Source organism: Aulonocara sp. 'chitande type north' Nkhata Bay, linkage group LG10 (assembly GCF_057382095.1).
Source record: "Aulonocara sp. 'chitande type north' Nkhata Bay isolate Kocher_YH1m ecotype deep benthic linkage group LG10, A_spYH_male_GT1.1, whole genome shotgun sequence".
Lineage (NCBI taxonomy): Eukaryota > Metazoa > Chordata > Actinopteri > Cichliformes > Cichlidae > Aulonocara > Aulonocara sp. 'chitande type north' Nkhata Bay.
The window spans coordinates 5,140,119-5,205,171 of NC_141353.1; the positions used below are offsets into that span (position 1 = coordinate 5,140,119).

Genomic DNA, 65,053 nt, shown 5'->3' on the forward strand with positions numbered 1-65,053 from the left:
GTTAAAGCAGAATTGAAGTGTACTGTTCAAACACAGGGATTTTAAGTGGCACCATAGTGGGTTAAAACAAACAAACAAACATAAAAAAAAGGCATGTCGGTTTTTCCTGTGACTTTCATATTGTGGACAGTTAGAGCAAGGAATGCCAATTTCTCATGGTGAATCTTCAAAGACAGAGCAGAGTGGGTCTGCTTCAGTGGCGCACTGATCAGGTAATGAAAGCTGAACTTGTGTGAATTTCACTCTGGGTCTGTAAAAACTCAGATGAGCAATGTTCTGCCTGTAAAACATTGGTTTGATGTGTAAGTAACTAATCCACACCAGGATTATTTATAATAAAAGCATTTTTTTTTTAAATTGTGGATTTACTACTTTTCCTTGATTATTAAAGGACTACAACACCCAAACTAGTCATTACCTTTGCTTTAATTTTTTCTTTTTTTTTATTATAGCGAAAGTAGTCTTCAGGAAAAGTTCTCCAGGCTTCTTGAAGGACATTCAATTCAGTTCAATTCAAGTCAAGTTGGCTTTATTGTCACTTCAACCATATACAGTTTAACAGTACACAGCGAGGCGAAACAACGTTCCTCCAGGAACCAAGGTGCTACATGCAACATCAATTTACAACATAATTTAACAGAAAACTCTAAACTAGCTAACTAAGAGGCCTAGTTAGCTGGCTAGCAGAGACAAGACAGACTGACCTAACATAAATTACAACATAAATTAACAAAAAACTATCTAACTATCTCTAAGGATGACTTTTTTTTTTTGTTATCAGACAGCAGACAACAAAGTGCACGTGCAAATGTGCAAACAAGAGCAGCAAGTGACAGTGTGACAAAAAAAAAAAAACACAACGTAACATAATAATAAGGTTTTGTGATGATGAGTTGAGGTAGTGGAGGAACAGTAAACATTCCTTAGTGTAGCAGCAAAAATTAGGAAGTGCAGAAGTTAGTGCAGAAAGTCCAGTAATAATATTGTGCAAAAGACCATTTACAGGTTGGTGTGTGCGATGGTTTGGTGGTGTAGGTCAGTGTGTTTGTGCTTGTGTTGATTAGTCAGTCCAGTCTCAATGTTTTGAGGTAGTTGAGTTAAGCTGAGTGATAATGTTAGTGTGTGTGTATGTGTGTGTGTGCGTGTTTATCAGTCAGTCCCTTTTTGCTGAGGAGACGGATGGCTTGTGGAAAAAAGCTGTTGCACAGTCTGGATGTGTGTGCCCGAATGCTTCGGTACCTTTTTCCAGATGGCAGGAGTGTGAAGAGTGTGTGAGAGGGGTGTGTCCGATCAGCCACAATGCTGGTGGCTTTGCGAATGCATCGTGTGGTGTAGATGTCCTCAATAGAGGGGAGAGAGACCCCGATGATCTTCTCTGCTGTTCCCACTATCCGCTGTAGGGTCTTGCGGTCTGATATGGCACAGTTCCCAAACCAGACAGTGATGCAGCCGCCCAGGATGCTCTCGATAGTTCCTCTATAGAAGGTGGTCAGGATCGGTGGTGGAAGCCGGGCCTTTCTCAGTCTTCTCAGAAAGAAGAGACGCTGTTGGGCTTTCTTGTGCAGGGAGCTGGTGTTGAGGGACCAGCCGAGGGCCGTCTCCAGGTGGACGCCCAGGAATTTGGTGCTGTCGACGATCTCCACAGAGGAGCCGTTGATGCTCAGCGGTGAGTGGTCGCCTCGTGTCCACCTAAAGTCAACAACCATCTCTTTTGTCTTGTCAACATTCAGAGACAGGTTGTTGTCTTTACACCAGTCCGTTAGTCTCTGCACTTCCTCTCTGTACGCTGACTCGTCGTTCTTGCTAATGAGACCCACCACGGTCGTGTCATCAGCGAACTTAATGATGTGATTTGAACTATGTGTTGCTACACAGTCATGAGTCAGCAGTGTGAACAATTCAATTCAATTCAATTCAATTTTATTTATATTGCACCAAATCACAACAACAGTCGCCTCACAGAGCTTTATATTGTACAGTAGATCGTACAATAATAGATACAGAGAAAAACCCAACAATCAACAATATGACCCCCTATGAGCAAGCACTTTGGCGACAGTGGGAAGGAAAAACTCCCTTTTAACAGGAAGAAACCTCCGGCAGAACCAGGCTCAGGGAGGGGCGGTCATCTGCTGCGACCGGTTGGGGTGAGAAGGAAGACAGGATAAAGACATGCATTCAAAGCTCTTCTTTTGGATGTTGGCTGCCTTTCCTTCCCTTCTCTGTCAAGATGATCCCACTATTCACTAATGTTGAGGTCCAGGGTTTGGGGAGGCCAATACACAACTGATAGCATTCCATAATGTGTTTTTCTATTTGAAGATGGTGGTGTTGTAAATGCTATTGTATAATTACGTTAGCACAATGGTGATAGGAAGGCCCCAACCCCGCCTTCCTAATGTGGGAGCCAACCAATAGGACCACTCCCTCCATGTCTGCGACCAGTGAGACCACAATCATCACCATCTAACAAGGTACCAGTGATATGAGACACATATGTTGCTTTCCACTTGTATGCACAATCATATTGGGTCACGGGTGGTATATGGGAAGTCTGGTAAACAGGTCCCTGGTGGCAGGAAACTAAGTCCGTGGGTCAGAGGGGGCCAGCCGAGATTCAGTCTCTGAGCATGTTACATGTAGGACACTGGGTTCTGTGTTCCCTCTGTTTAGTTTCTGCCCATGTGTTCCTTCTGTTCTCTGTCTGTTACTGTGTCTCTGAGTCCAGTCTGTGCATTTCCTGTTTTATTTTGAAGGTCTGTGTCTTATGTCAGTGTGTTCAGTTTTGTGCTCTCCCTGTCTCGTCTGTGTAATCAGTGTCAGCCGTGTCTCCCAGCTGTGTCCTTTCAGTCCTGTTCACCTCTTGTATTTAGTGTCTGAGTCTCACCCTGCTCGTCGTTGCGTCGTTCTTCATTCTACTCTGTTTTTTCTGTTTGCCCGGTTTCCTGTCTGTTGCTTTCCCAGTTTAGTTAGTTTTCTGTTCAATCGGCAAACTCCCAATAAAGACGGGTGTTTTGACTTCACATTTGCCTCTGTGAGTCCTGCTCTTGGGTTCCTGCCTGCCTTCACACAGCCATGACATTTTCTTCTTTTTTTTCCTGTTATTTATCTTCCTTCGTTGAGTCTCTGTTTCCTCCTTTTCTGCTTTTCTGCTTTGCAGTTTTTCACTTTTTCCTTTTTATTTGTTTCCTGTCTTTGTTCCTGCTGCTTTTATTGAAAGCAAGCTCCTCTGCAGAAAGAAACGCAATGTAGGACACATGTAGCTTTGGAAGACGGGTGCAACACTGACTGTCCAGCTCAGCTCAAAATTCAGTGTTTAGACATTTTCCTAGCTCTCCCATCTTCTTCTTCTTCATCCTCCTCCTCCCTTGGTCTCCTCCTCGAACCGTCTGGTACTGGGTTGGGGGGCAATAGCACAGGAGCATCCTGGCCATTGTCTCCATCGTCATCTGTGTCACTATCAGGAACACTTTCAGTGTCGCTCTCAGATCCCTCATCTTCCCACCACCTGATTTCATCAATAATTGGATCTTCTTCTGCTACATTATTGTACACGGGTTGTTCTATTTCTAGAGGTGGATTTCTTTCTGTGTAATCTCCTGCTCCCATCTCTGCTCTATTAATGACCAATGGTCGTTCTATCTGTTGGGGTGGATTTCTTTCTATGTTATCTCCTACTCCCATCTCTGCTCCATTAATGACCAAGGGTCCTTCTATTTCCTGGGGTGGATTTCTTTCAATGCCATCGCCTACTCCCATCTCTGCTCTAAAATTTTCCCAGGGTCCTGCTATTTCCTGGGGAGGATTTATTTCGATGCCTCCTACCGGAACATCAACTGCCTCCTCTTGTTGTGGCAGTTGATTATCAACTAAACCACGCAACTGATTGATTTCAATCCAGGGGAACATCCTGTCAACTGCTCTAAGATTTCCCTGTTGCAGCAGTGCCAAAAGCAGCTCATTGACTGCTAGTCCTACACCAACATGGTTTTGTTCACCATCGTCATGGTTTTGTGAGCCGTCTCCTCTATCCATTTTTTGAAAACAGTCTGCTTTAATAGACTGGAGGAAACTGGTCGGTACAGCTGTCAAACTTTAGCTGATTGGTACAGAACTTTTAAAATGTCCTTGAAAAAGAGTTTAAATCTCTTTAGGAAACTGTTTAAAAACACGAAGCAAATGTGAACTAATCGCAACTGATTGCTGTGAGGAACACTGCGAACTAACGGCTATTTAAGGATTTTCAGATCAAAGTCAAGATTTTGATTGGTTGTGCTTTGAGCTGACTTTTGTGACGTCATCGAATTTGGTTCATTGTGATGACGGTCAACGTTCTGCTGATGAAAAAATGTCGCCGGTGACTGAAACTTTTACAGGAGAAGCATTTCCCACAAAGCCTTGAATGAATTATAGTGACAGAAAGAAAGAAAGAAAGAAAGAAAGAAAGAAAGAAAGAAAGAAAGAAAGAAAGAAACAGCAACAACTACTAAACAGAATTTTTGCACGTTTAAAATCACCATGGCAATGCGCATGCGCATATTCTCCTGCACGCAACGGGCTTTGGAGTTGACGTAACGCCGCAATGCATTGTGGGAGCACCAGGCCACGAATCAAAACAAACACACTGTAGCTCAAAATGAAAAGGACGGTGTAGAGACAGTTTGTGTCCACATGCAAAGAGACGGTACTTGCAAAAAGTAGCGTGCATCGGAAATGTGGACCCGTATGAAAGTGGAGTAGAAACCCTGAAGACCAAACCGCTGTTGACTTAGCATGATCTGTTCTCGTACCTTGTCTGTAAAGTCAGCGCATACACGGCGCACCAGTTTCGCCGTCATAAATCTCTGGAGGCGCACATCCAATTCACCAAGGACTGGGTGCAATTGTGAGTACGCCGTCATTCAAACCAAGTGAAGTCAGCTTGAGTACTACGAGTAAAATGCGTTTGATTTCCCTCCGAACATTCAGATTAGTGCAGCATAAATTCATTCATGAGGGGAAATTACAGTGAGAACATGTGGAAGCTCTGTTAGATGGATGCCATAGTGAGTTCAGTGCACTGATGTGACATTGTCCTGAAGGATTTAGTTATTCTCTATGGTTAATGAAATTACACTAATTAATTCATATTTATTATAAATAATCCTAATTACACATCTTGCTTCCGTGTTTGTGTGCTGTGTCACTAAATACATTTTAGTGACACATTTTATTTTAGTTTTATACATTGATTAATGACCTGCAGAATCGCCTTATCATATTAAGTGTCCACAATTGTCACTTAAAGTCGAACTTTATGCTTTCTCACTCTTGAAAGTGATTACATCCTTGCATTACATACTTAAGTTTTTTGCTGATAGGTTTCTAAAAAGAAACATGCAGATTTAAAATATAACATGCAGCTTTCTATATATGGATACATAAAAACACTTTAGTTGTTACATTTATGATTAATGTATTTGAACGTAGACACAACACATTTGTGTCGGCCTTGGCTTATTAAAGTTCGTGTCTTGAACTTTGCCTGTGTGTGTTTCAGGTACTGCACTCTCAAAGACTGAATCAACCAGCATTGCAGCCATGGGTCATTGTGAGCATCACAGGGAAGGTTGAAGCCGCCCACTGCAGCTGTATGGCCGGAGTCGCGGAGACCTGCACCCATGTCTCTGCTCTTCTGTTTAAAGTAGAAGCAACAGTGTGGATCTGTGGCACAAGGACTGTTACAGATGAACCTGCATACTTGATTTTGCTGGGTAATATGACCAAGATACAGCCAGAGGTTGGCCATAAGATAGACTTCTCCTCTTCAGCTGCCCAAAAAAAGGCTCTCAATCAAAACATAAACAGACCATCTGTAGTGACAGGTAAAAGAAGCCGTCCTCAAAACAGAAAAATTCACAGGCACAGACGGTATCCACGCGCCTTCACGTCTGCAGTGCCCGGTGGTGCTTTCCGTGGCTCGTTACAAACGATGTGACATATATGAAGTCGTAAGTGTTCGTGTATTTAATATCGTACTAGGCAGATTTACTGCATTACCATTTACTACACATTTACCTGTGTATGGCTATTGTCAGTACATGTTGCTCATTGTAAACTTTCTTTAAGTGTGTAACATTCACAATGATACTGTTGATGGTAACGTGTATGATTCCAGCGTACCTGACAGGGACTATTGACTTTTTGTACACAGTTGATTATGTAAAGCCCCTTGCATTGGATTCATAATCAAGTTCACTGATTGACTACCCTGCAGTGCTGTTTTCCTGTATTCCTGTTTCATCCACTTTAATGAAGTGTCCTGTGTTATAGTAACAGTGAGTTGTGGATTCACTTAATGAATGCCTAAGTTGGGCTTTAATCTGCCTTAGACTTACTGATCTTCTTTGAATCAGCACCACAATAATCGTAAGGGCACTGACAAAACATACAAGTATAAATAAATAAAATCTATAGAAAGAGAAATATGTTTGATATGTTTTTATTAAGTTGCACACAAATAGCATTCTCTGCCAACAGGCTCAGAAGACAAAACTATGTAGAAACTGTGGAGGCAAACTTCTTTTCTCATGTAGTAATCACATGTTTAATCATATCACATTAGTTATAGTAATATCACTTTCTCACTTTACTATAGTAAGAGCACTCCCATCACCAGTTTACATGCATGTGGAATGTTAACACAGTGAGGCCATTGTAATGGGAGACGTTAAATAGATAGTGGGATGATCCTAGTGTTTCACTGGGATGCTCTCTCCACATTGCAATGTGTTTATTAAACCCACTTCAAATCAAGCTCACTGGGTGTGTTGCAGGTTATTGTTAAAATTTCCATAACAAAACACATAACAGACCGGAACCACAGAAGCAATGTGTACAAGCAGGTGGCAAACACAAGTTTTTGAAGTATTTGTACAACACATGCCTCTGCAACAGCTTCAGTGTTTCCTGGAATTGATTCGGAAACAATAACAAAGCTAATATCTATCTGTTATGACAGTCAAATTTCCCCCAAATAGTCTTGGTTGAGGTCGAGTGACTGTGAAAGGTATATGATCACAACATTTTCATAATGAACTATTCAGTGACCCCTCTTCAAATATTTTGTCACAGGACAAACATAATCTCTCATAGCATCTTTGTCGTGATTTTACAACTCTTTGACCTTTGACAAGTGGACCCTAACATGGCAGCAAAGTGCAACAATGTCTCTTCGTGTGCGGGTCAAGAGTTCACGGTATGCATTTAATTTCTTGCATGTCTGTAAATGACTAGTACAATGGTATAAATAATCCTTCACATTTTCCAGTATAAAAGTGGAAAATATATATAAATATAAAATAAATATATAATATAAAATATAAATATAAAATAAATATATTACATCGTCTCATCGGGGCAACCTAAAAGACTCCTTTTATGGCTAGTCTTTGCACATCATAATAACACAGAAGAGAAGAAAGCAATTCATTCTCGATTGCTCTTAATTTCAGGGGATTTTCCAACCTGTTTTGGTTCAAAAGAGCCAAAGGAAAATCCTCATCAATGTTCGAGTGACAACTACATGCTTTTATTGCATGTGCACTGATAATGCTTACTGTCCTGTCATTGTAAGTCAGTCAAAATACATAAATAACACGTTGTGATCATACTGAAGACCACAGACGGCAGTCCAGGCATCAGGTGAGATAAAGGAGCTGGAGACATCACCTGATAAAGAAAAAAAGAGAAATGGAAAAGAGAAGTCTCCTTTATTGCACATTTTTCACCAATCACAAGCCTCTTCTCCCCCCTTCTGCCACCCTAGACTTTTGACCAATCACCGATCAGGATGAATTGCATTACTGGCTGATAAGGATACGTTGAAGAGGATGGATGGATAATAAAGCAACATGAGCATAAATGAAAGCAAAAATATTATGCAAGCATCAAGGCACAAAGGAATTTCAATTGGCTTACAAAAAAGAAGCCAGAACAGCGCAGCTAATATTACGTAACTTTAGGTGGCACAGAAGGAAATCCTGTGCTCTAAACAACGGAAACAGTTAAGGGAGAGGAGACAGAAAAAGAGGGGACACACACACACACACACACACACACACACACACACACACACACACACACACACACACACACACACACACACACACAAAGGTACACAGAGGACAATGACACAGGGGGAACCTAACCTAGACTTATTTGCACATGTGTGACTTTCTTAGTCTCAGACAATTTGCATGTTAATGATCAAGGAACTGACCTCACAGCCGATTGTTTGTCAGTGGTGCTAGTTTCAGTCATTGTGGAAATGTACTGTTTAAAAGGTTGGGGAAACCTGTAGCCAGCTGAGACTGAAGAAGTGACTTGGTTGAGTGACAAAATGTTTCTCCCACTGAAAACGCTACGTTGAGATTTACAGAGTCAATCTTTTGGGATCTTATAAGGACATTTTAAAAACTTACTCAGCATGGTTGTTTTTTGTGGGTTTTCCTTTTTGCTTGTTTAAGAGAATAGTAATTGTATTTTGTTCATTTCATGAAGAATATAATCTCTGCTAACAATGTAGCTGCGATTGACTGGTGTTCCCTGAATGCCTCACATACAGCTCCAGGACATTCAGCCAAGAGTCACTGATCCAACTTCAAGATTTAAATCCCGGATAAGCACATCTGGTGTTTAAGACTTTGCTGCTTCCCTGTTGACTACTGTAATTTGTTACTTTCAGGATTTCCTAAAAAACAAAGCAAAAATGACAGGGAACAGAAAGGGAGAGCATTTTTCTCCTACACTGGCTCCTCTGCACTGGATCCCTCTTAAATACAGGACTGAATATAAAATACTATTTTTACTTCTAGAGTCTAATTTTTTTACATGACACTGTGCACTTCATGACTTTCAAATATGAAGTTTTTTTTGTTTTTTTTAGAGTCAAACAGGAACTTGTACTTAGTCATGTTACTCCTGAGTGATCTTATGAAGTGATGATTTTCATCCATGTAACCTGACAAACATTATTGTTGTTTTGGTTAATTTTCACACACAGCTAAAGCTTTGAGCACTTTCCTAGTTTCTACTCACTCCGTTATGTGCTTCCATGTTTCATTTGAACTTCTTTGGTCCATCCACATAAATCCATCCATAAACACGAATCGATTCTGAATTTTCCTGTACCAGAAAGAGATCTGATGAAGGAGGAGCAGAGGGGAAAAGCTCTTCATTTATGTAAGGCTTTTCTCTGTTTTTGCACTTTTTTCTTTCAGTTGTAAATCAGTGTGAGTTTCTCCAGCAGGCTTGCTTCTTTCCTCCTCGTCTCCCATCCAGTACAACATGGTAGGCTGAACCTCACTGGGATTTATGTAGCACCTCTACAGCCTCATTCTAGAAAATTCATACACAATAACATTCACAGCTGTTTATTGCTGTATAAAGACTATGCAGAAGCAGAAGGTACTGGCTCATCAAACTCTCAACAGCAATAATGTAGACATATGAAGTTGGTGGGATTGTTGCAAAGCAAACAATCAGGCTGTGAAGTGTTTTAGCTTTATGGATATCAAAGGGTTGCTCAGTGAATCGACCAATAAAATCTGACACCTTGTGGACAGATGATACCATTACAGCTGATAGAATCACCGGGTTTGTTCTTTTTAGGGGTTATTTTTATGCCTCCAGTGTAACAGTGTGAGCTGTGTTGAAGTACTGCGGGTTCAGTAGAGGTCTCAGGACACCAGTCCTCGAGGCCTGGAGTTGCCCACCCCTGCTATAGAGGATGCATAGGTCTGATCTTGGAAAAACGAAATGTGTTTGGCAAAAAGATGAAGAATCTTTTTCAGTTCACACAGAAAGCTCTGATCCCAGGATGTTTTTAAGGGATTGTCATACTTTTGACATCATTGTATTTGCTGATTATTCATCAGTTTTGTATCTGTTCCCTCTGTCCTCTCCATGCTGACCTCCTACTTCCTGTCCATCTCTCCACCTCAGCTATCTACTCAATTCCTCTGCTATCCTGGTTTGTGTGTTTACGTGTGTGTGCTTGTTTTTGTGCAGCAGCGGGACTTAGTGGAGATTTTCTGCCTGTTGGTTCCACACTTCCACACGCCTGTGATGACATTGTCCTGAACCGCTACTTAAAGGAGTGGCTGGTCCTCTCTTGGTGCTGGATTGTTTAATGACAGATCCTTGTCAGCTTTTTTCTAACAAAAACGCCAAAGGAAAACCCTGTGTCCTTTCAAGCTCAGTCATCAATCCTTCCTTCCTTCTACAAGCTTGCCAAGAAGACAAAATTGGTAAAACTTGGAAAACAAGAATAAAACAAAACTCACAAACAGCTGATCTTTTTAAATTTTAATTGAAAATATAATACAAGGCATTTTCAATGAACATAAATATGGAAGATACAAGTGCACACTGCACATTATTGTCTACAGTTTAGGCCGTCTGTATAAATAAGCATATTTGTTTGGCCACCAATTTGTCCACAGCAGTTATACAATCCACACTGGTTTATAACTCAGTGTGATAGTGAGCACTTCTTTCACTTTTCTTAATGTGCTTTTTATACATGTACAATATAAAAATAAAGGCTTGCGTTGAATACATTTGAATGTCCATAATGTACACTTTTAAAGGACACAGAGTCTTAAATGCACAGCAAACAGATTTCCTCTTTTCTTTCAACTTCCCTCATGAAATCTTGACTTTAGTCTTGAGCTTATATTCTCAAGTGGTTTGCATGAGATGCTTTTACAGTATGTTTTCCTTCAACCTCATCAGCCTTCATCTCAGAATGTCATGTAAATAATTGTAAAAATATCTGTGCACATTAACCAAAAGCTTAAATAACAAACATATGCTCCAGTGTAATTACACTACAGCAGAATATGACCACACTTTCTTCTCTTTTCCAAATCGAAATCATATTCAGTAACAACAGACATTACAAATAGCGCTAATGTGTAAAAACATAATAAATAGTTTTAGTTCTTAACTAATGAAAAGAAGTTCTGGAATCATTCAGTGTATTAAAATGACCTTAGCTATTTGGATACATTCTTACAAATGTGATTTTTACAAAACAGTGCCTCCCTCACAGCAGTTTTTATTCAAAATATGTCCACACATTTTGGAAATGGAAAATAGTTTCTGAACCAAATCTAGTTTATTTGTTTCAGATTAGAAGCAAACTGAAACACATTTGTTAACTTCCAAGGTGCATAAAGAAAGTCTAAAGAGGTCGAGATTCCAGGAATATCTGTAGTGCAAGACTGATGGTCCTGCAATAATGTTGATGGAGTCTTTAGGTTTTTAGCCAAAAACTCCATCAGCTTAAATGAAACTTGATAAAATGGCTCAAATTTGCTGACCTAACAATGCATCTCGAGGCTTCTTAACAGACTTTCGTGCGCTTTACGCTTGTTAACATTTCCCCAAATATTTCTAAGTAGAATGTGAATACTTGATATACTCAAGTAAAGAAACTATAGAAATTTGTCAAATTTGTGCTACATAACTGTATATCCACAATTTTTTTCCAAGGAGTTTAAATACATAAGTACTGAAGTGTGGTGGACCATTTTGAAAGGAGACCTGCCTTATGGTTCTAATCCTGATGTGATGCATAGTGGTGCTCTGCTGCTAGCTGATATATTTGGTGGCCTCTTTTTGATCTTCAGTTCAATTCAATTTTATTTATACAGCAAATCACAGTTGCCTCAAGGCGCTTTATATTGTAAGGTGGACCCTACAATAATACGGAGAAATAATACAAAGAAAGTCATATTATTGTTAGTTGCCCAACAGTAATATGACCCGCTTTGGCAACAGTGGGAAGGAAAAACTCCCTTTTAACAGGAATAATCCTCCAGCAGAACCAGGCTCAGGGAAGGGCGGCAATCTACCGCGACTGGTTGGGTTGTGGCAGATGGCCGGTTGTATATTTTTTCAGTTTCTTGATCCACTACTGGTCAAAGAAGGTGGCTCCTACTCCCTCTTGTTAAAAGCGAGAGCTTTATCCTCACTGTGCGGGACTGTGTGATCACCGGGTGTCTTTCTCTAATGCTATAAGCTCTTTGCGCCAGTCTAGAAGAACAGGTCCAAATAATGAATGTATGTAATGAATTTATGCTGATGACGCAGATGATGACTAAGTTACAAAAGAATGCCAACACAAAGTGGTAATAAAGGCAAACACGTCCCCTGTTTCTGTTGTCCATAAAGGCTGCACTCAACAACGTGCTACCAATTACCCCCCAAAATTCACATATTTACAATTTGAATGCTGCAGGCAACTTTAAATGATTAGTTATTAGCTATTAGCAGTGATGGGAATAACGGCATTACTTTTTTCAGTAATGAGTAATCTAACTAATTACTATTCCTATCGTTACAACGCCGTTACAGTTACTAACAAGAAAATGCGCTCCGTTACTATTTTTCAACAAACAGACGATTGAAGCTGTGTTCAGCTTACTGCATCTTATATCAGTTGCATGGAAGTAGCTGTAAGTAATGTGGACGCTACAGCGTTAAGTAGCTGCGCGCGCTCCCGCGGACGGTAATCATGATCACTGTCTAACGAAAAAGAGAGAGAGAGAGAGAGTTTTGTGACGTTTAGCGTGTTTGGAGTGTGTAGTTAGTGTGTAGTGTTGTGGATAGTTTTGTGTTGTGTGTCAGAACAATGAGGCGACTGCTGTCTCCAGGTAGAAACAGGAGTGATACACCTGCTGCTGTCAGACCTGCAGGTATCAGGCTGTGATGTTCTCCTTTATAGTGGACAGAAATTGTGTTTTTGGAGTGGCACAAATAATTTGTGTTGCATCTTATTGAATGCAGAACAACTGATTGTTCTGTAAATAGTTTGAAATGGTTATTTAAAAAATCAAGGTAAAAGGTAAATGGATGCAAATAACGTTGTTGTTTGCAAAACTTGTGCATAGGATTTTAAAATTGACAATTTATATTTGCATTTAAAGTTATGAAATATAATTCATTAAACATGTTTGTTGTTGTTACAGTAAAAAATATAACTTTTTCTACTCTGATTTTATGTTTTTTGTCTGATTTTAGATCAATTGTGTTAATACAGTATGTCAAAATGAAAACATAACTGGAAATTCAGACACGTGAGGTTGTGCTGAAAAGAATGATACCAAACAAGTAAACAGTTTTTAAAGGTGAAATGTAGAGGTCAAATCAGAAGTGGTTAAAATGGCCAATTATACCCTGGACCCCAGAGGGTTAAACATTTTTATAAAGTAACGCAATAGTTACTTTTCAAGTAATTAATTACTTTTAGAATATTGTAACTCAGTTACTAACAGTTACTTTTTTGAAGAAGTAACTAGTAACTATAATTAATTACCTTTTCAAAGTAACTTCCCCAACACTGGTTATTAGTACTAGTCAAGAATATAAGCAAATTTACTGTTCTGCAGTCCTAAACAGCTCAGTATTATCAGAAGCTTTTGCTCATCTGTATTTAAAGAAGTGAGTTTAAAAGCATTTTGAAAGCAAGTTGAAAACCCAACAGAAGCAAAGCCAAGAAAAAGGATTAGGATACTTTGCAAGGGCAAACTTTATCACACAACACATTATGTTGTCTTTTGATGTCTGGTGCTGAAATAGAGTTAATAATACATAGATTAAACCCAGTGTTTATGAGCAACATTCTCCTTCTTAAACAGTAATGACCTATGAGTCCTTCAGGTAGTTTCTCTAAATAAAGACAATGGATAAAGTGTAGCATGCTGGTGCTCTTTTTTTTCTGTCCGTGAGATTAGCACACACAGCGTTCCAGCTGCGGTTAGTAAATGGCAGGAGGAAAACAGTTTGGAAGAAATTACATTTAAAAATCTAAATATGAAAAATGAAAACATTAAAATCCATAAAGTAGAAAAGATGATACTGGACAAATGTATGAAAATCATATCTATACATAGTTTCAAATGTGTACAGTGCATACAGAGTACAAAAGAACTATAAGTAAGTATTCTTAAAGGAAGTAAACAGTGTGTCTGAGAGCTTGTTGGCATCAGTAAATGACCTTTCATTTTGAATTCTTTGCTAAATATTAAAGTCCCTTTGAAAAATCAGCAATTGATCCTTTGTGAGAGTATTCCCTTAGCTCATGCTAGACTAGAGATCCGGCCTGGTTCTGTGCAGGAACCATAATGGGCACGCCTCCCATTCGGGTGATGTTGGAGGCCATGATGGTGGAGGTGGGTAGTGGTGGCGGGGAGGGAGCGGTCTGGAGCTGCAGCCGAGGCTGGTTGTACGTTTGCGGCAGCGCCTGTGCCTGAGGCAACTGGGTGTAGCGCTCGGGTCTGGGCATGGAACCGCCATTGCTGCCGGCCTCGGGGGACAATGGCTGTTCACGTGGCAGGGTGGTGTTGTTGTTGTAGCTGTAATGGGTGGGAGTGGAGGCCCCTTGGTGGCGGGACGGTCTATAGCCGGCATTGCTGCCTGTGGCGGTGATGATGGATGCAGTGTCTGAGGGGGGGCGCTGTGGATACTGCTGCAGGTGGTGGTGGTGGTTGTTGTGGTGATGGGAGGACTCTTTGTGGTGTGGGCTGGAGGCGATGGAGGACAGGGTGCCATTCTTGGAGATGATGTCAGAACCCATGCCGCTCTTAGCCCATGACACACGCTTGGGAGCCTGAGCGTCCTCCCTGTAGACATCGAGGTGCAGGATTACTTATTTGTGGCGTGTAGATTACTTTTAGAAATGCATAATTAGTTCACAGTAACACTGAAATGGAGTACTTCATTAAATCTTGAAACTATGGTAATTTGTTTCTGCTATCACAGGATATGAAAATTAAATCTGAAAAACAGGCTTCTTAAACAGGTGTGATAGAATCACTTTAGTTTGAGAAATGTGCAAGATCAAAATGTGCATTCCTGTGCAATTGGTACATGTCAAAAGTAAAACCTGGGTCATCTGCAAAGGACTAAAATGAATTTGATTCAAAGCAGCAGCAACAAGAACTTCATCTACCAACGCTGCCACTTATGACTTGCCTGAACTGACACTGTTTAGCACTGTGGCAAAAGGGTCCTGGTTCAGATCTGCTGGCCAGCTGAGATGCTGTTACGAATTTTAAATGATAAAATTCTGCTTGCATTTAAGCCACACTGACTCACTTGATTTCATTGGCCAAGTCATCCTCGTTGTTTCTTCTCCTTATCACGAAGACAAAAGCGAGGCACACAAAAAGGAGGAAGATGAAGCCAGCCACTGAGCCAACTGTGGCACCAACAATCACCCCCACTTTATTGGCTGGAATTAAAGAACATACAATTACTATCTCAAAGAATTTAAAAACACTTTTATTACCTCATTTCGTGTAGAATCAATAGTACTTGTACAGCACTGGCTAGAAAAGCAGATTAATGTTTTATATTCGAGTCATGTAAAGATGTCCTTTCTGTTTGACATAGAGATGGACTAATCAGGTGACCAGTTGTGCTGTGGCCTAGCAAATCAGTTTTAAGCTACAATTCAGTTTCATTTATATAGGGACAAATCACAACAGCTGTTGCCTCAAGGCGCTTTATATTGTAATGTAAAGACACTACAATAATGCTGCGATGTTGATCACTAATTTACCGCTGTCCATTGTTTTCAGGCTTCTGCAACATTATATATTCCCAGGACGCTAGGTTGTGTTGGGCATGGTTGACTGTCCAGACTCATGTTAAAGTAAGACAAATTCAGCCAACTTTGACAAAAGTATAATTTTCTTAGCTGCTGAATAGAAAAGTCAGCTAAGCTAATGGTTACAATGTAAAATGTCACAGCCCTATGCTAGCAACGTTAAACATGTCTGGCAAACAGGGTTTGTTTTTTACTTTGAATCTGTGTAAGTCATGAGTGATAGGGGTTTATAATGATACTTTTGCTAAATTATTGTATATTTGTAATATTTTAATATATATGTAAGAAAGTTCGCTGCATATTCATTTAGTTTTCTTATGACGTGTCAGCAGTCATAAGAAATTAGTAGGATATGATCGTGTCCAACAGAAATAATTAATTACATCGATGCTCGCTGTTCATGCTTGATAATAGTGTATCTGAATGTGTGGTCCATAACTATTTTTCATCACTTATTTTTATTAATAAACCATAACCAGGGTTACACTTGCTGCGTACAGTTGGTAATGTGCAGGTCGATTGCGCAGCTCTTTTCTGCCACCGTGTTGCTGGCTGTGCACACGTATTTCCCCGACATGTTGCTGCTCAGGTTGTTCAGCTTCAGAGTGCCAGTCTTCTCATCTAACACAGCAGTTTACATGGAAAAGACAGTCAAACACACATGAAGACACATTATTTCACATGTATAACAGTTCTCAAAGATGTGCTAAGTGACAATCCCAAAAGACGGTGTGCAGGCTGCTTTTTCTATCAATAATTCACATTTATAGCAAACAATGACTCTTTGTTTTTTCGCTGTGCACTCACTGAGCATGGGTGAGAAGAAGACCTCAGAGGTGGGGCTGGTTTTCTTCCACTTGTACAAAGGAATAGGTTTCCCAGAGCTGGACATGCAGATCAGAGTAACATTTCCTTTTACCTCTGGCTTCCCTGTCATAGAGCACTTCGGAACAGAAGGAGGGACTGAGGGGAGAGGATTATGTAATGTTTTATTACAAGACTTTCTGTTTTACTGTTTCACAGTGAATCTGAGAAGTACAGCTGTGCAACGGGTGAATTTCCCTTACCTTTCACATCCAGGGTAACCGTTTCAGTAATACCATCATTAACAATCTGAAAGATGTAGCTTCCTGAATCGGACTCCCGGGTGTTGTTGATGTAGAACGACACATCTGATGATGGCATCTGATGTAGGAAACCGACACGGCCCTTAAACTGTCCGTCAAACACCTTCACCTCGTTGTCGGTGTAGGAGATGATCTGGACAGAAGGACAGAAAGCAAGCGTCACATGAAACAAAAAGAAGATTAAAAAAAGGGGGTTTTTTGGGGTCTTTTAGTACATAAAAGAAAGCACACGAAGAAGTAGTTGTGCATAACAGATATCACTGACCTGTGTCACTGACATCCAGGTCAGGGATGTAATGGACTTTGTATTTATCCAAAACATTTCCAGAGATTTATTTGCTAAATGTCCAAGTGCAAGACTTTAAAGAAAAGAAAGTTTCACTAACACTGGTAAAATCAGCAGTGCTTACAGAGGAAAGTTCAGGACATCTTCAACAACTCACCTTAGTATCACTGACATTGGACAGAAGTTAGCTTCACTGACTCATCAACCTTTACTGGACTCTACACAAAGTTTTACAGCCTCCTCCAAAGCAACTACACATGACGCATATCGGCAGGTGAGGTAAACAGTGCACGGCGGACTCACAGCCCACACTTTAAAAAGGTACGTTCTCAGTTTAAACATTGGACATGTTTTCTATGTTCAGTTGTGAATAAAATTAAATCTAACCTTCACATTTCCACCTATAAGGCCAAATTAAACAGTAATATTAATGTTCTTGAACCTGATCTATAAATTCTCAGCTCTCATTCTCTGCAATTTAATTAACACAAATTATGCAGGTCTGTATTGTTAGATAAATACTACATTCTAACGAATATGGCTCTTGTACAATAAAAAACAAAACACAACAAAAGAAGCCTGATATAAAACCTAGTTCCAGCATATGTATCTCTGCAGTGGAAGGGGCTGAAATACAGTATAAATAGAACGGTTCAAGGCAGATGCATCATTTACAGTAAAAAGTAAAGATGTTCTTAGATTAAAATCTGTTTTCTTTGAGTAATCTAGTCACCTGATGGTCTGGACCTTGATCACTTGCTGTAACTGATGGAACCTTGAATTCTGCTTTATACCAGAGAATCCTGAAGGAAAATCTCCTGCCATCAGCTTGTATTCTGAAATTCTGGTGCATAATTTGAGTTATGCACCAGGAAAGTGATCCAGAACATAGCAGCAAAAGAAAACAACTTAAATCTGATTGAGATGCTTTGGCAAGACCTTAAACAGACCGTTTATTCTCAAAAGCCCTCCAATGTGAAAGAATTAAAGCATTCTGCAAAGAAGAGTGGGCCAAAATCACTCCACAGTGATCTAAACGCATCATCGCCTGTTACCTTAAAGGTAAGAACGGTGAGGAGCAAAAACTGTCTGTTTAAGAGAGAAGATGAACTGAGGGGCTGCACCAAGAACTCATGCATTGGTATTTATGATTACTTTCAACTACAAATGATGCCAAGCAACTCTAATAGCATTCAAAAACAAAACCAAGAGCTGGAAAAGGCACAATAGGTTCTTGTCAATTATTTTCTCCATATTACTATTATTATATTATGCATAGGAAACATATATTAGCAGTTTGGAAAAAATATCACTTTGTCAAATTTTAGTTACTTACATAATTAGTACCATACCACCCCATTAGAGCACTTTGCTCTCAGACTGTAGGCTTACTTGTTGTTCCTAGTTCATTTAAAAGTAGAATGGGAGGAAGAGCCTTCAGTTTTCAGGCCCCGCTTCTGTGGAACCAGATTTGGATTGGGGAGACAGACACTATCTCTACTTTTAAAATTAGGATTCAGAGTTTCCTTCTTGCTAAAGTAGTACAGTTAGGGCGTGATCAGGTGACCCTGAGTTATGCTGAGGCTGCTGGAGGATTCCCATGATGCACTGAGTATTTCTTCTTCAGTCACCTTTCTCGCTCACTATGTGTTTATATACATATTATTTCTAGTTATTAACCTCTGTCTCACTTCCACAGCATGTCTTATCCTGTCTTCCTTCTCTCACCCCAACTGGTCGCAGCAGATGGCCCCGCCCCTCCCTGAGCCTGGTCCTGCCGCAGGTTTCTTCCTGTTAAAACTGAGTTTTTACTTCCCACTGTTGCCAAAGTGCTTGCTCATAGGGGGTCATATGATTGTTGGGTTTTTCTCTCTATTATTGTACGATCTACCTTACACTATAAAGTGACTTGAGGTGACTGTTGTTGTGATTTGGTGCTGTATAAATAAAATACAATAGAATTGAACAATTTGTCAGAGGGGAATTGCTCACTTTATCTTGTCTAAACACATACGACTCTGAATAGATTGCAGTTAAGTTTTGTTCTTTTATCAGTGAAAATGTTTTTACATTTAATGAATGTTTCTTCCTGTAAAGAGTAAAGTAAGGTGAGACACTAAGGGAAATAATAATAATAAAAAAAAACCCTGTATCCTTTCCCTTCCTGAGTTCTCTTTCTTCCCCTAAATCTATTTGATTGTGATCCTCCTTTTGGATCATCTATCTGCACAGCACAGTAGTATTAGAAACCTTTAAGTCTTTTCTTGTCTTGGCTTGATATACAGTATATTAGACTTAAGTGTAATTGTTTCCTTACCATCTTCATCTGGCTGGTGTTAGGCATCAAAAAGTTCCAGGCGATACTCTTGGAATTTGGGTTGCTGCCAGTGTACCGGGCCTGCAGCTCCACATACTGACCCTCGATCACTTCTCCATTTTTCAGGGGTATTAAAAAGTTGGCCCATATGCCTGGATGAAGGAAGAAAGGGAAAAAACACACTGTAAAAATCACAGTTTTTTATTACTTTTGTCACGGACCCGGTGCCAGGGACTCGGGGTTCGTGAACAGTGTGGACCTTTATTGTTATTAGTGTATTGGATGTATGTTTGCTGCACTGTGCTCTTGTGTTCCATGCTGGTGTGTGTGTGTGTGTGTGAGGCTGGAGGATGAAGGACAGCCACCTGCAGGCCTGATGGGTGTGGCCCTGCCAGCTGCTGGTCACGCCTAGCTTACCACACACCTGCTTCTGATCAGGATCGTCGGGGGAGCTACTTAACAGAGCGATGGAGCTTCTTCCGGCGCAGGATCGTTGAGTTAGACTCCATGTCAGTGTTTCTAGTGTTGTTAAAGTGTATGCCTGCCGGAGTTGGTGCCATAACGGCTGTGTCTGTGTTTTTCCCCAGGAGGACAGCGGAACACAGGACTGCAAGACACACGGGGTGTGTGAAGGCACAGGGGCAGAGAGCACGGGATACCAGCACTTGGGAGAAGACACGTCACGGGAGTCGAGGGAGCACTTTTGGAGATTTAATGTGTGGTGTACAATTACCTCACTGTAAATAAACCCACTGTTTATTCCATTAAGTCTGCGTTTTGGGTCCTTTCTCCTACATCCCCCACGGTCTGCCCTCCAGACCGTGACAACTTTTATACACCACTGTACATGTAATCAATAATTGTAATCTCTATATTAATTTCTATTGTTAATCTCTGTCTCTCAGACAGTGTGTCTTTTGTCTGCCCCCCTCACAGCCAACCAGACGTGGTAGAAGAAGAAGCCGTCGCTCCCAGAGCAGAGGCTTCTTCCTATTAAAAGAGGTTTTTTTTTTCTTCCCACTGTCACCAAGTGCTTGCTCCAGTTGCTAGAATGTTCTATGTAATACCGCAGGGTTTATCCTACAGTATAAACTGCCTTAATGTTGTGATTCAATTGAATTGAATTCTGACTCTGAATCATTACCTGTACAGTTGAAGGTGCAGCAGGAAACCTGTTTGGATTGTTCTTTGTTTCTCATGCCTGTTTCATGTTTGATGTCATATTTTTTATAATAAAAAGGTTATAAGCAGAATGATATTATAAGATTAATGAGGATCTGCTTAGCTTCTTTTTAATAATTGCCATTGATACTCCGTGTACAGGAGCGGAAACAATACTATTACGGGTGCAGTGCAGTGAATTACAAAGCTTTTTTTCTTTACTTTTTGCTTTTTGCTAATTATCCAGTGCTCTTCTGACTTATTTCTAATTTCTTTTTACGTGTATCTAAATATTTGATATGGACTCTGTTTATTTTGTACTTTTATTTACTGTGTCATCAGAGTGACAGGTATCTGTGCATTCATCCCTATCCAACTACATGGAGATATATCAGTGGATATCATCCCCCGATGAAAGAAGCTCATTTCAACAGAGTTGTGCATATTAGCATATTTATGACTTCCTTTGTGTCATGTAGGTGAATGTTACATCGCTAATTGCAAATTCTAATAAACATTCTACCCCAGTTGTGTGTTCATTTGCTTCTGTTTTGCATTTAGTATGATCACTCCTGATAAATTACACAAGTTTTTTTTTCTTTTTTCATTTGAATCTATTCTTTGGAAACTTTGACTTTTACAAGTTATCAAAAAAGACAGACAAAAATGTTTATTTCCTCAGGACTACTGTGTGAGTGCAATTTTGACTGGGGATACACATGTAGTTTCTAATATTCCAGTCCAATAATATATATCCTAATATTCCAATATGTCTGGATGTGTTTCAACAGCTGCCAAATGGCCAAGATGCTTTTAGAAGCTCTTATGTTTCTGTAATGTGTCTAAAATTTGGCAAAGACTTTTTTTTGAGAAGGATCTTTATCGGATGCTGATAATACCTACATTTAGAAAAAAACAGGAATTCAGTGCACAATGTTCCTGCTCACTGCAAATTTATTGTGACTAAAGAGATTATTTAAAAATGATTATTATTTGTTTCAAAACAAAAAAAATTCTCACTTTCCATGAAAACAAACTCTACAATTATAAGTATTTTATCATATTTCTGCCCTATATTAAACAAACACAGATTTATTGAGGACAGTATAAATCAGGCTTACACAATTCAGCCATACGCCACATCTGTGAAATAGTAAGATCTTGCTCAAGCTCTGTCATGATAGGAGGCAATAAGACGCAGGGTTTATTCAGCACGGACTACTTTTATTGAACTGTAGCACCAGTGTACGTGGCTACATCAATTTTCCAAAAACATACAGTGTTCCAGCGACCTCTAGTGGCCGGCCCCATAGTAGCCTTACTAGTACAAGAAAAATAAATCTCACAACATCTTCCCCTTTAACAAAAGTACTTTAAATATAAAACAGTGTTGTCAGAACGTACGACATCACAGGGGTAGACTACCCTCAGTCCTGATAAGGTATTATTCTGCCCTTAGAACATAGAAAGGAGATAGTCCTCAGTCTCCCTTTGGAGCATCCCTTTGGCAAACCGTGTCCCTATTGACTGGACTGGGCAACAATGTCTTTTCGAGTACTGCAATCGTTTGCCAGGGGCCATTGGGCAGAGGAGTAGTCACGAGGGGTTCCCGTCGCTGTGTAGGCTTGTGCTCTCTGCAAAAGTTGCATGATCTCACCTTGTGTGTCATTTGAAGTCCAATGGTGGGCCACCACACTGTTGATCTTGCACGCTCTCTACATTTAGTTAGTCCTTGGTGGCCTTCATGTAATTGGTCAAGGACACTGGGTCTGAGTGCTGTGGGAATTACAATGCGATCGTGGTAGAGCACTAGACCGTCTGATTCTGAAAGGTGGCTTCTGGCTGCATAGAAGCCTTGCAGTGATGAACTCTTTGCCATTCTCAAAGGCCACCCTTGTCTGATGAAAATGATTGCTTTTTGAAGCTCTGGGTCCATCTGTGTAGCACTGTGAATTTCCTCCAACTTATGTGACTTGATAGGTTTGCTTGTCACTACGTTGCTCACATATACCTTGACCCGGCTGTCTGTCTCGAACTGATAGCATCCATGCAGTGGATGTCTGGAGAGTGCGTCCGCCACCACTAACTGTTTACCGAGAACATGCTCAGCAGTGACACTGAATCACATCAGTCGCATCAGCAGTCTCTGACATCTCAGTGGTGTTTGGTCAAGGTCGTATGAGTTGATCAAAGGCACCAAGGGCTTATGGTCAGTTTGTACACATACATGACCCATGCCTTGGATGTAGCGGGAAAAACGTTCACAGGCCCAGACAGATGCTAAACACTCTTTTTCAATCTGTGAATATCTTTTCTCTGCATCTGTGAGAGTGCGAGAACAAAAAGCAACAGGCCAAAACTCCCCGTCATGGTCCTGTAACAGTGCAGCATGCAGGCCATAGCTGCTTGGACCTGTTGAGCTTAAGGCCTGATGCTTTGATTGTCAGTAATACTGCATCTAAGCGTTGGTCATGCTCCTCTTTCTTAGCCCCGAAAACCAGTATGTCGTCCATCACAATGACAGTCCCATCTAGGCCCTTGAGCAAAGTGCTCATGAGCCGCTGGAAGATCTCGGGTGCTGTTATGCCAAATGGCAGACGCCTGAAGCAAAACCTGCCCATGGGAGTTATGAACGTGGTCAGTTTTTGGCAGCTGGGGTCCAGTGGAATTTGCCAGAACTCACTGGAGGCATCCAAAGTGGAGAAAACTTTGGGGCGATCGTGACTCAAAGAGTTGGGAGTTCGGCTTGTGACCGGAAGGTTGCCGGTTTGAACCCTGGCTCGGACAGACTCGGTCGTTGTGTCCTTGGGCAAGACACTTCACCTGCCGCCTACTGGTGGTGGTCAGAGGGGCCGATGGCGCGATATGGCAGCCTCGCTTCTGTCAGTCTGCCCCAAGGCAACAGTGGTTGTGTGACTGGAGGAGCTATTGGCTTTTGCGGTATGTAACTTACTTTATTAACTTACATTACAGCAAATTTATGCATTTTGTCCACGTGTTTATTTTTCTGTTTTGCAGCTGGTCTGAAGGCTGGTGTTTATTCTCTGCTGCAATTAATCATGACTTGCGGTGAAGCTCTATGGAGTGGCTCGATGGACAAAAACATAAATATTACACATGTGGCCCAGAGAAAGAAGACTCGCGTTGTGAGTTTGCTAACCCTGATGTTTCCCTGCACATCAAGGATTGCTGTTAAAGCAGAATTGAAGTGTACTGTTCAAACACAGGGATTTTAAGTGGCACCATAGTGGGTTAAAACAAACAAACAAACATAAAAAAAAGACATGTCGGTTTTTCCTGTGACTTTCATATTGTGGACAGTTAGAGCAAGGAATGCCAATTTCTCATGGTGAATCTTCAAAGACAGAGCAGAGTGGGTCTGCTTCAGTGGCGCACTGATCAGGTAATGAAAGCTGAACTTGTGTGAATTTCACTCTGGGTCAAAACTCAGATGAGCAATGTTCTGCCTGTAAAACATTGGTTTGATGTGTAAGTAACTAATCCACACCAGGATTATTTTTAATAAAAGCATTTTTTTTTAAATTGTGGATTTACTACTTTTCCTTGATTATTAAAGGACTACAACACCCAAACTAGTCATTACCTTTGCTTTAATTTTTTCTTTTTTTTTATTATAGCGAAAGTAGTCTTCAGGAAAAGTTCTCCAGGCTTCTTGAAGGACATTCAATTCAGTTCAATTCAAGTCAAGTTGGCTTTATTGTCACTTCAACCATATACAGTTTAACAGTACACAGTGAGGCGAAACAACGTTCCTCCAGGAACCAAGGTGCTACATGCAACATAAATTTACAACATAATTTAACAGAAAACTCTAAACTAGCTAACTAAGAGGCCTAGTTAGCTGGCTAGCAGAGACAAGACAGACTGACCTAACATAAATTACAACATAAATGAACAAAAAACTATCTAACTATCTAAGGATGACTTTTTTTTTTTTGTTATCAGACAGCAGACAACAAAGTGCACGTGCAAATGTGCAAACAAGAGCAGCAAGTGACAGTGTGACAAAAAAAAACACAACGTAACATAATAATAAGGTTTTGTGATGATGAGTTGAGGTAGTGGAGGAACAGTAAACATTCCTTAGTGTAGCAGCAAAAATTAGGAAGTGCAGAAGTTAGTGCAGAAAGTCCAGTAATAATATTGTGCAAAAGACCATTTACAGGTTGGTGTGTGCGATGGTTTGGTGGTGTAGGTCAGTGTGTTTGTGCTTGTGTTGATTAGTCAGTCCAGTCTCAATGTTTTGAGGTAGTTGAGTTAAGCTGAGTGATAATGTTAGTATGTGTGTGTGTGTGTGCGTGTTTATCAGTCAGTCCCTTTTTGCTGAGGAGACGGATGGCTTGTGGAAAAAAGCTGTTGCACAGTCTGGATGTGTGTGCCCGAATGCTTCGGTACCTTTTTCCAGATGGCAGGAGTGTGAAGAGTGTGTGAGAGGGGTGTGTCCGATCAGCCACAATGCTGGTGGCTTTGCGAATGCATCGTGTGGTGTAGATGTCCTCAATAGAGGGGAGAGAGACCCCGATGATCTTCTCTGCTGTTCCCACTATCCGCTGTAGGGTCTTGCGGTCTGATATGGCACAGTTCCCAAACCAGACAGTGATGCAGCCGCCCAGGATGCTCTCGATAGTTCCTCTATAGAAGGTGGTCAGGATCGGTGGTGGAAGCCGGGCCTTTCTCTGTCTTCTCAGAAAGAAGAGACGCTGTTGGGCTTTCTTGTGCAGGGAGCTGGTGTTGAGGGACCAGCCGAGGGCCGTCTCCAGGTGGACGCCCAGGAATTTGGTGCTGTCGACGATCTCCACAGAGGAGCCGTTGATGCTCAGCGGTGAGTGGTCGCCTCGTGTCCACCTAAAGTCAACAACCATCTCTTTTGTCTTGTCAACATTCAGAGACAGGTTGTTGTCTTTACACCAGTCCGTTAGTCTCTGCACTTCCTCTCTGTACGCTGACTCGTCGTTCTTGCTAATGAGACCCACCACGGTCGTGTCATCAGCGAACTTAATGATGTGATTTGAACTATGTGTTGCTACACAGTCATGAGTCAGCAGTGTGAACAATTCAATTCAATTCAATTCAATTCAATTTTATTTATATTGCACCAAATCACAACAACAGTCGCCTCACAGAGCTTTATATTGTACAGTAGATCGTACAATAATAGATACAGAGAAAAACCCAACAATCAACAATATGACCCCCTATGAGCAAGCACTTTGGCGACAGTGGGAAGGAAAAACTCCCTTTTAACAGGAAGAAACCTCCGGCAGAACCAGGCTCAGGGAGGGGCGGTCATCTGCTGCGACCGGTTGGGGTGAGAAGGAAGACAGGATAAAGACATGCATTCAAAGCTCTTCTTTTGGATGTTGGCTGCCTTTCCTTCCCTTCTCTGTCAAGATGATCCCACTATTCACTAATGTTGAGGTCCAGGGTTTGGGGAGGCCAATACACAACTGATAGCATTCCATAATGTGTTTTTCTATTTGAAGATGGTGGTGTTGTAAATGCTATTGTATAATTACGTTAGCACAATGGTGATAGGAAGGCCCCAACCCCGCCTTCCTAATGTGGGAGCCAACCAATAGGACCACTCCCTCCATGTCTGCGACCAGTGAGACCACAATCATCACCATCTAACAAGGTACCAGTGATATGAGACACATATGTTGCTTTCCACTTGTATGCACAATCATATTGGGTCACGGGTGGTATATGGGAAGTCTGGTAAACAGGTCCCTGGTGGCAGGAAACTAAGTCCGTGGGTCAGAGGGGGCCAGCCGAGATTCAGTCTCTGAGCATGTTACATGTAGGACACTGGGTTCTGTGTTCCCTCTGTTTAGTTTCTGCCCATGTGTTCCTTCTGTTCTCTGTCTGTTACTGTGTCTCTGAGTCCAGTCTGTGCATTTCCTGTTTTATTTTGAAGGTCTGTGTCTTATGTCAGTGTGTTCAGTTTTGTGCTCTCCCTGTCTCGTCTGTGTAATCAGTGTCAGCCGTGTCTCCCAGCTGTGTCCTTTCAGTCCTGTTCACCTCTTGTATTTAGTGTCTGAGTCTCACCCTGCTCGTCGTTGCGTCGTTCTTCATTCTACTCTGTTTTTTCTGTTTGCCCGGTTTCCTGTCTGTTGCTTTCCCAGTTTAGTTAGTTTTCTGTTCAATCGGCAAACTCCCAATAAAGACGGGTGTTTTGACTTCACATTTGCCTCTGTGAGTCCTGCTCTTGGGTTCCTGCCTGCCTTCACACAGCCATGACATTTTCTTCTTTTTTTTCCTGTTATTTATCTTCCTTCGTTGAGTCTCTGTTTCCTCCTTTTCTGCTTTTCTGCTTTGCAGTTTTTCACTTTTTCCTTTTTATTTGTTTCCTGTCTTTGTTCCTGCTGCTTTTATTGGAAGCAAGCTCCTCTGCAGAAAGAAACGCAATGTAGGACACATGTAGCTTTGGAAGATGGGTGCAACACTGACTGTCCAGCTCAGCTCAAAATTCAGTGTTTAGACATTTTCCTAGCTCTCCCATCTTCTTCTTCTTCATCCTCCTCCTCCCTTGGTCTCCTCCTCGAACCGTCTGGTACTGGGTTGGGGGGCAATAGCACAGGAGCATCCTGGCCATTGTCTCCATCGTCATCTGTGTCACTATCAGGAACACTTTCAGTGTCGCTCTCAGATCCCTCATCTTCCCACCACCTGATTTCATCAATAATTGGATCTTCTTCTGCTACATTATTGTACACGGGTTGTTCTATTTCTAGAGGTGGATTTCTTTCTGTGTAATCTCCTGCTCCCATCTCTGCTCTATTAATGACCAATGGTCGTTCTATCTGTTGGGGTGGATTTCTTTCTATGTTATCTCCTACTCCCATCTCTGCTCCATTAATGACCAAGGGTCCTTCTATTTCCTGGGGTGGATTTCTTTCAATGCCATCGCCTACTCCCATCTCTGCTCTAAAATTTTCCCAGGGTCCTGCTATTTCCTGGGGAGGATTTATTTCGATGCCTCCTGCCGGAACATCAACTGCCTCCTCTTGTTGTGGCAGTTGATTATCAACTAAACCACGCAACTGATTGATTTCAATCCAGGGGAACATCCTGTCAACTGCTCTAAGATTTCCCTGTTGCAGCAGTGCCAAAAGCAGCTCATTGACTGCTAGTCCTACACCAACATGGTTTTGTTCACCATCGTCATGGTTTTGTGAGCCGTCTCCTCTATCCATTTTTTGAAAACAGTCTGCTTTAATAGACTGGAGGAAACTGGTCGGTACAGCTGTCAAACTTTAGCTGATTGGTACAGAACTTTTAAAATATCCTTGAAAAAGAGTTTAAATCTCTTTAGGAAACTGTTTAAAAACACGAAGCAAATGTGAACTAATCGCAACTGATTGCTGTGAGGAACACTGCGAACTAACGGCTATTTAAAGATTTTCAGATCAAAGTCAAGATTTTGATTGGTTGTGGTTTGAGCTGACTTTTGTGACGTCATCGAATTTGGTTCATTGTGATGACGGTCAACGTTCTGCTGATGAAAAAATGTCGCCGGTGACTGAAACTTTTACAGGAGAAGCATTTCCCACAAAGCCTTGAATGAATTATAGTGACAGAAAGAAAGAAAGAAAGAAAGAAAGAAAGAAAGAAACAGCAACAACTACTAAACAGAATTTTTGCACGTTTAAAATCACCATGGCAATGCGCATGCGCATATTCTCCTGCACGCAACGGGCTTTGGAGTTGACGTAACGCCGCAATGCATTGTGGGAGCACCAGGCCACGAATCAAAACAAACACACTGTAGCTCAAAATGAAAAGGACGGTGTAGAGACAGTTTGTGTCCACATGCAAAGAGACGGTACTTGCAAAAAGTAGCGTGCATCGGAAATGTGGACCCATATGAAAGTGGAGTAGAAACCCTGAAGACCAAACCGCTGTTGACTTAGCATGATCTGTTCTCGTACCTTGTCTGTAAAGTCAGCGCATACACGGCGCACCAATTTCGCCGTTATAAATCTCTGGAGGCGCACATCCAATTCACCAAGGACTGGGTGCAATTGTGAGTACGCCGTCATTCAAACCAAGTGAAGTCAGCTTGAGTACTACGAGTAAAATGCGTTTGATTTCCCTCCGAACATTCAGATTAGTGCAGCATAAATTCATTCATGAGGGGAAATTACAGTGAGAACATGTGGAAGCTCTGTTAGATGGATGCCATAGTGAGTTCAGTGCACTGATGTGACATTGTCCTGAAGGATTTAGTTATTCTCTATGGTTAATGAAATTACACTAATTAATTCATATTTATTATAAATAATCCTAATTACACATCTTGCTTCCGTGTTTGTGTGCTGTGTCACTAAATACATTTTAGTGACACATTTTATTTTAGTTTTATACATTGATTAATGACCTGCAGAATCGCCTTATCATATTAAGTGTCCACAATTGTCACTTAAAGTCGAACTTTATGCTTTCTCACTCTTGAAAGTGATTACATCCTTGCATTACATACTTAAGTTTTTTGCTGATAGGTTTCTAAAAAGAAACATGCAGATTTAAAATATAACATGCAGCTTTCTATATATGGATACATAAAAACACTTTAGTTGTTACATTTATGATTAATGTATTTGAACGTAGACACAACACATTTGTGTCGGCCTTGGCTTATTAAAGTTCGTGTCTTGAACCTTGCCTGTGTGTGTTTCAGGTACTGCACTCTCAAAGACTGAATCATCCAGCATTGCAGCCATGGGTCATTGTGAGTATCACAGGGAAGGTTGAAGCCGCCCACTGCAGCTGTATGGCCGGAGTCGCGGAGACCTGCACCCATGTCTCTGCTCTTCTGTTTAAAGTAGAAGCAACAGTGTGGATCTGTGGCACAAGGACTGTTACAGATGAACCTGCATACTTGATTTTGCTGGGTAATATGACCAAGATACAGCCAGAGGTTGGCCATAAGATAGACTTCTCCTCTTCAGCTGCCCAAAAAAAGGCTCTCAATCAAAACATAAACAGACCATCTGTAGTGACAGGTAAAAGAAGCCGTCCTCAAAACAGAAAAATTCACAGGCACAGACGGTATCCACGCGCCTTCACGTCTGCAGTGCCCGGTGGTGCTTTCCGTGGCTCGTTACAAACGATGTGACATATATGAAGTTGTAAGTGTTCGTGTATTTAATATCGTACTAGGCAGATTTACTGCATTACCATTTACTACACATTTACCTGTGTATGGCTATTGTCAGTACATGTTGCTCATTGTAAACTTTCTTTAAGTGTGTAACATTCACAATGATACTGTTGATGGTAACGTGTATGATTCCAGCGTACCTGACAGGGACTATTGACTTTTTGTACACAGTTGATTATGTAAAGCCCCTTGCATTGGATTCATAATCAAGTTCACTGATTGACTACCCTGCAGTGCTGTTTTCCTGTATTCCTGTTTCATCCACTTTAATGAAGTGTCCTGTGTTATAGTAACAGTGAGTTGTGGATTCACTTAATGAATGCCTAAGTTGGGCTTTAATCTGCCTTAGACTTACTGATCTTCTTTGAATCAGCACCACAATAATCGTAAGGGCACTGACAAAACATACAAGTATAAATAAATAAAATCTATAGAAAGAGAAATATGTTTGATATGTTTTTATTAAGTTGCACACAAATAGCATTCTCTGCCAACAGGCTCAGAAGACAAAACTATGTAGAAACTGTGGAGGCAAACTTCTTTTCTCATGTAGTAATCACATGTTTAATCATATCACATTAGTTATAGTAATATCACTTTCTCACTTTACTATAGTAAGAGCACTCCCATCACCAGTTTACATGCATGTGGAATGTTAACACAGTGAGGCCATTGTAATGGGAGACGTTAAATAGATAGTGGGATGATCCTAGTGTTTCACTGGGATGCTCTCTCCACATTGCAATGTGTTTATTAAACCCACTTCAAATCAAGCTCACTGGGTGTGTTGCAGGTTATTGTTAAAATTTCCATAACAAAACACATAACAGACCGGAACCACAGAAGCAATGTGTACAAGCAGGTGGCAAACACAAGTTTTTGAAGTATTTGTACAACACATGCCTCTGCAACAGCTTCAGTGTTTCCTGGAATTGATTCGGAAACAATAACAAAGCTAATATCTATCTGTTATGACAGTCAAATTTCCCCCAAATAGTCTTGGTTGAGGTCGAGTGACTGTGAAAGGTATATGATCACAACATTTTCATAATGAACTATTCAGTGACCCCTCTTCAAATATTTTGTCACAGGACAAACATAATCTCTCATAGCATCTTTGTCGTGATTTTACAACTCTTTGACCTTTGACAAGTGGACCCTAACATGGCAGCAAAGTGCAACAATGTCTCTTCGTGTGCGGGTCAAGAGTTCACGGTATGCATTTAATTTCTTGCATGTCTGTAAATGACTAGTACAATGGTATAAATAATCCTTCACATTTTCCAGTATAAAAGTGGAAAATATATATAAATATAAAATAAATATATTACATCGTCTCATCGGGGCAACCTAAAAGACTCCTTTTATGGCTAGTCTTTGCACATCATAATAACACAGAAGAGAAGAAAGCAATTCATTCTCGATTGCTCTTAATTTCAGGGGATTTTCCAACCTGTTTTGGTTCAAAAGAGCCAAAGGAAAATCCTCATCAATGTTAGAGTGACAACTACATGCTTTTATTGCATGTGCACTGATAATGCTTACTGTCCTGTCATTGTAAGTCAGTCAAAATACATAAATAACACGTTGTGATCATACTGAAGACCACAGACGGCAGTCCAGGCATCAGGTGAGATAAAGGAGCTGGAGACATCACCTGATAAAGAAAAAAAGAGAAATGGAAAAGAGAAGTCTCCTTTATTGCACATTTTTCACCAATCACAAGCCTCTTCTCCCCCCTTCTGCCACCCTAGACTTTTGACCAATCACCGATCAGGATGAATTGCATTACTGGCTGATAAGGATACGTTGAAGAGGATGGATGGATAATAAAGCAACATGAGCATAAATGAAAGCAAAAATATTATGCAAGCATCAAGGCACAAAGGAATTTCAATTGGCTTACAAAAAAGAAGCCAGAACAGCGCAGCTAATATTACGTAACTTTAGGTGGCACAGAAGGAAATCCTGTGCTCTAAACAACGGAAACAGTTAAGGGAGATGAGACAGAAAAAGAGGGGACACACACACACACACACACACACACACACACACACACACACACACACACACACACAAAGGTACACAGAGGACAATGACACAGGGGGAACCTAACCTAGACTTATTTGCACATGTGTGACTTTCTTAGTCTCAGACAATTTGCATGTTAATGATCAAGGAACTGACCTCACAGCCGATTGTTTGTCAGTGGTGCTAGTTTCAGTCATTGTGGAAATGTACTGTTTAAAAGGTTGGGGAAACCTGTAGCCAGCTGAGACTGAAGAAGTGACTTGGTTGAGTGACAAAATGTTTCTCCCACTGAAAACGCTACGTTGAGATTTACAGAGTCAATCTTTTGGGATCTTATAAGGACATTTTAAAAACTTACTCAGCATGGTTGTTTTTTGTGGGTTTTCCTTTTTGCTTGTTTAAGAGAATAGTAATTGTATTTTGTTCATTTCATGAAGAATATAATCTCTGCTAACAATGTAGCTGCGATTGACTGGTGTTCCCTGAATGCCTCACATACAGCTCCAGGACATTCAGCCAAGAGTCACTGATCCAACTTCAAGATTTAAATCCCGGATAAGCACATCTGGTGTTTAAGACTTTGCTGCTTCCCTGTTGACTACTGTAATTTGTTACTTTCAGGATTTCCTAAAAAACAAAGCAAAAATGACAGGGAACAGAAAGGGAGAGCATTTTTCTCCTACACTGGCTCCTCTGCACTGGATCCCTCTTAAATACAGGACTGAATATAAAATACTATTTTTACTTCTAGAGTCTAATTTTTTTACATGACACTGTGCACTTCAGGACTTTCAAATATGAAGTTTTTTTTGTTTTTTTTAGAGTCAAACAGGAACTTGTACTTAGTCATGTTACTCCTGAGTGATCTTATGAAGTGATGATTTTCATCCATGTAACCTGACAAACATTATTGTTGTTTTGGTTAATTTTCACACACAGCTAAAGCTTTGAGCACTTTCCTAGTTTCTACTCACTCCGTTATGTGCTTCCATGTTTCATTTGAACTTCTTTGGTCCATCCACATAAATCCATCCATAAACACGAATCGATTCTGAATTTTCCTGTACCAGAAAGAGATCTGATGAAGGAGGAGCAGAGGGGAAAAGCTCTTCATTTATGTAAGGCTTTTCTCTGTTTTTGCACTTTTTTCTTTCAGTTGTAAATCAGTGTGAGTTTCTCCAGCAGGCTTGCTTCTTTCCTCCTCGTCTCCCATCCAGTACAACATGGTAGGCTGAACCTCACTGGGATTTATGTAGCACCTCTACAGCCTCATTCTAGAAAATTCATACACAATAACATTCACAGCTGTTTATTGCTGTATAAAGACTATGCAGAAGCAGAAGGTACTGGCTCATCAAACTCTCAACAGCAATAATGTAGACATATGAAGTTGGTGGGATTGTTGCAAAGCAAACAATCAGGCTGTGAAGTGTTTTAGCTTTATGGATATCAAAGGGTTGCTCAGTGAATCGACCAATAAAATCTGACACCTTGTGGACAGATGATACCATTACAGCTGATAGAATCACCGGGTTTGTTCTTTTTAGGGGTTATTTTTATGCCTCCAGTGTAACAGTGTGAGCTGTGTTGAAGTACTGCGGGTTCAGTAGAGGTCTCAGGACACCAGTCCTCGAGGCCTGGAGTTGCCCACCCCTGCTATAGAGGATGCATAGGTCTGATCTTGGAAAAACGAAATGTGTTTGGCAAAAAGATGAAGAATCTTTTTCAGTTCACACAGAAAGCTCTGATCCCAGGATGTTTTTAAGGGATTGTCATACTTTTGACATCATTGTATTTGCTGATTATTCATCAGTTCTGTATCTGTTCCCTCTGTCCTCTCCATGCTGACCTCCTACTTCCTGTCCATCTCTCCACCTCAGCTATCTACTCAATTCCTCTGCTATCCTGGTTTGTGTGTTTACGTGTGTGTGCTTGTTTTTGTGCAGCAGCGGGACTTAGTGGAGATTTTCTGCCTGTTGGTTCCACACTTCCACACGCCTGTGATGACATTGTCCTGAACCGCTACTTAAAGGAGTGGCTGGTCCTCTCTTGGTGCTGGATTGTTTAATGACAGATCCTTGTCAGCTTTTTTCTAACAAAAACGCCAAAGGAAAACCCTGTGTCCTTTCAAGCTCAGTCATCAATCCTTCCTTCCTTCTACAAGCTTGCCAAGAAGACAAAATTGGTAAAACTTGGAAAACAAGAATAAAACAAAACTCACAAACAGCTGATCTTTTTAAATTTTAATTGAAAATATAATACAAGGCATTTTCAATGAACATAAATATGGAAGATACAAGTGCACACTGCACATTATTGTCTACAGTTTAGGCCGTCTGTATAAGTAAGCATATTTGTTTGGCCACCAATTTGTCCACAGCAGTTATACAATCCACACTGGTTTATAACTCAGTGTGATAGTGAGCACTTCTTTCACTTTTCTTAATGTGCTTTTTATACATGTACAATATAAAAATAAAGGCTTGCGTTGAATACATTTGAATGTCCATAATGTACACTTTTAAAGGACACAGAGTCTTAAATGCACAGCAAACAGATTTCCTCTTTTCTTTCAACTTCCCTCATGAAATCTTGACTTTAGTCTTGAGCTTATATTCTCAAGTGGTTTGCATGAGATGCTTTTACAGTATGTTTTCCTTCAACCTCATCAGCCTTCATCTCAGAATGTCATGTAAATAATTGTAAAAATATCTGTGCACATTAACCAAAAGCTTAAATAACAAACATATGCTCCAGTGTAATTACACTACAGCAGAATATGACCACACTTTCTTCTCTTTTCCAAATCGAAATCATATTCAGTAACAACAGACATTACAAATAGCGCTAATGTGTAAAAACATAATAAATAGTTTTAGTTCTTAACTAATGAAAAGAAGTTCTGGAATCATTCAGTGTATTAAAATGACCTTAGCTATTTGGATACATTCTTACAAATGTGATTTTTACAAAACAGTGCCTCCCTCACAGCAGTTTTTATTCAAAATATGTCCACACATTTTGGAAATGGAAAATAGTTTCTGAACCAAATCTAGTTTATTTGTTTCAGATTAGAAGCAAACTGAAACACATTTGTTAACTTCCAAGGTGCATAAAGAAAGTCTAAAGAGGTCGAGATTCCAGGAATATCTGTAGTGCAAGACTGATGGTCCTGCAATAATGTTGATGGAGTCTTTAGGTTTTTAGCCAAAAACTCCATCAGCTTAAATGAAACTTGATAAAATGGCTCAAATTTGCTGACCTAACAATGCATCTCGAGGCTTCTTAACAGACTTTCGTGCGCTTTACGCTTGTTAACATTTCCCCAAATATTTCTAAGTAGAATGTGAATACTTGATATACTCAAGTAAAGAAACTATAGAAATTTGTCAAATTTGTGCTACATAACTGTATATCCACAATTTTTTTCCAAGGAGTTTAAATACGTAAGTGCTGAAGTGCGGTGGACCATTTTGAAAGGAGACCTGCCTTATGGTTCTAATCCTGATGTGATGCATAGTGGTGCTCTGCTGCTAGCTGATATATTTGGTGGCCTCTTTTTGATCTTCAGTTCAATTCAATTTTATTTATACAGCAAATCACAGTTGCCTCAAGGCGCTTTATATTGTAAGGTGGACCCTACAATAATACGGAGAAATAATACAAAGAAAGTCATATTATTGTTAGTTGCCCAACAGTAATATGACCCACTTTGGCAACAGTGGGAAGGAAAAACTCCCTTTTAACAGGAATAATCCTCCAGCAGAACCAGGCTCAGGGAAGGGCGGCAATCTACCGCGACTGGTTGGGTTGTGGCAGATGGCCGGTTGTATATTTTTTCAGTTTCTTGATCCACTACTGGTCAAAGAAGGTGGCTCCTACTCCCTCTTGTTAAAAGCGAGAGCTTTATCCTCACTGTGCGGGACTGTGTGATCACCGGGTGTCTTTCTCTAATGCTATAAGCTCTTTGCGCCAGTCTAGAAGAACAGGTCCAAATAATGAATGTATGTAATGAATTTATGCTGATGACGCAGATGATGACTAAGTTACAAAAGAATGCCAACACAAAGTGGTAATAAAGGCAAACACGTCCCCTGTTTCTGTTGTCCATAAAGGCTGCACTCAACAACGTGCTACCAATTACCCCCCAAAATTCACATATTTACAATTTGAATGCTGCAGGCAACTTTAAATGATTAGTTATTAGCTATTAGCAGTGATGGGAATAACGGCATTACTTTTTTCAGTAATGAGTAATCTAACTAATTACTATTCCTATCGTTACAACGCCGTTACAGTTACTAACAAGAAAATGCGCTCCGTTACTATTTTTCAAAAAACAGACGATTGAAGCTGTGTTCAGCTTACTGCATCTTATATCAGTTGCATGGAAGTAGCTGTAAGTAATGTGGACGCTACAGCGTTAAGTAGCTGCGCGCGCTCCCGCGGACGGTAATCATGATCACTGTCTAACGAAAAAGAGAGAGAGAGAGAGAGTTTTGTGACGTTTAGCGTGTTTGGAGTGTGTAGTTAGTGTGTAGTGTTGTGGATAGTTTTGTGTTGTGTGTCAGAACAATGAGGCGACTGCTGTCTCCAGGTAGAAACAGGAGTGATACACCTGCTGCTGTCAGACCTGCAGGTATCAGGCTGTGATGTTCTCCTTTATAGTGGACAGAAATTGTGTTTTTGGAGTGGCACAAATAATTTGTGTTGCATCTTATTGAATGCAGAACAACTGATTGTTCTGCATTCAATAAGATGCACTGGTTATTAGTACTAGTCAAGAATATAAGCAAATTTACTGTTCTGCAGTCCTAAACAGCTCAGTATTATCAGAAGCTTTTGCTCATCTGTATTTAAAGAAGTGAGTTTAAAAGCATTTTGAAAGCAAGTTGAAAACCCAACAGAAGCAAAGCCAAGAAAAAGGATTAGGATACTTTGTAAGGGCAAACTTTATCACACAACACATTATGTTGTCTTTTGATGTCTGGTGCTGAAATAGAGTTAATAATACATAGATTAAACCCAGTGTTTATGAGCAACATTCTCCTTCTTAAACAGTAATGACCTATGAGTCCTTCAGGTAGTTTCTCTAAATAAAGACAATGGATAAAGTGTAGCATGCTGGTGCTCTTTTTTTTCTGTCCGTGAGATTAGCACACACAGCGTTCCAGCTGCGGTTAGTAAATGGCAGGAGGAAAACAGTTTGGAAGAAATTACATTTAAAAATCTAAATATGAAAAATGAAAACATTAAAATCCATAAAGTAGAAAAGATGATACTGGACAAATGTATGAAAATCATATCTATACATAGTTTCAAATGTGTACAGTGCATACAGAGTACAAAAGAACTATAAGTAAGTATTCTTAAAGGAAGTAAACAGTGTGTCTGAGAGCTTGTTGGCATCAGTAAATGACCTTTCATTTTGAATTCTTTGCTAAATATTAAAGTCCCTTTGAAAAATCAGCAATTGATCCTTTGTGAGAGTATTCCCTTAGCTCATGCTAGACTAGAGATCCGGCCTGGTTCTGTGCAGGAACCATAATGGGCACGCCTCCCATTCGGGTGATGTTGGAGGCCATGATGGTGGAGGTGGGTAGTGGTGGCGGGGAGGGAGCGGTCTGGAGCTGCAGCCGAGGCTGGTTGTACGTTTGCGGCAGCGCCTGTGCCTGAGGCAACTGGGTGTAGCGCTCGGGTCTGGGCATGGAACCGCCATTGCTGCCGGCCTCGGGGGACAATGGCTGTTCACGTGGCAGGGTGGTGTTGTTGTTGTAGCTGTAATGGGTGGGAGTGGAGGCCCCTTGGTGGCGGGACGGTCTATAGCCGGCATTGCTGCCTGTGGCGGTGATGATGGATGCAGTGTCTGAGGGGGGGCGCTGTGGATACTGCTGCAGGTGGTGGTGGTGGTTGTTGTGGTGATGGGAGGACTCTTTGTGGTGTGGGCTGGAGGCGATGGAGGACAGGGTGCCATTCTTGGAGATGATGTCAGAACCCATGCCGCTCTTAGCCCATGACACACGCTTGGGAGCCTGAGCATCCTCCCTGTAGACATCGAGGTGCAGGATTACTTATTTGTGGCGTGTAGATTACTTTTAGAAATGCATAATTAGTTCACAGTAACACTGAAATGGAGTACTTCATTAAATCTTGAAACTATGGTCATTTGTTTCTGCTATCACAGGATATGAAAATTAAATCTGAAAAACAGGCTTCTTAAACAGGTGTGATAGAATCACTTTAGTTTGAGAAATGTGCAAGATCAAAATGTGCATTCCTGTGCAATTGGTACATGTCAAAAGTAAAACCTGGGTCATCTGCAAAGGACTAAAATGAATTTGATTCAAAGCAGCAGCAACAAGAACTTCATCTACCAACGCTGCCACTTATGACTTGCCTGAACTGACACTGTTTAGCACTGTGGCAAAAGGGTCCTGGTTCAGATCTGCTGGCCAGCTGAGATGCTGTTACGAATTTTAAATGATAAAATTCTGCTTGCATTTAAGCCACACTGACTCACTTGATTTCATTGGCCAAGTCATCCTCGTTGTTTCTTCTCCTTATCACGAAGACAAAAGCGAGGCACACAAAAAGGAGGAAGATGAAGCCAGCCACTGAGCCAACTGTGGCACCAACAATCACCCCCACTTTATTGGCTGGAATTAAAGAACATACAATTACTATCTCAAAGAATTTAAAAACACTTTTATTACCTCATTTCGTGTAGAATCAATAGTACTTGTACAGCACTGGCTAGAAAAGCAGATTAATGTTTTATATTCGAGTCATGTAAAGATGTCCTTTCTGTTTGACATAGAGATGGACTAATCAGGTGACCAGTTGTGCTGTGGCCTAGCAAATCAGTTTTAAGCTACAATTCAGTTTCATTTATATAGGGACAAATCACAACAGCTGTTGCCTCAAGGCGCTTTATATTGTAATGTAAAGACACTACAATAATGCTGCGATGTTGATCACTAATTTACCGCTGTCCATTGTTTTCAGGCTTCTGCAACATTATATATTCCCAGGACGCTAGGTTGTGTTGGGCATGGTTGACTGTCCAGACTCATGTTAAAGTAAGACAAATTCAGCCAACTTTGACAAAAGTATAATTTTCTTAGCTGCTGAATAGAAAAGTCAGCTAAGCTAATGGTTACAATGTAAAATGTCACAGCCCTATGCTAGCAACGTTAAACATGTCTGGCAAACAGGGTTTGTTTTTTACTTTGAATCTGTGTAAGTCATGAGTGATAGGGGTTTATAATGATACTTTTGCTAAATTATTGTATATTTGTAATATTTTAATATATATGTAAGAAAGTTCGCTGCATATTCATTTAGTTTTCTTATGACGTGTCAGCAGTCATAAGAAATTAGTAGGATATGATCGTGTCCAACAGAAATAATTAATTACATCGATGCTCGCTGTTCATGCTTGATAATAGTGTATCTGAATGTGTGGTCCATAACTATTTTTCATCACTTATTTTTATTAATAAACCATAACCAGGGTTACACTTGCTGCGTACAGTTGGTAATGTGCAGGTCGATTGCGCAGCTCTTTTCTGCCACCGTGTTGCTGGCTGTGCACACGTATTTCCCCGACATGTTGCTGCTCAGGTTGTTCAGCTTCAGAGTGCCAGTCTTCTCATCTAACACAGCAGTTTACATGGAAAAGACAGTCAAACACACATGAAGACACATTATTTCACATGTATAACAGTTCTCAAAGATGTGCTAAGTGACAATCCCAAAAGACGGTGTGCAGGCTGCTTTTTCTATCAATAATTCACATTTATAGCAAACAATGACTCTTTGTTTTTTCGCTGTGCACTCACTGAGCATGGGTGAGAAGAAGACCTCAGAGGTGGGGCTGGTTTTCTTCCACTTGTACAAAGGAATAGGTTTCCCAGAGCTGGACATGCAGATCAGAGTAACATTTCCTTTTACCTCTGGCTTCCCTGTCATAGAGCACTTCGGAACAGAAGGAGGGACTGAGGGGAGAGGATTATGTAATGTTTTATTACAAGACTTTCTGTTTTACTGTTTCACAGTGAATCTGAGAAGTACAGCTGTGCAACGGGTGAATTTCCCTTACCTTTCACATCCAGGGTAACCGTTTCAGTAATACCATCATTAACAATCTGAAAGATGTAGCTTCCTGAATCGGACTCCCGGGTGTTGTTGATGTAGAACGACACATCTGATGATGGCATCTGATGTAGGAAACCGACACGGCCCTTAAACTGTCCGTCAAACACCTTCACCTCGTTGTCGGTGTAGGAGATGATCTGGACAGAAGGACAGAAAGCAAGCGTCACATGAAACAAAAAGAAGATTAAAAAAAGGTTTTTTTGGGGGTCTTTTAGTACATAAAAGAAAGCACACGAAGAAGTAGTTGTGCATAACAGATATCACTGACCTGTGTCACTGACATCCAGGTCAGGGATGTAATGGACTTTGTATTTATCCAAAACATTTCCAGAGATTTATTTGCTAAATGTCCAAGTGCAAGACTTTAAAGAAAAGAAAGTTTCACTAACACTGGTAAAATCAGCAGTGCTTACAGAGGAAAGTTCAGGACATCTTCAACAACTCACCTTAGTATCACTGACATTGGACAGAAGTTAGCTTCACTGACTCATCAACCTTTACTGGACTCTACACAAAGTTTTACAGCCTCCTCCAAAGCAACTACACATGACGCATATCGGCAGGTGAGGTAAACAGTGCACGGCGGACTCACAGCCCACATTTTAAAAAGGTACGTTCTCAGTTTAAACATTGGACATGTTTTCTATGTTCAGTTGTGAATAAAATTAAATCTAACCTTCACATTTCCACCTATAAGGCCAAATTAAACAGTAATATTAATGTTCTTGAACCTGATCTATAAATTCTCAGCTCTCATTCTCTGCAATTTAATTAACACAAATTATGCAGGTCTGTATTGTTAGATAAATACTACATTCTAACGAATATGGCTCTTGTACAATAAAAAACAAAACACAACAAAAGAAGCCTGATATAAAACCTAGTTCCAGCATATGTATCTCTGCAGTGGAAGGGGCTGAAATACAGTATAAATAGAACGGTTCAAGGCAGATGCATCATTTACAGTAAAAAGTAAAGATGTTCTTAGATTAAAATCTGTTTTCTTTGAGTAATCTAGTCACCTGATGGTCTGGACCTTGATCACTTGCTGTAACTGATGGAACCTTGAATTCTGCTTTATACCAGAGAATCCTGAAGGAAAAGCTCCTGCCATCAGCTTGTATTCTGAAGTTCAATTACATTTGAGTTATGCACCAGGAAGGTGATCCAGAACATAGCAGCAAAAGAAAAAATGAAGGTTTTGGAGTGATCAAAATAGTCAAAGACCGGACTTAAATCTGATTGAGATGCTTTGGCAAGACCTTAAACAGACCGTTTATTCTCAAAAGCCCTCCAATGTGAAAGAATTAAAGCATTCTGCAAAGAAGAGTGGGCCAAAATCACTCCACAGTGATCTAAAAGCATCATCGCCTGTTACCTTAAAGGTAAGAACGGTGAGGAGCAAAAACTGTCTGTTTAAAAGAGAAGATGAACTGAGGGGCTGCACCAAGAACTCATGCATTGGTATTTATGATTACTTTCAACTACAAATGATGCCAAGCAACTCTAATAGCATTCAAAAACAAAACCAAGAGCTGGAAAAGGCACAATAGGTTCTTGTCAATTATTTTCTCCATATTACTATTATTATGCATAGGAAACATATATTAGCAGTTTGGAAAAAATATCACTTTGTCAAATTTTAGTTACTTACATAATTAGTACCATACCACCCCATTAGAGCACTTTGCTCTCAGACTGTAGGCTTACTTGTTGTTCCTAGTTCATTTAAAAGTAGAATGGGAGGAAGAGCCTTCAGTTTTCAGGCCCCGCTTCTGTGGAACCAGATTTGGATTGGGGAGACAGACACTATCTCTACTTTTAAAATTAGGATTCAGAGTTTCCTTCTTGCTAAAGTAGTACAGTTAGGGCATGATCAGGTGACCCTGAGTTATGCTGAGGCTGCTGGAGGATTCCCATGATGCACTGAGTATTTCTTCTTCAGTCACCTTTCTCGCTCACTATGTGTTTATATACATATTATTTCTAGTTATTAACCTCTGTCTCACTTCCACAGCATGTCTTATCCTGTTTTCCTTCTCTCACCCCAACTGGTCGCAGCAGATGGCCCCGCCCCTCCCTGAGCCTGGTTCTGCCGCAGGTTTCTTCCTGTTAAAACTGAGTTTTTACTTCCCACTGTTGCCAAAGTGCTTGCTCATAGGGGGTCATATGATTGTTGGGTTTTTCTCTCTATTATTGTAGGATCTACCTTACACTATAAAGTGACTTGAGGTGACTGTTGTTGTGATTTGGTGCTGTATAAATAAAATACAATAGAATTGAACAATTTGTCAGAGGGGAATTGCTCACTTTATCTTGTCTAAACACATACGACTCTGAATAGATTGCAGTTAAGTTTTGTTCTTTTATCAGTGAAAATGTTTTTACATTTAATGAATGTTTCTTCCTGTAAAGAGTAAAGTAAGGTGAGACACTAAGGGAAATAATAATAATAAAAAAAAACCCTGTATCCTTTCCCTTCCTGAGTTCTCTTTCTTCCCCTAAATCTATTTGATTGTGATCCTCCTTTTGGATCATCTATCTGCACAGCACAGTAGTATTAGAAACCTTTAAGTCTTTTCTTGTCTTGGCTTGATATACAGTATATTAGACTTAAGTGTAATTGTTTCCTTACCATCTTCATCTGGCTGGTGTTAGGCATCAAAAAGTTCCAGGCGATACTCTTGGAATTTGGGTTGCCGCCAGTGTACCGGGCCTGCAGCTCCACATACTGACCCTCGATCACTTCTCCATTTTTCAGGGGTATTAAAAAGTTGGCCCATATGCCTGGATGAAGGAAGAAAGGGAAAAAATACACTGTAAAAATCACAGTTTTTTATTACTTTTATACACCACTGTACATGTAATCAATAATTGTAATCTCTATATTAATTTCTATTGTTAATCTCTGTCTCTCAGACAGTGTCTTTTGTCTGCCCCCCTCACAGCCAACCAGACGTGGTAGAAGAAGAAGCCGTCGCTCCCAGAGCAGAGGCTTCTTCCTATTAAAAGAGGTTTTTTTCTTCCCACTGTCACCAAGTGCTTGCTCCAGTTGCTAGAATGTTCTATGTAATACCGCAGGGTTTATCCTACAGTATAAACTGCCTTAATGTTGTGATTCAATTGAATTCTGACTCTGAATCATTACCTGTACAGTTGAAGGTGCAGCAGGAAACCTGTTTGGATTGTTCTTTGTTTCTCATGCCTGTTTCATGTTTGATGTCATATTTTTTATAATAAAAAGGTTATAAGCAGAATGATATTATAAGATTAATGAGGATCTGCTTAGCTTCTTTTTAATAATTGCCATTGATACTCCGTGTACAGGAGCGGAAACAATACTATTACGGGTGCAGTGCAGTGAATTACAAAGCTTTTTTTCTTTACTTTTTGCTTTTTGCTAATTATCCAGTGCTCTTCTGACTTGTTTCTAATTTCTTTTTACGTGTATCTAAATATTTGATATGGACTCTGTTTATTTTGTACTTTTATTTACTGTGTCATCAGAGTGACAGGTATCTGTGCATTCATCCCTATCCAACTACATGGAGATATATCAGTGGATATCATCCCCCGATGAAAGAAGCTCATTTCAACAGAGTTGTGCATATTAGCATATTTATGACTTCCTTTGTGTCATGTAGGTGAATGTTACATCGCTAATTGCAAATTCTAATAAACATTCTACCCCAGTTGTGTGTTCATTTGCTTCTGTTTTGCATTTAGTATGATCACTCCTGATAAATTACACAAATTTTTTTTCTTTTTCTTTTTTCATTTGAATCTATTCTTTGGAAACTTTGACTTTTACAAGTTATCAAAAAAGACAGGCAAAAATGTTTATTTCCTCAGGACTACTGTGTGAGTGCAATTTTGACTGGGGATACACATGTAGTTTCTAATATTCCAGTCCAATAATATATATCCTAATATTCCAATATGTCTGGATGTGTTTCAACAGCTGCCAAATGGCCAAGATGCTTTTAGAAGCTCTTATGTTTCTGTAATGTGTCTAAAATTTGGCAAAGACTTTTTTTTGAGAAGGATCTTTATCGGATGCTGATAATACCTACATTTAGAAAAAAACAGGAATTCAGTGCACAATGTTCCTGCTCACTGCAAATTTATTGTGACTAAAGAGATTATTTAAAAATGATTATTATTTGTTTCAAAACAAAAAAAATTCTCACTTTCCATGAAAACAAACTCTACAATTATAAGTATTTTATCATATTTCTGCCCTATATTAAACAAACACAGATTTATTGAGGACAGTATAAATCAGGCTTACACAATTCAGCCATACGCCACATCTGTGAAATAGTAAGATCTTGCTCAAGCTCTGTCATGATAGGAGGCAATAAGACGCAGGGTTTATTCAGCACGGACTACTTTTATTGAACTGTAGCACCAGTGTACGTGGCTACATCAATTTTCCAAAAACATACAGTGTTCCAGCGACCTCTAGTGGCCGGCCCCATAGTAGCCTTACTAGTACAAGAAAAATAAATCTCACAACATCTTCCCCTTTAACAAAAGTACTTTAAATATAAAACAGTGTTGTCAGAACGTACGACATCACAGGGGTAGACTACCCTCAGTCCTGATAAGGTATTATTCTGCCCTTAGAACATAGAAAGGAGATAGTCCTCAGTCTCCCTTTGGAGCATCCCTTTGGCAAACCGTGTCCCTATTGACTGGACTGGGCAACAATGTCTTTTCGAGTACTGCAATCGTTTGCCAGGGGCCATTGGGCAGAGGAGTAGTCACGAGGGGTTCCCGTCGCTGTGTAGGCTTGTGCTCTCTGCAAAAGTTGCATGATCTCACCTTGTGTGTCATTTGAAGTCCAATGGTGGGCCACCACACTGTTGATCTTGCACGCTCTCTACATTTAGTTAGTCCTTGGTGGCCTTCATGTAATTGGTCAAGGACACTGGGTCTGAGTGCTGTGGGAATTACAATGCGATCGTGGTAGAGCACTAGACCGTCTGATTCTGAAAGGTGGCTTCTGGCTGCATAGAAGCCTTGCAGTGATGAACTCTTTGCCATTCTCAAAGGCCACCCTTGTCTGATGAAAATGATTGCTTTTTGAAGCTCTGGGTCCATCTGTGTAGCACTGTGAATTTCCTCCAACTTATGTGACTTGATAGATTTGCTTGTCACTACGTTGCTCACATATACCTTGACCCGGCTGTCTGTCTCGAACTGATAGCATCCATGCAGTGGATGTCTGGAGAGTGCGTCCGCCACCACTAACTGTTTACCGAGAACATGCTCAGCAGTGACACTGAATCACATCAGTCGCATCAGCAGTCTCTGACATCTCAGTGGTGTTTGGTCAAGGTCGTATGAGTTGATCAAAGGCACCAAGGGCTTATGGTCAGTTTGTACACATACATGACCCATGCCTTGGATGTAGCGGGAAAAACGTTCACGGGCCCAGACAGATGCTAAACACTCTTTTTCAATCTGTGAATATCTTTTCTCTGCATCTGTGAGAGTGCGAGAACAAAAAGCAACAGGCCAAAACTCCCCGTCATGGTCCTGTAACAGTGCAGCATGCAGGCCATAGCTGCTTGGACCTGTTGAGCTTAAGGCCTGATGCTTTGATTGTCAGTAATACTGCATCTAAGCGTTGGTCATGCTCCTCTTTCTTAGCCCCGAAAACCAGTATGTCGTCCATCACAATGACAGTCCCATCTAGGCCCTTGAGCAAAGTGCTCATGAGCCGCTGGAAGATCTCGGGTGCTGTTATGCCAAATGGCAGACGCCTGAAGCAAAACCTGCCCATGGGAGTTATGAACGTGGTCAGTTTTTGGCAGCTGGGGTCCAGTGGAATTTGCCAGAACTCACTGGAGGCATCCAAAGTGGAGAAAACTTTGGGGCGATCGTGGCTCAAAGAGTTGGGAGTTTGGCTTGTGACCGGAAGGTTGCCGGTTTGAACCCTGGCTTGGACAGACTCGGTCGTTGTGTCCTTGGGCAAGACACTTCACCTGCCGCCTACTGGTGGTGGTCAGAGGGGCCGATGGCGCGATATGGCAGCCTCGCTTCTGTCAGTCTGCCCCAAGGCAACAGTGGTTGTGTGACTGGAGGAGCTATTGGCTTTTGCGGTATGTAACTTACTTTATTAACTTACATTACAGCAAATTTATGCATTTTGTCCACGTGTTTATTTTTCTGTTTTGCAGCTGGTCTGAAGGCTGGTGTTTATTCTCTGCTGCAATTAAACATGACTTGCAGTGAAGCTCTATGGAGTGGCTCGATGGACAAAAACATAAATATTACACATGTGGCCCAGAGAAAGAAGACTCGCGTTGTGAGTTTGCTAACCCTGATGTTTCCCTGCACATCAAGGATTGCTGTTAAAGCAGAATTGAAGTGTACTGTTCAAACACAGGGATTTTAAGTGGCACCATAGTGGGTTAAAACAAACAAACAAACATAAAAAAAAAGACATGTCGGTTTTTCCTGTGACTTTCATATTGTGGACAGTTAGAGCAAGGAATGCCAATTTCTCATGGTGAATCTTCAAAGACAGAGCAGAGTGGGTCTGCTTCAGTGGCACACTGATCAGGTAATGAAAGCTGAACTTGTGTGAATTTCACTCTGGGTCTGTAAAAACTCAGATGAGCAATGTTCTGCCTGTAAAACATTGGTTTGATGTGTAAGTAACTAATCCACACCAGGATTATTTATAATAAAAGCATTTTTTTTTAAATTGTGGATTTACTACTTTTCCTTGATTATTAAAGGACTACAACACCCAAACTAGTCATTACCTTTGCTTTAATTTTTTCTTTTTTTTTATTATAGCGAAAGTAGTCTTCAGGAAAAGTTCTCCAGGCTTCTTGAAGGACATTCAATTCAGTTCAATTCAAGTCAAGTTGGCTTTATTGTCACTTCAACCATATACAGTTTAACAGTACACAGTGAGGCGAAACAACGTTCCTCCAGGAACCAAGGTGCTACATGCAACATAAATTTACAACATAATTTAACAGAAAACTCTAAACTAGCTAACTAAGAGGCCTAGTTAGCTGGCTAGCAGAGACAAGACAGACTGACCTAACATAAATTACAACATAAATTAACAAAAAACTATCTAACTATCTCTAAGGATGACTTTTTTTTTTTTGTTATCAGACAGCAGACAACAAAGTGCACGTGCAAATGTGCAAACAAGAGCAGCAAGTGACAGTGTGACAAAAAAAAAAAACACAACGTAACATAATAATAAGGTTTTGTGATGATGAGTTGAGGTAGTGGAGGAACAGTAAACATTCCTTAGTGTAGCAGCAAAAATTAGGAAGTGCAGAAGTTAGTGCAGAAAGTCCAGTAATAATATTGTGCAAAAGACCATTTACAGGTTGGTGTGTGCGATGGTTTGGTGGTGTAGGTCAGTGTGTTTGTGCTTGTGTTGATTAGTAAGTCCAGTCTCAATGTTTTGAGGTAGTTGAGTTAAGCTGAGTGATAATGTTAGTGTGTGTGTATGTGTGTGTGTGCGTGTTTATCAGTCAGTCCCTTTTTGCTGAGGAGACGGATGGCTTGTGGAAAAAAGCTGTTGTACAGTCTGGATGTGTGTGCCCGAATGCTTCGGTACCTTTTTCCAGATGGCAGGAGTGTGAAGAGTGTGTGAGAGGGGTGTGTCCGATCAGCCACAATGCTGGTGGCTTTGCGAATGCATCGTGTGGTGTAGATGTCCTCAATAGAGGGGAGAGAGACCCCGATGATCTTCTCTGCTGTTCCCACTATCCGCTGTAGGGTCTTGCGGTCTGATATGGCACAGTTCCCAAACCAGACAGTGATGCAGCCGCTCAGGATGCTCTCGATAGTTCCTCTATAGAAGGTGGTCAGGATCGGTGGTGGAAGCCGGGCCTTTCTCAGTCTTCTCAGAAAGAAGAGACGCTGTTGGGCTTTCTTGTGCAGGGAGCTGGTGTTGAGGGACCAGCCGAGGGCCGTCTCCAGGTGGACGCCCAGGAATTTGGTGCTGTTGACGATCTCCACAGAGGAGCCGTTGATGCTCAGCGGTGAGTGGTCGCCTCGTGTCCACCTAAAGTCAACAACCATCTCTTTTGTCTTGTCAACATTCAGAGACAGGTTGTTGTCTTTACACCAGTCCGTTAGTCTCTGCACTTCCTCTCTGTACGCTGACTCGTCGTTCTTGCTAATGAGACCCACCACGGTCGTGTCATCAGCGAACTTAATGATGTGATTTGAACTATGTGTTGCTACACAGTCATGAGTCAGCAGTGTGAACAATTCAATTCAATTCAATTCAATTTTATTTATATTGCACCAAATCACAACAACAGTCGCCTCACAGAGCTTTATATTGTACAGTAGATCGTACAATAATAGATACAGAGAAAAACCCAACAATCAACAATATGACCCCCTATGAGCAAGCACTTTGGCGACAGTGGGAAGGAAAAACTCCCTTTTAACAGGAAGAAACCTCCGGCAGAACCAGGCTCAGGGAGGGGCGGTCATCTGCTGCGACCGGTTGGGGTGAGAAGGAAGACAGGATAAAGACATGCATTCAAAGCTCTTCTTTTGGATGTTGGCTGCCTTTCCTTCCCTTCTCTGTCAAGATGATCCCACTATTCACTAATGTTGAGGTCCAGGGTTTGGGGAGGCCAATACACAACTGATAGCATTCCATAATGTGTTTTTCTATTTGAAGATGGTGGTGTTGTAAATGCTATTGTATAATTACGTTAGCACAATGGTGATAGGAAGGCCCCAACCCCGCCTTCCTAATGTGGGAGCCAACCAATAGGACCACTCCCTCCATGTCTGCGACCAGTGAGACCACAATCATCACCATCTAACAAGGTACCAGTGATATGAGACACATATGTTGCTTTCCACTTGTATGCACAATCATATTGGGTCACGGGTGGTATATGGGAAGTCTGGTAAACAGGTCCCTGGTGGCAGGAAACTAAGTCCGTGGGTCAGAGGGGGCCAGCCGAGATTCAGTCTCTGAGCATGTTACATGTAGGACACTGGGTTCTGTGTTCCCTCTGTTTAGTTTCTGCCCATGTGTTCCTTCTGTTCTCTGTCTGTTACTGTGTCTCTGAGTCCAGTCTGTGCATTTCCTGTTTTATTTTGAAGGTCTGTGTCTTATGTCAGTGTGTTCAGTTTTGTGCTCTCCCTGTCTCGTCTGTGTAATCAGTGTCAGCCGTGTCTCCCAGCTGTGTCCTTTCAGTCCTGTTCACCTCTTGTATTTAGTGTCTGAGTCTCACCCTGCTCGTCGTTGCGTCGTTCTTCATTCTACTCTGTTTTTTCTGTTTGCCCGGTTTCCTGTCTGTTGCTTTCCCAGTTTAGTTAGTTTTCTGTTCAATCGGCAAACTCCCAATAAAGATGGGTGTTTTGACTTCACATTTGCCTCTGTGAGTCCTGCTCTTGGGTTCCTGCCTGCCTTCACACAGCCATGACATTTTCTTCTTTTTTTTCCTGTTATTTATCTTCCTTCGTTGAGTCTCTGTTTCCTCCTTTTCTGCTTTTCTGCTTTGCAGTTTTTCACTTTTTCCTTTTTATTTGTTTCCTGTCTTTGTTCCTGCTGCTTTTATTGGAAGCAAGCTCCTCTGCAGAAAGAAACGCAATGTAGGACACATGTAGCTTTGGAAGATGGGTGCAACACTGACTGTCCAGCTCAGCTCAAAATTCAGTGTTTAGACATTTTCCTAGCTCTCCCATCTTCTTCTTCTTCATCCTCCTCCTCCCTTGGTCTCCTCCTCGAACCGTCTGGTACTGGGTTGGGGGGCAATAGCACAGGAGCATCCTGGCCATTGTCTCCATCGTCATCTGTGTCACTATCAGGAACACTTTCAGTGTCGCTCTCAGATCCCTCATCTTCCCACCACCTGATTTCATCAATAATTGGATCTTCTTCTGCTACATTATTGTACACGGGTTGTTCTATTTCTAGAGGTGGATTTCTTTCTGTGTAATCTCCTGCTCCCATCTCTGCTCTATTAATGACCAATGGTCGTTCTATCTGTTGGGGTGGATTTCTTTCTATGTTATCTCCTACTCCCATCTCTGCTCCATTAATGACCAAGGGTCGTTCTATTTCCTGGGGTGGATTTCTTTCAATGCCATCTCCTACTCCCATCTCTGCTCTAAAATTTTCCCAGGGTCCTGCTATTTCCTGGGGAGGATTTATTTCGATGCCTCCTGCCGGAACATCAACTGCCTCCTCTTGTTGTGGCAGTTGATTATCAACTAAACCACGCAACTGATTGATTTCAATCCAGGGGAACATCCTGTCAACTGCTCTAAGATTTCCCTGTTGCAGCAGTGCCAAAAGCAGCTCATTGACTGCTAGTCCTACACCAACATGGTTTTGTTCACCATCGTCATGGTTTTGTGAGCCGTCTCCTCTATCCATTTTTTGAAAACAGTCTGCTTTAATAGACTGGAGGAAACTGGTCGGTACAGCTGTCAAACTTTAGCTGATTGGTACAGAACTTTTAAAATGTCCCTGAAAAAGAGTTTAAATCTCTTTAGGAAACTGTTTAAAAACACGACGCAAATGTGAACTAATCGCAACTGATTGCTGTGAGGAACACTGCGAACTAACGGCTATTTAAGGATTTTCAGATCAAAGTCAAGATTTTGATTGGTTGTGGTTTGAGCTGACTTTTGTGACGTCATCGAATTTGGTTCATTGTGATGACGGTCAACGTTCTGCTGATGAAAAAATGTCGCCGGTGACTGAAACTTTTACAGGAGAAGCATTTCCCACAAAGCCTTGAATGAATTATAGTGACAGAAAGGGGCCACAAGATGACGCCATTTTTCACGTAGTAATTCGCGCCTCAGAGACGTCGTTATTTTTCAAAAAGAAAAAAGAAAAAGAAAGAAAGAAAGAAAGAAAGAGCAACAACTACTAAACAGAATTTTTACACGTTCATTGCACATTTGTAGGAATGTTTAAATATTTACTTTTTATTAATTACTTTTCATTTTATCTTTATTTTTAAAATCACTGTGCACTGGCAGACCGGGGAGGTGGTCCCCATCTTTAAGAAGGGGGACCGGAGGGTGTGTTCCAACTAAAGGGGGATCACACTCCTCAGCCTCCCTGGGAAAGTCTATGCCAGGGTGCTGGAAAGGAGAGTTCGTCCGCTAGTAGAAACCCTGAAGACCAAACCGCTGTTGACTTAGCATGATCTGTTCTCGTACCTTGTCTGTAAAGTCAGCGCATACACGGCGCACCAGTTTCGCCGTCATAAATCTCTGGAGGCGCACATCCAATTCACCAAGGACTGGGTGCAATTGTGAGTACGCCGTCATTCAAACCAAGTGAAGTCAGCTTGAGTACTACGAGTAAAATGCGTTTGATTTCCCTCCGAACATTCAGATTAGTGCAGCATAAATTCATTCATGAGGGGAAATTACAGTGAGAACATGTGGAAGCTCTGTTAGATGGATGCCATAGTGAGTTCAGTGCACTGATGTGACATTGTCCTGAAGGATTTAGTTATTCTCTATGGTTAATGAAATTACACTAATTAATTCATATTTATTATAAATAATCCTAATTACACATCTTGCTTCCGTGTTTGTGTGCTGTGTCACTAAATACATTTTAGTGACACATTTTATTTTAGTTTTATACATTGATTAATGACCTGCAGAATTGCCTTATCATATTAAGTGTCCACAATTGTCACTTAAAGTCGAACTTTATGCTTTCTCACTCTTGAAAGTGATTACATCCTTGCATTACATACTTAAGTTTTTTGCTGATAGGTTTCTAAAAAGAAACATGCAGATTTAAAATATAACATGCAGCTTTCTATATATGGATACATAAAAACACTTTAGTTGTTACATTTATGATTAATGTATTTGAACGTAGACACAACACATTTGTGTCGGCTTATTGGCTTATTAAAGTTCGTGTCTTGAACTTTGCCTGTGTGTGTTTCAGGTACTGCACTCTCAAAGACTGAATCAACCAGCATTGCAGCCATGGGTCATTGTGAGCATCACAGGGAAGGTTGAAGCCGCCCACTGCAGCTGTATGGCCGGAGTCGCGGAGACCTGCACCCATGTCTCTGCTCTTCTGTTTAAAGTAGAAGCAACAGTGTGGATCTGTGGCACAAGGACTGTTACAGATGAACCTGCATACTTGATTTTGCTGGGTAATATGACCAAGATACAGCCAGAGGTTGGCCATAAGATAGACTTCTCCTCTTCAGCTGCCCAAAAAAAGGCTCTCAATCAAAACATAAACAGACCATCTGTAGTGACAGGTAAAAGAAGCCGTCCTCAAAACAGAAAAATTCACAGGCACAGACGGTATCCACGCGCCTTCACGTCTGCAGTGCCCGGTGGTGCTTTCCGTGGCTCGTTACAAACGATGTGACATATATGAAGTCGTAAGTGTTCGTGTATTTAATATCGTACTAGGCAGATTTACTGCATTACCATTTACTACACATTTACCTGTGTATGGCTATTGTCAGTACATGTTGCTCATTGTAAATGTCACGGGGTGGAAAGGGACAAGTTATTTAAGTTTTGCATGTTTTGTTGTTTTACCTTTTTAATATTTTAATATGAAGTGTATTTACTTAGTTTTTATATTGCATGTATTGGTCATGTTTTGTGCAGTGGTTATGTTGTTGCATGTTTTCGTTATACTGTCAAATTGTCCTGGAAAGACTCCGCCCCTACCTGATAGTAAACTGATCACACCTGCGAGAGATCCCAGAGAGGCCAATAAGAGGGCCTGGCAGACCATAGAGCAGAGGGGGAGAAAAAGCTTGAGAGGAAGCTTGAGAAAAAGCTTGAGAAAAAGCTTGAGAAAAAGCTTGAGAGAAGGCTTGAGAGAAGGCTTGAGAGAAGGCTTGAGAGAAGGCTTGAGAGGAGGCGAGACATGACATGGTAACCGGTGTGGGCGACGGCCGCGCAGAGCGGCACAGAGGCCCGGCTATAGGCAGCTGGCCAAGGCGTGCGGCAAAGGAGAACGAGACCAGAGATCGCGGACGACCGCGCACTGGAGGGAGTGATCGGAGCTGAGCGGAGAGGTCTGTGCTGGTGTTGACGGGAGGTAGCTCCTCGCCGAGAGAGGCCCACGGCAGGGGATAGAGAGGCAGCGGGATGGCGCCTTATGTCCCCGGGACGGCGAGTCTATGGCTACGCGTGTGAAGCACAACACAGTGGTGGGCGGAGTTAGGAGCTCTGCCCATCTGGGGTAGGTCCCGATTCATCCCGTCTAAGACGAACCTCCAGTGGAATTTAAGAATGGTGACTGCCGCTGGCCCTCTCTCCTTTTTCTAGTTGGCATCAGAATGAAGAGGCCGACAGGACGGCGACAATCCTGTTGGTTTCTGCACCGTTTGGACTTTTATATCGTGGCGGATGCCACTGGACTTTTAATGTTGTGTTTTATTGATTTTTATTGTGTTACCCCTTGGCCAAGGTTGGTTTAATTCATTTTGCATTTTTAGCTATTTAAATATAATAAATTATATTTTAATTATACAGTTTTTTAATCGTGTGCTTTCCCTTGGCGGCTCCACTGCTCTGTCCGTTTGGAGGAAGGTTTCCTTCCTTTAGAAAAACGACACTGTGGGAATAAAATCAGCCTTTCCGCTCCGTTACATAAACTTTCTTTAAGTGTGTAACATTCACAATGATACTGTTGATGGTAACGTGTATGATTCCAGCGTACCTGACAGGGACTATTGACTTTTTGTACACAGTTGATTATGTAAAGCCCCTTGCATTGGATTCATAATCAAGTTCACTGATTGACTACCCTGCAGTGCTGTTTTCCTGTATTCCTGTTTCATCCACTTTAATGAAGTGTCCTGTGTTATAGTAACAGTGAGTTGTGGATTCACTTAATGAATGCCTAAGTTGGGCTTTAATCTGCCTTAGACTTACTGATCTTCTTTGAATCAGCACCACAATAATCGTAAGGGCACTGACAAAACATACAAGTATAAATAAATAAAATCTATAGAAAGAGAAATATGTTTGATATGTTTTTATTAAGTTGCACACAAATAGCATTCTCTGCCAACAGGCTCAGAAGACAAAACTATGTAGAAACTGTGGAGGCAAACTTCTTTTCTCATGTAGTAATCACATGTTTAATCATATCACATTAGTTATAGTAATATCACTTTCTCACTTTACTATAGTAAGAGCACTCCCATCACCAGTTTACATGCATGTGGAATGTTAACACAGTGAGGCCATTGTAATGGGAGACGTTAAATAGATAGTGGGATGATCCTAGTGTTTCACTGGGATGCTCTCTCCACATTGCAATGTGTTTATTAAACCCACTTCAAATCAAGCTCACTGGGTGTGTTGCAGGTTATTGTTAAAATTTCCATAACAAAACACATAACAGACCGGAACCACAGAAGCAATGTGTACAAGCAGGTGGCAAACACAAGTTTTTGAAGTATTTGTACAACACATGCCTCTGCAACAGCTTCAGTGTTTCCTGGAATTGATTCGGAAACAATAACAAAGCTAATATCTATCTGTTATGACAGTCAAATTTCCCCCAAATAGTCTTGGTTGAGGTCGAGTGACTGTGAAAGGTATATGATCACAACATTTTCATAATGAACTATTCAGTGACCCCTCTTCAAATATTTTGTCACAGGACAAACATAATCTCTCATAGCATCTTTGTCGTGATTTTACAACTCTTTGACCTTTGACAAGTGGACCCTAACATGGCAGCAAAGTGCAACAATGTCTCTTCGTGTGCGGGTCAAGAGTTCACGGTATGCATTTAATTTCTTGCATGTCTGTAAATGACTAGTACAATGGTATAAATAATCCTTCACATTTTCCAGTATAAAAGTGGAAAATATATATAAATATAAAATAAATATATTACATCGTCTCATCGGGGCAACCTAAAAGACTCCTTTTATGGCTAGTCTTTGCACATCATAATAACACAGAAGAGAAGAAAGCAATTCATTCTCGATTGCTCTTAATTTCAGGGGATTTTCCAACCTGTTTTGGTTCAAAAGAGCCAAAGGAAAATCCTCATCAATGTTCGAGTGACAACTACATGCTTTTATTGCATGTGCACTGATAATGCTTACTGTCCTGTCATTGTAAGTCAGTCAGAATACATAAATAACACGTTGTGATCATACTGAAGACCACAGACGGCAGTTGAAGGAAATTGCCGTCCCGGGTTTCCTCCGTGGCGTGAGCGATAAGCAGAGTTTTGTCCTTTCCTTCTAAGATTCCTAATTATTTAAAGTAACACTCAGGTATGCCGTTCAGCTGGGTTAGTTACAGCGCCGGGAGCAGCTTGGGAGAACAAGAAAACAGAGACTGCTTTAGGTTGCCTTCCCAATCGACTCAAAGGTTTATTTGATACACAGCAGTTTATATAGATGAAAAAAGGTTCGTGTGTCAGCTTTCCCAGTTCAAACCGGTACAGACCAAATAAGGAAACGTCTTCCTGCCTTCTGAGCAAAGTATCCCTTGTGTAGTTTATCAGTTCAGCTATAATTTATGATCATCCCAGCAAAATACACTCCTAGACATAAAATACAGAGTTCTTTCATTAGTGAATTCTGAAACAAACCACCTAGCCTTTAACGAGCCTTTTCCAGGAGATAAAGAAAAAGGGAGGATGGGAGTAAGGAAGTGGTCTCATCTCTGTGGTATTTTCGACCTTGGGGTACCAGCTTGTGAGTCTTACACATCAATTCTTGGGTCAGAGAGAAAAATAACTAAAACAAAGGGGCCTTATTGAATGACAGAGTTTTCCTGCATAATGTCACTATAAAACAATATCCAGTAAATGCTACCATGGTACTAAAATACCTAACAGCAGTCCAGGCATCAGGTGAGATAAAGGAGCTGGAGACATCACCTGATAAAGAAAAAAAGAGAAATGGAAAAGAGAAGTCTCCTTTATTGCACATTTTTCACCAATCACAAGCCTCTTCTCCCCCCTTCTGCCACCCTAGACTTTTGACCAATCACCGATCAGGATGAATTGCATTACTGGCTGATAAGGATACGTTGAAGAGGATGGATGGATAATAAAGCAACATGAGCATAAATGAAAGCAAAAATATTATGCAAGCATCAAGGCACAAAGGAATTTCAATTGGCTTACAAAAAAGAAGCCAGAACAGCGCAGCTAATATTACGTAACTTTAGGTGGCACAGAAGGAAATCCTGTGCTCTAAACAACGGAAACAGTTAAGGGAGATGAGACAGAAAAAGAGGGGACACACACACACACACACACACACACACACACACACACACACACACACACACACACACACACACACACACAAAGGTACACAGAGGACAATGACACAGGGGGAACCTAACCTAGACTTATTTGCACATGTGTGACTTTCTTAGTCTCAGACAATTTGCATGTTAATGATCAAGGAACTGACCTCACAGCCGATTGTTTGTCAGTGGTGCTAGTTTCAGTCATTGTGGAAATGTACTGTTTAAAAGGTTGGGGAAACCTGTAGCCAGCTGAGACTGAAGAAGTGACTTGGTTGAGTGACAAAATGTTTCTCCCACTGAAAACGCTACGTTGAGATTTACAGAGTCAATCTTTTGGGATCTTATAAGGACATTTTAAAAACTTACTCAGCATGGTTGTTTTTTGTGGGTTTTCCTTTTTGCTTGTTTAAGAGAATAGTAATTGTATTTTGTTCATTTCATGAAGAATATAATCTCTGCTAACAATGTAGCTGCGATTGACTGGTGTTCCCTGAATGCCTCACATACAGCTCCAGGACATTCAGCCAAGAGTCACTGATCCAACTTCAAGATTTAAATCCCGGATAAGCACATCTGGTGTTTAAGACTTTGCTGCTTCCCTGTTGACTACTGTAATTTGTTACTTTCAGGATTTCCTAAAAATCAAAGCAAAAATGACAGGGAACAGAAAGGGAGAGCATTTTTCTCCTACACTGGCTCCTCTGCACTGGATCCCTCTTAAATACAGGACTGAATATAAAATACTATTTTTACTTCTAGAGTCTAATTTTTTTACATGACACTGTGCACTTCAGGACTTTCAAATATGAAGTTTTTTTTGTTTTTTTTTAGAGTCAAACAGGAACTTGTACTTAGTCATGTTACTCCTGAGTGATCTTATGAAGTGATGATTTTCATCCATGTAACCTGACAAACATTATTGTTGTTTTGGTTAATTTTCACACACAGCTAAAGCTTTGAGCACTTTCCTAGTTTCTACTCACTCCGTTATGTGCTTCCATGTTTCATTTGAACTTCTTTGGTCCATCCACATAAATCCATCCATAAACACGAATCGATTCTGAATTTTCCTGTACCAGAAAGAGATCTGATGAAGGAGGAGCAGAGGGGAAAAGCTCTTCATTTATGTAAGGCTTTTCTCTGTTTTTGCACTTTTTTCTTTCAGTTGTAAATCAGTGTGAGTTTCTCCAGCAGGCTTGCTTCTTTCCTCCTCGTCTCCCATCCAGTACAACATGGTAGGCTGAACCTCACTGGGATTTATGTAGCACCTCTACAGCCTCATTCTAGAAAATTCATACACAATAACATTCACAGCTGTTTATTGCTGTATAAAGACTATGCAGAAGCAGAAGGTACTGGCTCATCAAACTCTCAACAGCAATAATGTAGACATATGAAGTTGGTGGGATTGTTGCAAAGCAAACAATCAGGCTGTGAAGTGTTTTAGCTTTATGGATATCAAAGGGTTGCTCAGTGAATCGACCAATAAAATCTGACACCTTGTGGACAGATGATACCATTACAGCTGATAGAATCACCGGGTTTGTTCTTTTTAGGGGTTATTTTTATGCCTCCAGTGTAACAGTGTGAGCTGTGTTGAAGTACTGCGGGTTCAGTAGAGGTCTCAGGACACCAGTCCTCGAGGCCTGGAGTTGCCCACCCCTGCTATAGAGGATGCATAGGTCTGATCTTGGAAAAACGAAATGTGTTTGGCAAAAAGATGAAGAATCTTTTTCAGTTCACACAGAAAGCTCTGATCCCAGGATGTTTTTAAGGGATTGTCATACTTTTGACATCATTGTATTTGCTGATTATTCATCAGTTCTGTATCTGTTCCCTCTGTCCTCTCCATGCTGACCTCCTACTTCCTGTCCATCTCTCCACCTCAGCTATCTACTCAATTCCTCTGCTATCCTGGTTTGTGTGTTTACGTGTGTGTGCTTGTTTTTGTGCAGCAGCGGGACTTAGTGGAGATTTTCTGCCTGTTGGTTCCACACTTCCACACGCCTGTGATGACATTGTCCTGAACCGCTACTTAAAGGAGTGGCTGGTCCTCTCTTGGTGCTGGATTGTTTAATGACAGATCCTTGTCAGCTTTTTTCTAACAAAAACGCCAAAGGAAAACCCTGTGTCCTTTCAAGCTCAGTCATCAATCCTTCCTTCCTTCTACAAGCTTGCCAAGAAGACAAAATTGGTAAAACTTGGAAAACAAGAATAAAACAAAACTCACAAACAGCTGATCTTTTTAAATTTTAATTGAAAATATAATACAAGGCATTTTCAATGAACATAAATATGGAAGATACAAGTGCACACTGCACATTATTGTCTACAGTTTAGGCCGTCTGTATAAATAAGCATATTTGTTTGGCCACCAATTTGTCCACAGCAGTTATACAATCCACACTGGTTTATAACTCAGTGTGATAGTGAGCACTTCTTTCACTTTTCTTAATGTGCTTTTTATACATGTACAATATAAAAATAAAGGCTTGCGTTGAATACATTTGAATGTCCATAATGTACACTTTTAAAGGACACAGAGTCTTAAATGCACAGCAAACAGATTTCCTCTTTTCTTTCAACTTCCCTCATGAAATCTTGACTTTAGTCTTGAGCTTATATTCTCAAGTGGTTTGCATGAGATGCTTTTACAGTATGTTTTCCTTCAACCTCATCAGCCTTCATCTCAGAATGTCATGTAAATAATTGTAAAAATATCTGTGCACATTAACCAAAAGCTTAAATAACAAACATATGCTCCAGTGTAATTACACTACAGCAGAATATGACCACACTTTCTTCTCTTTTCCAAATCGAAATCATATTCAGTAACAACAGACATTACAAATAGCGCTAATGTGTAAAAACATAATAAATAGTTTTAGTTCTTAACTAATGAAAAGAAGTTCTGGAATCATTCAGTGTATTAAAATGACCTTAGCTATTTGGATACATTCTTACAAATGTGATTTTTACAAAACAGTGCCTCCCTCACAGCAGTTTTTATTCAAAATATGTCCACACATTTTGGAAATGGAAAATAGTTTCTGAACCAAATCTAGTTTATTTGTTTCAGATTAGAAGCAAACTGAAACACATTTGTTAACTTCCAAGGTGCATAAAGAAAGTCGAAAGAGGTCGAGATTCCAGGAATATCTGTAGTGCAAGACTGATGGTCCTGCAATAATGTTGATGGAGTCTTTAGGTTTTTAGCCAAAAACTCCATCAGCTTAAATGAAACTTGATAAAATGGCTCAAATTTGCTGACCTAACAATGCATCTCGAGGCTTCTTAACAGACTTTCGTGCGCTTTACGCTTGTTAACATTTCCCCAAATATTTCTAAGTAGAATGTGAATACTTGATATACTCAAGTAAAGAAACTATAGAAATTTGTCAAATTTGTGCTACATAACTGTATATCCACAATTTTTTTCCAAGGAGTTTAAATACATAAGTACTGAAGTGTGGTGGACCATTTTGAAAGGAGACCTGCCTTATGGTTCTAATCCTGATGTGATGCATAGTGGTGCTCTGCTGCTAGCTGATATATTTGGTGGCCTCTTTTTGATCTTCAGTTCAATTCAATTTTATTTACACAGCAAATCACAGTTGCCTCAAGGCGCTTTATATTGTAAGGTGGACCCTACAATAATACGGAGAAATAATACAAAGAAAGTCATATTATTGTTAGTTGCCCAACAGTAATATGACCCGCTTTGGCAACAGTGGGAAGGAAAAACTCCCTTTTAACAGGAATAATCCTCCAGCAGAACCAGGCTCAGGGAAGGGCGGCAATCTACCGCGACTGGTTGGGTTGTGGCAGATGGCCGGTTGTATATTTTTTCAGTTTCTTGATCCACTACTGGTCAAAGAAGGTGGCTCCTACTCCCTCTTGTTAAAAGCGAGAGCTTTATCCTCACTGTGCGGGACTGTGTGATCACCGGGTGTCTTTCTCTAATGCTATAAGCTCTTTGCGCCAGTCTAGAAGAACAGGTCCAAATAATGAATGTATGTAATGAATTTATGCTGATGACGCAGATGATGACTAAGTTACAAAAGAATGCCAACACAAAGTGGTAATAAAGGCAAACACGTCCCCTGTTTCTGTTGTCCATAAAGGCTGCACTCAACAACGTGCTACCAATTACCCCCCAAAATTCACATATTTACAATTTGAATGCTGCAGGCAACTTTAAATGATTAGTTATTAGCTATTAGCAGTGATGGGAATAACGGCATTACTTTTTTCAGTAATGAGTAATCTAACTAATTACTATTCCTATCGTTACAACGCCGTTACAGTTACTAACAAGAAAATGCGCTCCGTTACTATTTTTCAACAAACAGACGATTGAAGCTGTGTTCAGCTTACTGCATCTTATATCAGTTGCATGGAAGTAGCTGTAAGTAATGTGGACGCTACAGCGTTAAGTAGCTGCGCGCGCTCCCGCGGACGGTAATCATGATCACTGTCTAACGAAAAAGAGAGAGAGAGAGAGAGAGTTTTGTGACGTTTAGCGTGTTTGGAGTGTGTAGTTAGTGTGTAGTGTTGTGGATAGTTTTGTGTTGTGTGTCAGAACAATGAGGCGACTGCTGTCTCCAGGTAGAAACAGGAGTGATACACCTGCTGCTGTCAGACCTGCAGGTATCAGGCTGTGATGTTCTCCTTTATAGTGGACAGAAATTGTGTTTTTGGAGTGGCACAAATAATTTGTGTTGCATCTTATTGAATGCAGAACAACTGATTGTTCTGTAAATAGTTTGAAATGGTTATTTAAAAAATCAAGGTAAAAGGTAAATGGATGCAAATAACGTTGTTGTTTGCAAAACTTGTGCATAGGATTTTAAAATTGACAATTTATATTTGCATTTAAAGTTATGAAATATAATTCATTAAACATGTTTGTTGTTGTTACAGTAAAAAATATAACTTTTTCTACTCTGATTTTATGTTTTTTGTCTGATTTTAGATCAATTGTGTTAATACAGTATGTCAAAATGAAAACATAACTGGAAATTCAGACACGTGAGGTTGTGCTGAAAAGAATGATACCAAACAAGTAAACAGTTTTTAAAGGTGAAATGTAGAGGTCAAATCAGAAGTGGTTAAAATGGCCAATTATACCCTGGACCCCAGAGGGTTAAACATTTTTATAAAGTAACGCAATAGTTACTTTTCAAGTAATTAATTACTTTTAGAATATTGTAACTCAGTTACTAACAGTTACTTTTTTGAAGAAGTAACTAGTAACTATAATTAATTACCTTTTCAAAGTAACTTCCCCAACACTGGTTATTAGTACTAGTCAAGAATATAAGCAAATTTACTGTTCTGCAGTCCTAAACAGCTCAGTATTATCAGAAGCTTTTGCTCATCTGTATTTAAAGAAGTGAGTTTAAAAGCATTTTGAAAGCAAGTTGAAAACCCAACAGAAGCAAAGCCAAGAAAAAGGATTAGGATACTTTGCAAGGGCAAACTTTATCACACAACACATTATGTTGTCTTTTGATGTCTGGTGCTGAAATAGAGTTAATAATACATAGATTAAACCCAGTGTTTATGAGCAACATTCTCCTTCTTAAACAGTAATGACCTATGAGTCCTTCAGGTAGTTTCTCTAAATAAAGACAATGGATAAAGTGTAGCATGCTGGTGCTCTTTTTTTTCTGTCCGTGAGATTAGCACACACAGCGTTCCAGCTGCGGTTAGTAAATGGCAGGAGGAAAACAGTTTGGAAGAAATTACATTTAAAAATCTAAATATGAAAAATGAAAACATTAAAATCCATAAAGTAGAAAAGATGATACTGGACAAATGTATGAAAATCATATCTATACATAGTTTCAAATGTGTACAGTGCATACAGAGTACAAAAGAACTATAAGTAAGTATTCTTAAAGGAAGTAAACAGTGTGTCTGAGAGCTTGTTGGCATCAGTAAATGACCTTTCATTTTGAATTCTTTGCTAAATATTAAAGTCCCTTTGAAAAATCAGCAATTGATCCTTTGTGAGAGTATTCCCTTAGCTCATGCTAGACTAGAGATCCGGCCTGGTTCTGTGCAGGAACCATAATGGGCACGCCTCCCATTCGGGTGATGTTGGAGGCCATGATGGTGGAGGTGGGTAGTGGTGGCGGGGAGGGAGCGGTCTGGAGCTGCAGCCGAGGCTGGTTGTACGTTTGCGGCAGCGCCTGTGCCTGAGGCAACTGGGTGTAGCGCTCGGGTCTGGGCATGGAACCGCCATTGCTGCCGGCCTCGGGGGACAATGGCTGTTCACGTGGCAGGGTGGTGTTGTTGTTGTAGCTGTAATGGGTGGGAGTGGAGGCCCCTTGGTGGCGGGACGGTCTATAGCCGGCATTGCTGCCTGTGGCGGTGATGATGGATGCAGTGTCTGAGGGGGGGCGCTGTGGATACTGCTGCAGGTGGTGGTGGTGGTTGTTGTGGTGATGGGAGGACTCTTTGTGGTGTGGGCTGGAGGCGATGGAGGACAGGGTGCCATTCTTGGAGATGATGTCAGAACCCATGCCGCTCTTAGCCCATGACACACGCTTGGGAGCCTGAGCATCCTCCCTGTAGACATCGAGGTGCAGGATTACTTATTTGTGGCGTGTAGATTACTTTTAGAAATGCATAATTAGTTCACAGTAACACTGAAATGGAGTACTTCATTAAATCTTGAAACTATGGTCATTTGTTTCTGCTATCACAGGATATGAAAATTAAATCTGAAAAACAGGCTTCTTAAACAGGTGTGATAGAATCACTTTAGTTTGAGAAATGTGCAAGATCAAAATGTGCATTCCTGTGCAATTGGTACATGTCAAAAGTAAAACCTGGGTCATCTGCAAAGGACTAAAATGAATTTGATTCAAAGCAGCAGCAACAAGAACTTCATCTACCAACGCTGCCACTTATGACTTGCCTGAACTGACACTGTTTAGCACTGTGGCAAAAGGGTCCTGGTTCAGATCTGCTGGCCAGCTGAGATGCTGTTACGAATTTTAAATGATAAAATTCTGCTTGCATTTAAGCCACACTGACTCACTTGATTTCATTGGCCAAGTCATCCTCGTTGTTTCTTCTCCTTATCACGAAGACAAAAGCGAGGCACACAAAAAGGAGGAAGATGAAGCCAGCCACTGAGCCAACTGTGGCACCAACAATCACCCCCACTTTATTGGCTGGAATTAAAGAACATACAATTACTATCTCAAAGAATTTAAAAACACTTTTATTACCTCATTTCGTGTAGAATCAATAGTACTTGTACAGCACTGGCTAGAAAAGCAGATTAATGTTTTATATTCGAGTCATGTAAAGATGTCCTTTCTGTTTGACATAGAGATGGACTAATCAGGTGACCAGTTGTGCTGTGGCCTAGCAAATCAGTTTTAAGCTACAATTCAGTTTCATTTATATAGGGACAAATCACAACAGCTGTTGCCTCAAGGCGCTTTATATTGTAATGTAAAGACACTACAATAATGCTGCGATGTTGATCACTAATTTACCGCTGTCCATTGTTTTCAGGCTTCTGCAACATTATATATTCCCAGGACGCTAGGTTGTGTTGGGCATGGTTGACTGTCCAGACTCATGTTAAAGTAAGACAAATTCAGCCAACTTTGACAAAAGTATAATTTTCTTAGCTGCTGAATAGAAAAGTCAGCTAAGCTAATGGTTACAATGTAAAATGTCACAGCCCTATGCTAGCAACGTTAAACATGTCTGGCAAACAGGGTTTGTTTTTTACTTTGAATCTGTGTAAGTCATGAGTGATAGGGGTTTATAATGATACTTTTGCTAAATTATTGTATATTTGTAATATTTTAATATATATGTAAGAAAGTTCGCTGCATATTCATTTAGTTTTCTTATGACGTGTCAGCAGTCATAAGAAATTAGTAGGATATGATCGTGTCCAACAGAAATAATTAATTACATCGATGCTCGCTGTTCATGCTTGATAATAGTGTATCTGAATGTGTGGTCCATAACTATTTTTCATCACTTATTTTTATTAATAAACCATAACCAGGGTTACACTTGCTGCGTACAGTTGGTAATGTGCAGGTCGATTGCGCAGCTCTTTTCTGCCACCGTGTTGCTGGCTGTGCACACGTATTTCCCCGACATGTTGCTGCTCAGGTTGTTCAGCTTCAGAGTGCCAGTCTTCTCATCTAACACAGCAGTTTACATGGAAAAGACAGTCAAACACACATGAAGACACATTATTTCACATGTATAACAGTTCTCAAAGATGTGCTAAGTGACAATCCCAAAAGACGGTGTGCAGGCTGCTTTTTCTATCAATAATTCACATTTATAGCAAACAATGACTCTTTGTTTTTTCGCTGTGCACTCACTGAGCATGGGTGAGAAGAAGACCTCAGAGGTGGGGCTGGTTTTCTTCCACTTGTACAAAGGAATAGGTTTCCCAGAGCTGGACATGCAGATCAGAGTAACATTTCCTTTTACCTCTGGCTTCCCTGTCATAGAGCACTTCGGAACAGAAGGAGGGACTGAGGGGAGAGGATTATGTAATGTTTTATTACAAGACTTTCTGTTTTACTGTTTCACAGTGAATCTGAGAAGTACAGCTGTGCAACGGGTGAATTTCCCTTACCTTTCACATCCAGGGTAACCGTTTCAGTAATACCATCATTAACAATCTGAAAGATGTAGCTTCCTGAATCGGACTCCCGGGTGTTGTTGATGTAGAACGACACATCTGATGATGGCATCTGATGTAGGAAACCGACACAGCCCTTAAACTGTCCGTCAAACACCTTCACCTCGTTGTCGGTGTAGGAGATGATCTGGACAGAAGGACAGAAAGCAAGCGTCACATGAAACAAAAAGA

At 40.6% G+C, this 65,053-nt stretch overlaps 3 protein-coding genes across 3 annotated transcripts in view; all 3 read right to left on the bottom strand.

Moving 5' to 3' along the window:
- Positions 1-10,338: 10,338 nt before the first annotated feature.
- On the bottom strand, positions 10,339-19,538 carry LOC147320071 (endothelial cell-selective adhesion molecule-like; the record flags this gene model as incomplete). The annotated part of the gene is made up of 6 exons (XM_086307596.1): positions 10,339-14,669; positions 15,145-15,280; positions 16,157-16,279; positions 16,466-16,621; positions 16,726-16,918; positions 19,389-19,538. Coding segments are annotated over 6 exons (1,296 nt in total), but the record flags the coding sequence as incomplete, so codon positions are not given.
- A 17,175-nt stretch (positions 19,539-36,713) lies between these two features.
- On the bottom strand, positions 36,714-43,124 carry LOC147320072 (endothelial cell-selective adhesion molecule-like). The gene is made up of 7 exons (XM_086307597.1): positions 43,070-43,124; positions 42,557-42,708; positions 39,866-40,058; positions 39,606-39,761; positions 39,297-39,419; positions 38,285-38,420; positions 36,714-37,809 (listed from the first exon to the last, which is right to left on the bottom strand). The coding sequence occupies exons 1-7, from the start codon at positions 43,122-43,124 to the stop codon at positions 37,272-37,274; spliced, it is 1,353 nt and encodes a 450-aa protein (XP_086163723.1). The 3' UTR covers positions 36,714-37,271.
- A 16,678-nt stretch (positions 43,125-59,802) lies between these two features.
- LOC147320073 (endothelial cell-selective adhesion molecule-like) overlaps positions 59,803-65,053 on the bottom strand; it is a gene marked incomplete at its 5' end in the record, with an annotated part of 7,823 nt that continues 2,572 nt past the window's right edge. The window contains 5 exons of the mRNA XM_086307598.1: positions 59,803-62,760; positions 63,236-63,371; positions 64,248-64,370; positions 64,557-64,712; positions 64,817-65,009. Of these exons, the coding sequence (XP_086163724.1) occupies positions 62,223-62,760; positions 63,236-63,371; positions 64,248-64,370; positions 64,557-64,712; positions 64,817-65,009 (1,146 nt within the window). The remainder of the gene's footprint in view (positions 62,761-63,235; positions 63,372-64,247; positions 64,371-64,556; positions 64,713-64,816; positions 65,010-65,053) is intronic.

Excerpts from the sequence above, each read along its gene's own strand:
- LOC147320072 (XM_086307597.1), bottom strand. The coding sequence starts at position 43,124 with ATGAGAAACAAAGAACAATCCAAACAGGTTTCCTGCTGCACCTTCAAC. Across the intron at positions 42,709-43,069 it reads CTGCACCTTCAACTGTACAG|GCATATGGGCCAACTTTTTA; the intron begins GTAATGATTCAG and ends TCCTTCATCCAG. Across the intron at positions 40,059-42,556 it reads ACACCAGCCAGATGAAGATG|ATCATCTCCTACACCGACAA; the intron begins GTAAGGAAACAA and ends CCTTCTGTCCAG.